Consider the following 72089-nt stretch of genomic DNA (forward strand, 5'->3'; position numbering starts at 1 on the left):
ATAGCTTCTAAAAAATTGTTGAATAACCAAACAAAAGATTATGTAGTCTCATCGCAGAGAAAAGAGCAAGCAAAAAGAACGGTCTGTCCGTGATTATTAACCCCAAATAATGGTGCAAGTATCAACTCATACCGATTGGTATTGTATGTAGTATCAAAGAAGACAACATCACCATAAAACTGGTATGCTCGTCTAGGGGTGCATCTGCCCAAAAACAACGAGTAATTCTTTGTTCATCATCTACCTCAATTTTATAAGTGAAAGAAAGATTCTTTCCATGCTCCAATTTCATATACTCATGAAACATATCTCCATCATGGCCTTTCGTCTTCTTGCGCCTATCCCTTTTCTTATTGTTTAAATCTTTTTGAGTGAAACTGGTATGTTCTATCCCTCTAGATTGCACTCCAAGAAGGCTAAATTGTTGATGATATGGTATATTTACCATGTCAAACTGTTGTGTTAAGTACTTTTTGGCACTAGAAACACCATGATGAGATCTTAGAAATTGTACTCTACTAGGGTTTGACAACGAGTAAGTGTGCCCCTCAAAGAATACACTAACTGCAAATGCACCAGAATTTAACTTCACCACTGCAATTCTTGCTTTACAATCTTCTTTTATAATGCCCCAACGCCTTTTTGCCGCAATGTCTACTATCACTGCACTTTTTCCTTCTTTAAAACAGACGTACTCCTTCCTTACGATTTCATCATTCCTTTTTTTCTGAGACCAACTTCAAATACTAAACCCAGCTACTTTTGCATATGCATTGTAAAAATTCTTAACAACATCAAGTGATTCATACTCTTGACCCTTTTTAGGCTTGAGATCATGTAGGACTTCAAGACATTAAATCTCAACATGTTCCGTAGGCACACTAATAGTCTCCATATCAATATCGTCATTCTCCATTTCAATATTGTCTGACAAAATTCTACCAACATCAACATCAGAAGCTTACAAACAATTAAAGCACAAAATAGAATTGCCCATAGTCCATTTTTACGTGAAATTTATATGGTGGAATTTAATAACTACATGCTAAACTAAATGCAAAATCTTCTAGTGTAACTAAATTGTTTGTCGTGTATTAGTTGTATAAACTAAAGTTTTCTAATGCAATCAAAAACAAAGTTTTTCAGAAAAAAAAAATTCTAATTAATGATGAAAAAGATAGAAGGAAATAGCATATATTACTGAACTAAGAGGTGTGACTTTTTGGTAGTGATGTTCATTTAAATACTATACCATCCTCTATTCAAATTATTGAATATGATATGACCGTGATAATAGTTTTGTGAAATCAGTTGTATGTCACGGTGTTCACGAGTCAAAAGAAAATTAATAGTTCATAATTATGTTATTTGAACTTGGCACAATGTAGCGCCAAATATTACATGTAAGGAGAACACAAAAGAAAATAACTAGAAAGTTTATAGATACCTACAATTGAAATAAGTCCTTAAAACTGATTTAGTAAAGGCTGTAAAACGGTAGTAACACGCCAAGTTCTTCGGCAACTCTTCAAGTTATTCGGCAACTCGGCAAGTAACAATCAATTTTTTTTTTTTTTTTTCACCGTGATATCCTTTTTTTTTTATTAAGTCCCTTTTGTGTATATATTGGTTTTTTATACCACACCCCTTTACAAGATGAGTTAAGAGCTAATATTTTTGTAGATATGATTTACTAGCCATGGATAGTTACTCCACGAAAATTCAGCTTATTTGGAAACCTCTAACCTAGTTTAAAAAAATTGACAGCTTTGAATTTTTTTTAATAGCCCAGATTCTTCTATTTTGCAATCAGACATTGTTAAACTCCAACACATGAGCTGAAATTTTGTGGAGGTGATCTTTATAGTTTGTTGAACATATCCACAAAAAACTATATATAGGGGAGGGATCAATATACCATGGTTTTCATACCATGGTTTATACCATGCCCCACAACTTCACCTACAAGATGAACTAGAATATAATTTTTTGTGGATATGTCCAACAAACCATAAAGATCACCTCCACAAAATTTGATCTCATTTGATGGTGTTTAACAATGTCAAAATATGATTGCAAAATCAAAGAATCTGGGCCGTTAAAAAAATTCAAAGTTGGCAACATTTTTTAACTAGGTTAGATGTTTCCACATGAGCCGAATTTTGGTAGAGTAGTTACCCATAGTTAGTAGATCATATCTACAAAAATATATTAGCTCTTAAGTCGTATTGTAGAGGGTAATGGTATAAACCATGGTAAACGAATCTATTCCTCCCCATACATTTATGAAATCATAGTACAAAATATCACGATATAGCGATATATCACGATAAATATTATTGTGAAATCAGAGATGGGCATATAAATATCACGATATTCATTTGGATAAATACCAATGTAAATATTGGCGATATTTGTGGATATATCGCGATATTTCAACGATATAACAAGTTTTTGTTTTAATCCACGATATTTTCGGATATAATTGGTGGTGCTGGTGGTGATTGGAAAGAAAGTAGAGAGTTGATTGCAAATTGACGAATGAACTCTGAAGGATAGAAAAAAAAGGTGTTCTCCTACTCTACCCTCTCCCACACTAGTTTGCCAAAATAATTACAAACTAACAACTTTTGATGGCTAGAAAAGGTGTTCTCCACTTCTCCTTCTTCTACACTCTCCCACACCTCTTAAACCCAAATTCGATCAAGTGAGTTTTCTCTTTTTTCCTTTAAAATTATTCTTATTTAATATCTCTTAATACCATTTGGAAGATTGAATAGAATTTGAATTTAATTGGTATTCAATATTTAATAGAATTTGCATTTGAATAATATGAAGATTGATATTAGAAAATTGATTGTTATTATCAAATTTGGTATTCAAGATTGATTCTTCTTATTTCAATGGACGTCTTAATTGATGTGGTATAAATTAAACTTTTTCTTTAGATTTTGGGACAATGATCCCGTAGCTTCAGAAAGACACCTTTTTCAATCCTAAAATTTGAACAAATAAAGTTGCTTAAACTTCTTCATCTTCATCTCAGAGAGACACCAATTTATCTTGCAGGTGAGCAATCACAACAAAAGCTCTAATTTAATTAATAGACAATCTCGTTGTGCGTGACTTTGTAAATTCCACTGGCTACGTTTTTTATCATGGCTTTTGTTGGGATTGGACAGTAATGAATTTTCCTGACACAAACATATTCAACCATTGAGGGGAATAACTATTTTGATTTGCAGTAGTGTGTTGGCTTCGATTCTCTCAAGGTTGGAAGATAGAAAAATAGGATTGAGGTTGAAAGATAGAAAAATTCAATCAAGTGAGTTTTCTCTTTTCTTTTAGTGGCTCTTATTGAGATTTTCTACTTTGTTTGGAGTTCAATTTTAATTAGATGATTTCATACACACATACATATGTTGTGTTTAAGTTTGATAAGGTTTTAAATCTAATAAGAATGGGTTTAATTTGTCACCACCAAACATTAAATGGATGAAGGCACCATTACAAAACGATGAGTTTTTAGATGGAGTTACTACTGTTATAAAATGCACGAACCATCCATAGTCTAGGAAATAGGACTTAGGCACAAGGCACACACTAGTTTATTTCTTTTTTGATGTTTTCTACTTACTCGCAGAGTTAAATATTAGTTTTTCAAAATTCATTTTTGACAACAAATATTAGATGAATGAAAGAGGATGGGATAGCTCAGCAACTATTGATGATGTGTATTGGGTTTTGTTGGTGTAGGAATCTTGCAAAGAACTTGAAGCCATCCTTAGTTACTTAAAACTGCAGGTGCTTTCTTCATTTAAAAACTCTCGAACAATTGATTGATGGATGGATCATTTAGCAGGTAGCTAGCCTACTTTAGGATATATTTTTTGCTGGCTAAAATTGTATGTGTACTTGGATTTGCAAAGTAACTAATAGAGGCTTCTTTTGACAGGTTGTCTTTCTAGAGTTGTGTTATATTCAAATGGCTATATTGACCCCCGCAAAGTCTATAGGTACCATATCATCATCTCTATATCAATTTATTTAGATTATGTTAGTGTAGCTAGCTTATTTTTGGAAATGTTTTAAGTGAACGATACTGTATGAGAGTGTCTTTCAATCTATTTTTGATTTTGTTGAATATTCTTTAGCATATACCAATTTTTCCTTAAAATTATGTTTTCATAATAGTAATTGACTTCTCATATGGAACATAGTGTCATCCTTAATCAAGTAATTGTCATGTGAGGTCTTGGGGAGCACCTGTCACCCCTGCAGATGTAATTAGAATACTTGATCCAATGAGATTGTAACCCTCACTAGACAATCCTCTCTCTCTCAGTCTTTTGCGTGTCCTTTTTAAATTTTCGTATGCCAACTGTCTATGATGTTTATGTTTATGTGAATCACATGGCAACTGTCTTATGATGTAATTAGTTAAATTTATTAATCCATGATGTGGATCCTTTGCTCTATCATATTTTGTTTACTAGTATTTTTCTTGGTGTGGGTACCTTGTTTCTAAAGTGGTGTCTATTGTGTGAACTATATGGGTTGTCATTAGGTAGTTGGTACTTGATGTCAGATGGTGAGATGGGGATGCATGAAAAGTTAGTCTCGAATAGTTTATCTTTGATATGCAACTTTAAGTTTAGTGTGGACCATATTAAAACAGTTTTCAGTTCTGCAGTGATATTTGAAACTTCATATCAAAGTGGAATCTTGGTCTTTCTGATTGAATCCAATTCTGGATGATATTTTAGTGAGTCGTCTATCTAACGCAGCAAGCCTCGTTCAATTTGGATGTGGGTGGAAAAAGATATGCACTCCAAAATATTGCGCGTTAGAAAATTTTGCTAGTCAGAAAAACTGTTTCTGCACAATGTTAGACCTCAGTTTTGATATGGCTAGAAGTAGATATAGGTTTTTGGTAAAACATCAAAACGTAAGACACGTGAGTCTACTTTCTAAGACAATTGGCCTCAATGCATTCCAAGGCCCGTGGAGATAGATATGGCACCGTTAAGTTGGGTTGACAGAAAAACAGTGTGTCAGAAATCAGTTTCTGCCTATATTCGAGCCAAGTTTTCGGTTATTTAGAATGAGATCGAGTTTTTTTGTAAAACATAAAGAAGTAAGTTCTGTGTGTTAGCTTTTTAACACAAAAAAACCTCATATCATTTTTTATATATGTGGAAAGAGTTGTGCTATCCTAAAGATAGCCCGTCAGAATTTACGTTTGCTGAAAATCTGGATATTTACCAAGTTCACGCTATAATTACTTCTAATTAGGCTGAGATTGGGACATCGAGTTGTACATGAAAAAGTAAATGTATATATCCTATTTTTCAAATAACCAAGTGAGGTATCATTTGGATGATTGTGGGAAAATTTATTGTATTGGTAAGTCAACTAGAAAACCTACAGTGTTCTATTTTTATGTGCATGAACCTAATTTGAGAGATATTTCTAGAAATGAACTAAGAGCTTCTTCAATCATTCCTAAACGTTTTGTACATTGTTTGTAACCTACTTTTAGATAGTGGATTTCATTTCGAACGACATTGTTCATAAGATAGTTTTTGGTGACCCGAAGATAGAGTAGAATTCATTTTTGAGCAATTTTGACTTATAGGTTCATTGTGCATCATTAGGGTTGGAACTTCATTTATTTTATAGTGGCACTATTTGGAGCTTATTTTTATTCGTTTTGAGATGATCTAAGTTGTTGGTTTCTTTAAGTGTAAATGTTATTTAATTGTTTTGGCATTCGTCGAGACAGTTATGTACTTGATCCATGTATTTTTAAATAGGAATCATCAAATTTAATTTTTTTATTTTTTTGATGTATATATTAAATTATTCTCATTTGTGTTAAGCGAGGTTAGAAATTCCAAAGGGATTCGATATCAGGTGGGACCACACTATCCGTATCCCTGGAAATAAAAATGGGACAACATAAATTTTAGCTAGAGGTGGCATTACAAGGCTTAAGTACATCTTGGCGGAGGGAGCAAAAATGTTGAGAAATCATCAAAATGTGGAAAGAAAATTTGAGACATGTTCCGACAAATAGTTGAGTTTGGGATTGAGAAAAAAAAAAAAAAAAAAAACAAAGCTCAAGAACATTATAGAGTTGTCATGTATGCACACCCTCCTAGAGAAGACTCAGACGATGATGGCTACGAGTTCGAGATGGCTCAGCAACAATCTAGAGATGAGTACCAAAGGTTATGGGAGGAGGGTTCGTGGGATAGGAGGGCTCCAACTAGAGAGAACACCAATGTTCCAAGCATAAGTTCTCGCAAGGGCAAAGGCGATATGTCTCTCTTCTCTCGTTCGAAGAACACTAGGTATTTGGAGCTTATTGATGTTGATTCGCCGAGAAGGCCTGACGTTTATCAACCATCTGTCCACATGTGAGTCCGGAATGTCACCAGAGTAGTAATTTGTTGTATCTCATGTACTGTAATTTCATTTTGTGTAAAATCTAATATTTTATTTCATGTAGTGTAACTTTCCTTTATTTTATTTCATGCATTTTGTTGTGGAAAGTAGATATGTAATGTTATTTATGTGTTTGTTGAATATCTTGGAAGTGGATATGTAAGTTGTATAGATGTAATATTTATTTTGTTGTTAAACTGGAGTATATATATACATATCTTGGAAAGGTTGATCACTGAGAATTGTATTGTTTTGATTTTCAGGTTATGACAGGATTTATGTGTTTTAAATATCGAAAATACAGAAAAGACTCAGCCGGATTTTATAAAAAAACAATGATGATTTATCATTGATTTTAATTAATTAAAATTGAATGTAGTCCTATTAATGCCTTGTAATCTTTCTTTAATCTTTTAATCTTGAGGCGTTATAATCAGTGTAGTAATTTGTGTGACGTTTTAAATATTTGAATTTGTATTTGAAACTTAAAATATGACTTTATAACGACATATAACTATTCTAAATATGTGCAAATAAGTTAGTTAGTATTTTTGAGCATTAGAGAGTAGTTCATATTAAAAGTAATTACCACATTCAAAGAAAATATAGATTATTTATGGATTTTTGCGCGATATATGTGGATATTTGTTGATATATTATGATATATCCACAATATTTGCAGTTAGAAATACCCACACATAGTTGGTCGATATTTGTGGATATTTATCAATATATCTTGATATATCCACGATATTTGCAGATACCCAATGTAATATATCCCCACAGAAAGGGATATATCCTCGATACATATCCATAAATCAATGGTCGATATTTTGCCATATCCTGATATTTTATACTATGTATGAAATCATAGTACAAAATATCGAGATATGGTTATATATCGATCTCTGATTTATGGATATGTAACGTGGATATATCTCCCTCTATGGGGATATTTTACATTGGGGCATTTGCAAATATCATGTATATATCATGATATATCGACAAATATCTACAAATATCAACACAATAAGATTGTGTGTGAGTATTTTTTGGCTGCAAATCGCCAATATTTTCTTTAAATGTCGTGATAGTTTTAATTGAACTACTCTAGTGTCCAAAAATGATAACTAATTTATTTGCACATATTTATGATTGTTATATATTTTTATAAAGTCGTGTTTTAAATTCCAAATATAAGTTCAAATATTTTAGGAAGTAAAACAAAGGTTTAAATACAGAAATATGCAACGTACTTAGGTCCTATTAACACTTGTATCAACATAGAATTTTTTTTCACAAACGTATCAATGTACTATACCCGATTTCACAAAAATAGCAATCTGTTAGCATCCATTAGTTAAGTGATGATGTGTCCTTTTTTTTTCAATTTCATTTTATTTGTATTTTCCACTCGACATACCACCTCAGCCAAAACTTACCCATATAACCTGTTTTCATCATCTCTTTCACCCATTTACATATAGACCCATTTACCCAAAAAAAATCTTATATTATTTCCCTTGCAAGGAATTTCTTACATTAACAAGGAGATTGTATTATACTAACAATTCAAATTGATATTCAGGTTCCCTATAAAATAATGCCACTACCAAAAAGTAAAGTAACAGGTCACAAAGCTTACTGATGTTGAAACATGGCCAAGTCCTTCTGATGGTCCCTGCCTAGCTAATCCAAAGTCTGAGAGCTTTGCATTAAAATCCTCGTCCAAGAGGATGTTTGACGTTTTAAAGTCTCGAAATATAAGTTGAATTAACAAACAACAAAACTACCCAACTGCTCCACCATTGACCTTTACCCTTTTTTAAATTTGCATTAAAATAACACTTCCAAGTATTGGTTATGTGTTTGCAATTGCTAGTTTTTTTAGTTTTTAAGGAATGGATGGTGATCAAGCTAGTTCATCTTCCTTAGGAGCTGCTGGTGTTGCACATCCTTCTTGGCAATAGAAAGGTATTAACATAAAGGTTTATTTGCCAATGTGGCATGTTTAGCCACTAGTTAATAGTTTGTTGGTCTTTATGGTGGTTTGAAGATTGAGGGAAGTCGTTAGTCAGTACACCAAAATAGGATATTAGTAACGCACACTTTGTTTGGTTCCTAACTTTTTTTAAGCGTAACTTCATTTCTAATGGTTTTCTGACGTTAAAATTATATATAAAGTGTTACATTATTTTTCCCTTATTTGAGAATTAATTTGTAACGTATTTTAAAAGTTTTGTTTCGATAGGAAACCGTAAAGGATAAGATAATATTAGAAAATAATAAATAAAAACCAAAATTAGAATTTTGAGGGGCCAAATTAGAATTTTGGGCGAGAGGGAAAATAAAAATATCGCGCTCTTCTCTCTCTTCTCTTCTCTAAAACTAAAATCTCTTTTATTTTTGGTCCCCTCAAAATTTGCATCTCCCTCAACCTAATAAACACTTCTTCCGCCGCCATGTCTCCGCCATTCAGTAGTATTCCCTTCCTCGGGTTTATGTTGTACATGTGAATCCTGACTCCGGTCCAACAATATTCTCTGTTGCAAATGGTCTTAACATGTTGACCAGTGGATATGTATGGATTGTGACAGATTGGCTACCATCTGTTCTAGATTCTTTGGAACCAATGGATCTCGACACGATGAATCTCTTACAAGGGGTCATTGCCCTTCGTCATCACACTGCAGATTCCAATATGAAAAACAAGTTTATGTCTCAACTTTCAACGGAATTGGAATACAAGCTTGATCTTGAATTCTTATGGGTTCTATGCTTATGATTCTGTTTGGTTAGTTGCTTGTGCTCTTAACACCCTCCTCGATGAAGCAAACAATATTTCTTTCACAAATGATGGTGCACAAAGGGACTACCCTACACATGGCCTCTGAAGAAGGTAAGAGGTTACTTCAGATACTGAATACATCAAACTTCACATGTTTATCCGGTCAAATTCAGTTTGATTCAGATAGGAATTTGATTCATCCAGCATACGACGTTCTTAACATTGTTGGTACTGGGAGCAGCCGCAGGATTAATTATTGGTCTAATTATTTTGGTCTCTCAATCGTTTCCCCTGAAATCTTATATAAGAAACCTCCCAACACATCCTCCAGTAGTCAGACATTGTCAAGTGTAATTTGGCCTGGTGAAACTACAGTAAAGCCACGAGGGTGGGTATTTCCCAACAATGGGAAGCCTTTGAGAATTGGGGTTATGAACCGGACTAGTTATAAAGAATTTGTAGCCAAAGTAAGTGGTTCAGAAAGGTGAAAGGATTCTGTATAGAAGTGTTCGAAGCTGCAGTGGCTTTGTTGCAATATGCAGTTCCACATACTTACATATTATATGGGGATGGTTTGAGGAACCCCATTTATGACAACTTGGTTGGCATGGTTGCTGAAAATGTGAGTTTCTGCTTTATAATCTGAGTTCTAAATTAGTGAAAGTTTATGTGCATCTAGGACAACTGAGGACTAAATGGATGTTTCATACCAGAAACTTAAAACACTTGCACTGGGATTAAATTGCTATTTGATACCTGAATGAATGTGTTAGCTATTTTACTTCTTCAAGGAGATTGTTGAAGCCTTATATGAGGTTGATTGGATGATCACAACTAATAGACTAGCTATATGCACATATTTTTGCCAACTTCAAAAGATTACATGGGAATCTTATAGTTGGTTGATTACGAACTTAAGATTGAATTGTGTTATCAATTTTTGGATTTGGATAGCGGAATGAACAGAAATACAAGTGAAATCAAGCTGTTTGGATATGACTGTGTTATTTTTTTTGCAATGTCGTGTCGAAATGTTATTTCTTTTTTTTTTTTCTTGTCTTCCCTTCAGAAATTTGATGCAGCCGTTGGTGACATAACCATCGTTACAAATTCGATTTTTATTTTGATATCTTCTATACACTTGTCTCAAAGAAGGATTAGCTTTCCTGCAAGGAAATATCATCCAAAAAATGATGTTCCTAAGGTGGTGAGATTCACACTTTTTTTTTTTATTAAATTTTTTTTATTATTGAGTATCCTCCAAAAAATTATTAGGATTTTCCATTGTTTTTCGAGAATTAGAAAATAGCGAAGGAAGCTTTTTTATTGTTTTGTGTTACCTATATTTATAGCATCCTTTGTAATGATTTGTAGTTTGGGAGTTCTAAAATGACTTCCTCTATCAGTTTAATTATTATTCAACACACCCCCATTCTTTATTTTTTTTCTTACATCAAAAATCATTGTTCATGTGTTTCCTGCTGCAGGTCCCATATTTTGTTTGTGATGATGAAGAGGCACCCAACACGCCAAAAGCATATGCTCATTTTATTCCAAGGGAAAATCCATGAGCACTTGTGATTCGTCCAAATGAAAAATGGTTTTCAAGGGTTGGTATGGAGAAGTCGTCCCTGTCGAAGGATGTGCATGATCCTGCACACATAAATGGTAAGTTATTTGTATACTTATATGCTCTTTTGCATTATATTATGGGAACAATCTTGAAGTTCTAATATTGGAATGAAATCTTATCAATTGAAATAGTGTGAAGAATTTGCGACTTTATGTTGAAACTACCCCTTTTTCCGGGGAAATAGTAGAACATTTTGACAATTTCAAATTTTCATCTTTTAATATAATTTGTTTTTCGTAGTCCATTATATATATATACTTATTAAAACCTTAGGCCATCATACTCTGCATGATACTATAGGATATGTTCTTCAATTAAAAAAATCAATTTTTTTATTTCCATATATCGCGTGCTAGTGTTGGAGTTTATGATTTTAGAGGTGATATGTTTTCTTTTTCTAGTTTGTGGATTGTTTCTCGTTTGTAGATTCTAGCTTCTTTAGTCTTCACTCGTGCTCTCTCATTGCTTCCATTTAAAATTTGAATTTTTCAGTAACTAACCTATCTCTTTATTCGTTTACTCTGCTGCTGAGTAGTAATACTTCGATTTGCAAATTTTTCAGTATATTCTCGTCTTGGTTCAGTGTTCTACGACGATTTGCAGTAAAGGTATGATTCTTTGATTCTATTCTATTTTATTTTATTATGTTTTTCAAATAAATCTAGTAATTTGGGGGTCTTTTATGCAAATGGGCATATTTCCAGCTTCTAATTGTGCTCGTTCTTTATTTTCTAATTTTACCTAATATTGTATTTTTTTTTTTTTTTCAGATTATGAAATTGTGTTACTTCATTCCTAAATTTTGTGTGGTCTTGAGTCGTTTAACTCAATTATAAATTCCATCAACTATTTGAGTATATGTAATTGTGTTTTTTCTCCATGTGTATTCATCCCTTCTTCCATGGTAATCGACAGTGGCGTAGCCTGGAATACGCTTTACATGGGGCACTTTGTATGAGCCATTTTTTCAAACAATCTGCATGTAAACAATTGAAAGATCATTTTTGGAAAAATAATATAGTAAAAACTTAAACAAATTTTGTTTTGCATTGTGTTTGGGTTGCACGAGATACTTCTCTCCCTTTTAGTTTGCTTTAATTGAATTGTTACATTTGCCTAGGTGATTGCCATGTCGTGTTAATGAACTAGATATACTAACTGTCTTTCAATCTACTCTTGACGACCAACAACCTAATTTGGAAAGGTTGATGCAAAGCCTCACATGGTGTACCTGTTCTTTGTTTTCAGGTTCCTTGTGATACAGCTAGTAAATATATATCCATTGAGGACAAGGGCTGATAGTTTTAGGGCATGTATCTTGGTCCCAAACTTTTTCTTACATTTTGTTAGAAAATTGACTAAAGGCACATCTCGAGAGCTGTGGATCTAAGTCTAGTGTCTTGTGCAGGCTTTTATAGGCTCCATTGTTGAGCATGTTCATGGCATCCAGACCATTCCATCATGCCAATAGAGGATTTGGACTAACTGCACACATTGTTGATCACTGTAAACTGGTCCTTAAATTTCTTTGAGGGACAAACAACATTTAGGTTAGCATTTCTCTGTTCCCTAATATCCCTTCTGGGTATTTCATCTTCAGTTCATCTCTATATTTAAATCTATGTACTTGGGTGTATTTGTAATTAGATAAAATTGACATGGGTTTCTTTGTCATTACAGGATTTCTATGCGGATTTATGGGGATATTGAGAGTTTGAACATCTGTGATAACTTGGCTGACCACATGGTAAGTTATCTTTGATAGTGTAGTGCACCCCAAGTTTGTATGTTTCGTAAATAATGAAAATTTGCTTCTTCTGTTGGTAGGTTTGCAATGTGTATGTTCAGTTGAACATGCTACAATTGTTGTTTAGAGTCTGACTGGAAGGTTTTATGCAGGTTAGTTATCATATCTCATTTATCGTTTAACAAACAAGGCTTAGCTTGTAGTCAGATAATATAGAATATACGTGTATAGTTAGGTAACGAATTTATTAGTTTACGACAATGTTCCAGGAGTTTATTGATAGTGTTTTAGAATCGATTAACGATGTATACAGTATACTTACTTGGTTATGAATCTTATAATTGTTTACTTATTAGTTAAGTTGACTTGGAGATGTGATTAAATCACAGAGCGTCCCATTATCTTCAACTTTTCTCCGGATTTTGGTGAAGCCACGAGTAGGAAATATGAGAAGAATACATGTGCTATGCAATGTGTTGACTGTTGATCACACTGTAGATGAATTCTCACGCTTTTCGGTTTGACTTTCTTTGTTGTTTGTGTCATTTATTGTATGTCGGTCGATCAAGCTTCTAAGGAACCACTATATTTATGTGTACCTGTCGAATCTAAATCTATGAGGTTATGTAGTATAGGTGTGGAGACCATACACCCGGATACCAATCTTTTAACAATGAACTTTTATGTGTCATAATATTTCACCAAAATTTGCAGAAGGTATGATATTGTTTTTATCTTTTAATTCTATACCTAGAAGCAATAGTCGTGGGCTTTTCCTGTTTTTTACTGAGTAACACGAAGAGCAATTGTATTTGGTAATATTATACAATGTTTATTTTTGTATCTTTTTCTTTTATTCACTTTGGTCCAAGAATAGATCTATTCAAGGGTCTCGTTGCATATTTGAAGTGATATATCTCTGTTTAGTGATGTATTTGAATTACGCTGCCGCAAAACAATCTACTCAAAACTAACACTGCTACTATTTCCTTTCTTATTTTTTCATGTCTTAAGGGGATTGCAAGAAGGCTATTTATTTATGGGAGCCTTTGTCTAGTGGAACATGGAAAGTAGAATCTACTCCTTTTGTTGGGCATGCCAGAAGTGTTGAGGATCTCCAGGTACACTTTAACTTGATATTAAAAAACTTTTTCATTTTTGTGTGTGGGTGTTTTAATGCGGTAAGCCCTCAATTTGAAGTTTATTCCATTCTAAAAGTTGTCTAAATTCCTTAATGCAGTGGAGCCCTACCGAAGCTGATGTTTTTGCGTCATGTTATGTGGATGGTACGTTTGCCATATAGGATACCCGTTTGGGAAAAACACCTTCAGTTTCTATTAAGGCACATAAAGCAGATGTGAAACTAACTCGGTTAAAAGTAAAAGTAAAGTTAAATGTAGTTATTTTGTATAATCGCGTATATGTTACTTTAGTTATTTTGTTAGGGGAATAAGGAACTAAAATGCCTCCGAGTGAGGAACTAGTTTTAGCTTTCCGTGTTGGAACATAGATGGAGAGCACCAACAGGAGACCTAGCAGTTAATGAAAGGTAAGGTTTTTGGGTGGTTTTCTTTCGTTTCATATGTGACAATTGTATGCGGATGTTGGAATATTCATGAGTTTTATTTTGGAAGATGGGTTCTTACATGTGATTAGTGTGAATGTATGGTGTATATATATTCAAAGTGTGGTATCTCTGGTTGGAACTAATAGAGGTGCATAAATTTTATATAAGTGGAAGTGATGTATAAATTGTTTTTATTTTAATTTTGGTATATAATTTATATTGTCCTTTTGATTCGAGGATTGGTTAATTGACTTAATTGGCATTGGTCGAGATGGTTAAGTAGTTGGTTCTACGAATCAATATATTATTTGATTTTAAGGTTATGACAGGATTTATATATATGAAATGTTGAAAATATAGAGGAGATTCTGCCGAAATTTTTATGTCTTTCGTCAAGGTGTCTAACAAGGTTATAAGGTTTTGGGGCGTTACATAAACTTTCATGTCTATACTATGCTTCTATTGCTACTAGTCTACTACCATATTATCTTTTCTAAATTCCGTAGTTTGAGTATAAGGAGCTACTACTTAAGAATAAGATATAAGTATATATCTGTGTGAGCCATATTAATGACCACAAACGTCACAGGTAAGAGAAGCGATAGAGAGACAAGTGGGCCTTGGAAGGTCTTGGGCCCAAAGAGACAAGTGGGCCTTGGATGATATTGGGCCCAAGAGATGGGCCCAAAGTTATGAGTGGGCCTCGTATGGTATGAGGCCATAGAGGTGGGCCCAAAGAAAAAAGCCCAGGGACTTTGACCTAAAGGAGGGAGAGGAGGGCAGGAGGGAGAGAAAAAAAGGGAAGAGGAGAAAAGGAGGTGGCAGAGGAGGAGAGGAGGGAGACATTGAAGGTTAAGGGGTAGGAATTGGGCTCATACAATGGCACCGTCTGTGGGAACGAAATAAACATTCTCTCCCAACTCACTCTGCTGTTGTAAATTAATTAATGATATACTTCATTGTTGATTCGAATTCTCGACTCATGGTGTCGAAATCAGGCTCTGAGGAGGTGGTTTCACCTTAAGTTATCGACTTTGAAGGGAAACAAGACTTGAGTACCGATATACAATCATCCAAACATCGAATCGTTCCCACCATCGGATTTGGACAACACCGATATCAAGAAAAGAGACAAATCTGAGTTTTGGTTTTGATTTTCGTTCTTGGGTTTAAAGATCATTAGAAAAGGGGTTAGTGAATTTTCTATGCTTTGGGTTTTTAGCATTGACAGTCGATGTACAAAGTTTGGTTTTGGTGGGAACTAATGCTTCTGGTTTTTTTAGATTGGTGGTTTTAAGATTGAGTTGAAAGAAAAGGCGGAGTTTTTTTTTGGTTTTTGGCATATCAATTTGTGGGAAGAAGAAAGTGAAGGTGATGTTTAGTTATACTGAAAGATCTTGTATATTATAAGCAATCTCTGTGAAATTAAGCTATGGATGAATAAGTGCTAGTAAATTGATCACAGGTGAATGATGGCCTCGTTGACAATCCCTTGGCATTTGATAGAGATGACCATTCTCTGCAAATGTTCCTCTCTTCTCGTCCTAGTGCTGCACAAGTGCAGTCTAATTTGAGGGAACAACAAGATGTGGCTAATGGTTTACGTAGTGAGGACTGGATTTCTCTTAAACTTGGTGGCTAATGGTTTACGTGGTGAGGACTGGATTTCTCTTAGACTTGGTGGCGGTGGTTGTGAAAATGGTGAATCAATAATTACAAATGCTTCTAATGCTCTAACTTTGAGGCCTGAGGTTGAATTGGAGGGGGCTGACTTTAGATTGGAGGAGGATAGGATGGAGTCTTCAGCTAACAACAATTCTTTGCTTCTAAAATTGAATGATAATAAGTCCGAAAAGGAAATGGTGAAAAGGCAAAGCTCTGACTCCAGTCCTTCCTAGTTGCGAACTGTTAAATCAAGACTTTATTTTTCAATGGACTCGGACTCTAATTAGTCGCATTAACGGGGTAGCAAGCAGCAGAGGTGATTATGAGCAAAGATGTGCTGCTTTACCCCTTCTTTGTGAAAGTAGCTTGAAACTGAAAAGAGTAGGAGGAATACTGGGAGGCAGTGAAAGGACGGGAAGCAAGAGAGAGATTAAACTGCAAACAACTTTCAAATGAAGAGTACTGTTAAAAGGAAGTAGCGGGGGAACTTAGTACAAGGTTTAACTGAGCTTGCACATACGAAGGAGGGCAGATGGGAGGAGCCATCCGCATACACACATGTAAATATAGAGCTTGGGGTAGTTGGATATGCTCTGTGCGTTATCAAATAGAATGTAATACAACCGCGGTCAGTAGTTCCATCCGCAGATCCGCGACTATGAGCCCAGTGCCGGCATCCTATCATACAGTCAACCTTCAACCGAAGTACTTTGTAATCAATTTCAGAGCTTGAGCAAGAGTATTCGACAACATAGGCGGCGAGGAAGTTCGAGGTAGAGAAAGGATAAGAGCAATAGGTTGGGATAGAGATCAACAGCTTCAAGCGTCCGAATACGGATGGTAAGATGATTACAAAAAAGGTGGAGAGACATACACCACGGCAGGTAACTCGTTTCTTTTGCCATCATGTATAGAATAGGTGAACGAGTAGTGACTCAGCCGTCAACCAGAGTTACACTAAGGGAAAGCAAGCTTTGTCCCCATCTTGGGTAGAGATGTACGGGGGGACATATTGGGGTTGTCCCCAGACCTCATCGTATTCCGCGAACCTATTCGCTCTAGGAGGTCACGGACTATGAATGAGAAACGTGGTTGTACACCCCAGGGTAAGATAGATGGTACATCAGTTAGAGCATATGATCGCCGGTATATTTGTATGCAAATGCTTGTGCTGAATTAATGTTCTTCGTTAAAACTCACGTATTATTTGTGCAACCTCTAATATGAAAGTTTCAGGTTACAGAAAAAGAGAAAGATGAAGAGATGGAAATGAGCTGCTTGTAAACTAGAGAGCGGAGGGGGGATGAGCCCTCCGCGGACATGATGTCCGAATTCTATGATATCATCTCGTGGAATTCTATGATAGCTGGGTATGGAATTCATGGTCTTGGTAGGGAGGCACTCTTGTTATTCCACAATTTGCAGAATGAGGGTCCGAAGATAGACTATGTTACTTTCATATGTCTTCTGTCGCCTTTGCGTACCATTCGTGCCCTTGTTAAGCCTCCACACTTAAGCAACACTTAAATCGTCGCCCTCTCGATGTTTCTCGATTTATTTTTATGATGTGTTCCTGACTTTGCTTATTTTTGTCTTTGCCTTTCATGGCAAAAAGTGGGAGAATGGTTTGAGAGTTACTCAACTTCATATACTATGGTACTTTTATGCCTTTTGTTTAGTGTGCAGTTACATAGCTTTCAAGATCAGACGAGTACGAGCTGAATTACATCTCCAAGTATATAATCACATTCTTGGTCTTAGGTTTCAAACCTAAGTATATAATAACATTGTTCTAGAGAATAAGGTTCTTGGAGAATAAAAAAATAATAAAAATGGAGGCAGAGCTAGAAACTCGTTTGCTAGAGCGTGGAACGCGATGACTCGGACTCGGAGGAATTTCGTCGAGCTGTTCATTATTGTGAGTAGATATTTTATAGAATTTTTTTATTAAAGTCTCGTTACTGTCGGTTTTTTTTCGGTTGAAATCTGTGTGTTATTAAACTTGAAACTTTGGAAATTTTATTTGAACTATTGAACTTGTGATACTGTGCCTTAAACTGTCAAAACTTTGTTAAAATTGGGTAAACCGTCGAAACTCTGTTGAGGCTACGAAATCCACATTTGACTGTCCAAGCTTTATGGGCGCTAATGGCGTCACCCAGAACAGTTGAACGAAATCCTATTGGCTTGTTTGAACTTTCTTTACTTGTTGGGGTATGGTTGGTTGTTGAGGTATGATGAAAATGCTATTGGATGGGGCTGTCGAAGCGTTGCATCCGGCACTAATGGCGTAGACTGTCGTTTTGATTGTTGTTAGATTCGTCGGCTTGAATGGGTTGTTGGTTAGGGATGTTTGGAGGGGGCTGTTGAAGCTTGAAGGGAGCATCAATGGAGGCGCGAGCCCCCAAACCTCCTCCCCTGTAAAAACGCCATTACTGTGATACTGAGGGATTTGATTTTTGGTTTTTATTTTCGTGTTTGATCTGCTATGTTATTTTGTGGGTTGTTGATGTATGTTTGAATGTTGGAATTTGGATGGGGGCTGTTGATAGGTTGTGGAAACCATTAATGGAGGTCGAAAACTTTGAGATCTAGGTTTGATAAAGATGAGGGATTAAGGAGGTGAGGTTTTCGGTTTGTTAATGTTGTGTGGGTTTTTCCCCTGAACATTTTCGAGTAGATTGGAAGGTGTGGTGGTTGGTTTGGTGCTAGTGGTGGAGGAGGAAGCTTGGAGAAGATGAACTGTTGACCGGCTGGGCTTGGGCTTGGGCCGAGTTCAGTTTTTGGGCCCGATTTGTTTTAGTTGTTTGGGCCAACCTTTTATTTGTTTTGTTTGGGCTCTTTTAGTTTAAGTTGTTTTGGACCGGACCACATTAGTTATTTTTAGGCCGAACCCATTTGTGTTTCGGCCGCCTCAGTTGGAGTTTTTGGGCCTAAACACTAGTTAGTTATTGGGCCGGATTAATCCTTTGTTTCGGACCAGTTTATTTTAAGTTGTGGACCAGTTTTAGTTTAAGTGTTGGGCCGGTTTCAGTTAAATTCTCCGGGCCGAACCCATTGGTGTTTTGAGCCAGTTTCTAATTTTGGTTTTTGGGCTGCTCATATAACTTAAAATATATCTAATTGGGTCTTTTAATGTTTAAACTTTTGGGGCCGGGTTTTTAGGTTTGGGCTTGGCCAGTTGGGTCCGAACCATTTCCTTAGTCATGAGCCCTTGAGCCATGCACCTTTGACCTCAGCCATGAACCATGGCTATGACTCTGAACCTGTTGAACATGAAAATGACAGTTTGACTTTGACCATGATGTGTTGACTTTGACTTTGACCGTTGACTTTGACCTTTGACCGTTGACTGTGGAATATTGACTTTTTCCAGTTTTTCACATGTTTAAGAATATGGACAAATATAGTAATAAAATATTGTCAAAAATTATATAATATTGTTTGTCATTTATCTAATTAAGATTTGACGTGAGTAGTATGTAAAGCATATATATATTGGGCTTTGATTTTGGACTGTTAACTGTTTAATTGTGTTACGTTTTTATATATTAAATTATATGGACAAATCAAATGCTAAAATGCTGATGGAAGATTGTATAACTTTGGTTGTCATTATCTAATTAAGATTTGACGTTGATATTGTGACATTATATAATATGTTGGGATATATATATTAAATGCAATAGTTTTGGAGACATAAATGTATAAACGCTCCATTATTTTATATGTGAGATGCTACTATGAGGTAGTATAGTATGTGTGGATATTTTCCCACTGGATTATGGCTTAGTGCAATAATATATTAGCATGTGAAAGAATGAAAGTGGCTATGAGATATAATTGAGATATTTGTAAATATTATGGCTTAGTGCAATAAGGTAATTGACCTGCACGTGATATAGTGGAATGATTCTGAGATATAAATGTATGACACTTGAATAAATTACGTAACGAAAATTCTAGAACCTAGCTACCACAACTCATGTGATTGGCCCTTTCCGGGCGCTTCTGAATGGCCTGAATAATGAATGGCCTTCCGGCGCTTCAAAGTAATGTGATTGGCCCTTTCCGGCGCTTCAATGAATCTGAATGGCCTTCGGCGTAAGTAATGTGATTGGCCCTTTCCGGGCGTTTCAAGAATCTGAATGGCCCTTTCCGGCGAGAAATAATAGTGGCTTGATTATTCCGCTCGCAAAATAGAACGAGACGCCGATATTTTATAAATCGAATAGTGGCGATGCTTGAATAATGGCTTCCGTGTGAGGGTTACCGGTGTCGCGGCATCCCGCCCGGTAGTTACGCACGGAGTGGTTCATTATGTAAGGGGAGGCATGTGGATGTACATGTGTTAAGTTGGGAAGCGATTGTGGTAGCCAGGGAAACTAGGTAAGACATAGATACGACGTGATTTTAGGGACACGCAAAGAAAGCCTTAAATAATATAATTATGGTAATATGTTGGTTAACTATATATCTTTAAATATATGATTGTATATGGCTTTGCAGAAAGGTTGGTCAAACTAATTACTTGGGCAGAGACGACCCACTCTGTTATTGAGCATGAAATGCGGTACGGATATAATATGTTTGGTTGGTTATTTGTTTAGTTAGAACCTAAGGCGCCTCGATGGAAGAACTACATGCCTTATTTATGATGCATATAGTTTGTTGTGTGGTTAGTGGGAAGTTAAAGGCCGAGGGAACTACCCGCCTAAATTATTGTACTTAAGGATGTTGTATTAGTCGTTGAAAGTTAAAGCTTCGGTAGAGAACTAACCGCCATTATAGATTGTGTATATATATGTATAAGTATATGTTTTATTTTAGAGCTACTCACACCAGCATTTTATAATGCTGACCCGGTTTGCATGTTTGCTTATCGGGTGTGTTCATTAAATGAACATAGTTGATAAGTCTTTACAGGTTTAGTGTTGAAGAAGATTGGTTCTTTGCTTGGGATTATAAGCGTCGCATTTCAAGATAGGCTTTGTTTTCCTTTGAGGTGATACAGAGTTTCAGTTAAGACAAAGTTATTTGTATTTTCATTTGTTAATTTTTGTAATAAAGAGGACTTTTGTTTAAGTTAAAATTTTTATTGGTTTTTAATTATCCGCATATTTAAACTGTTTATGGGTTTTTGGAAGTGGAGAGTGCGTCACACCTCGGAGATCAAAGAGTCGGGAACAAATAATGTTTTTCCGAATTCTGTCGAAATTCGGGGTGTGACATAAGCGCTTAAGTAGATGTCTCATTCGGCTAGTCTACTTGATTTATGAGCATTTCAAAAAACTTTGCGAAGTAGGTATTCAATGTATACCTTGACCAATCTTCCTTGGAAGTATGGCTTGAGGCATCTGGTAGCATGAACCAATGCTAGAGCAATTTTTTCAACTCTCGAATATTTGGTTTCCGCCCCTGTTAGGGTCTTACTAATGAAGAAGATTGGACGACCGTTTTCTCTATCAACGAACAGTATTGCACTGACTACAGTGTCTATAACGGCCAAGTAAATTCCGATAGGTTGCCCTGTAGCTGGGCTGGCCAAAATTAGTGGTGAGACTAAGTATTTCTTGATGGATTGGAAGGCATTTTCACAGTCATCATTCCACATTGTTGAGTCCTTTAAAGTCTGAAAGATAGGGCAACATCTGTTCGAGTATTTATAGATTAAGCGGTTTAGAGCTGCTAAGCATCCTGTGAGTTGTTGAATCTCCTTTCTTGGTTTTGGAGATGGCATAGCTTGAATGGATCAGATCTACTTTAGGTTAGCTTCGATGCCTTGGTGAGTCATCAAATACCCCAAAAAGTTTCCAGAGATTAGCCTGAAAGCGCATTTTGAAGGATTGAGCCACATGTTGAATTTTTCAATTCTGTCAAAAACTGATTGTAAGTCAGAGATGTGATCTCCCCTATGCTTGGATTTGACAACCATGTCGTCAATGTACGCCTTCATTATCTTGCCTAACATATCTCTGAATACAGTGTTGATCATCCTCTGATAAGTGGTACCTGCATTTTTTAACCAAAAGGCATGACTTGATAACATAAAATCCCCTGATTAGTTATGAATGCAATCGCTTCTCGGTCTTTAATAGATAGCAAAATCTGGTGGTATCCTGAAAAAGCATCCATAAATGATAATTACGGGTAACCAGATATGGAATCTACCAGTTCTGATATTCGTGGAAGAAGGTATGGATGAATCAGGCAAGCTTTGTTAAGGTTCGTGAAATTGATGCACACTCTCATTTTACCATCTTTCTTAGGTACTGCAACTACGTTAGACAACCATTTAGGATATGAATCTAGCCGAATAAACTTGACTGAGAGTAAACGATCGATCTCTTCTTTGACCTTGAGTTTTCTATCCGATGCCATACACCTAGATTTCTACCACACTGGCTTGATTATAGGATCAATATCAAGCATGTGGCATGCGATATCTGGGCTAATTCCAGGCATCTGTTCCACTGACCAAGCAAATATCTTCTTGTTTTTTTTTTAGGAGTGCAATCATCTCTTTTTGTTCATTTTTCGACAGTTCTGCCGATATGAAAGTTGTTTCTCTGCTTGAATTCCTAATCTGCACTTCTAAAAGGCGGTCTATAGTTAGCAGCCCTTCATTTCGTGAACTAGTAGTACAAATATTATGTGGGACTGATTCTGACTTAGACACCTCTTGTGAATTGCTGAGAACTATATTTCCTTGTATATTGGACTGACGATGCTCCTCCAAGACTTTTCCGTGGTAGCTGTGGGAAGCCATTTGGTCGCCCCATACTTTACTAATTTTGTCGAGGGATGGGAACTTTATTGTCTGATGAAAAGTATAGACTACTACACCCATAGTGTGGAGTCAATCCCTTCCTAAGATTGCATTGTAAGGGGATTTGTAATTCATCAAAAGAAATTCAATGTCTACCATCTTATCCATGAGCGTGACTGGTAAAGAGGTCCCACTAGGGCTATTGTCGTTCCATCAAAATCGATTATTGGATTATTTTCTACAACAATCAAATTCTCTGAAAGCTGCATGTTTTTGTAGCAACCTGCAAAAATGACGATAACAAAACTCCCAGTGTCTATCATTACACACTGAACTCGCCATATTCCAATGAAAGCTGAGATGACGATCGCATCATAATGAGGATGATGGACGCCAATTATGTCTTTATCACTAAAACATAAGGGACTGGGTTCGGTAGTTTTTGAATGAATTCCTTCTACAAAATCAATGTTATTGACGTGATTAAATTCACGTAAGAAACCAAACTTGGCTCGCTGCTCATACTTCTGCCTTGTTCGTGAAATGTCATTGATTTTGGCATGGCCAGCTAGTATGACATTGTAGCCAATCATTGCTAAATTTTTCTTCACAGTCTTTGAAAGTAAGAACTCTTATAACTGTCCCTTTTTAGCTAACATCTATATCTTTCCCCTGAGGCATCTGCAATCTTCAGTTTCATGACCAAAATCATTGTGGAAGTGACACCAAAGATTTTTGTCATGTCTAGACTTAGTGTTTTCAGGTAAGGGCATCGGAGAAAAAAGTAAGTTGCGTCCTTTAATCTTCTCATATATCGTTGCATATTTGGCATTTAATGGAGTGAGCTTCATTTCTTCACGAACCGTGTTTGCCTTTTTGTAGTCTGATTTTAGTTGTTGTCCTTCCACAATGTTTTGCTTCTATTTGTCTTTACAATCACTTGAATCTTTACTCCGAAAATATTTGTCTCTTGAGGCTTTTGCTCTAACATCTTCTTCGATGTTAATGCTCCGTTGTGTTCGTGTAAACAAATCGGACTTTGATTATGGGGGGGTCCCATATAAGGGAATAGTAAATTCTATTTTTATTTAAATGAACTCCTTCCTTGAATGCATGAATGATCATTATGTCAGGAACATCAGCAAGCTTTGCTTGCACTTGGCGGAAACAAATTACAAACTTTGCCAGAGTTTCATCTTTTTGCTGCCTTACATTTAGCAAGATGTTGACATCTTTAGGACGTATCCAATTATGCTTAAATAGATCTGTGAACTGATTTGTTAATTCTTGGAATGACGTGATAGAACGAGCTGGCAGGCTGGAGAGCCAACGGAGAGCTTCTCCTTTTAATGTAGACGAGTTTGCATAAGAGAGGGTCATCTCCACGCCAAAGAATTAGTATGCTTTTAAATTCCATAACATAATCATTCGGGTCACCTCTTGTTTCATCAAACTTAGGAAGATCTGGTTGTTGGAATCATTTTTGATGTTTTGCATTTTGTATTATCAAAGAAAATCGCCCAACAACATCTTCGTTTACTACAAGGTTTTTCCATCGAGTTTCAGCCATACCTACATTGCTCATTGTTTTCTTGATAATGTCTTTGATTTGTTGTTCCGTAAATGTTGCTCCTATGGCTTCTTGACTTTCGACTTGATGAGTGACTTCGCTATGTTGCATCTCACAATGTGGTCACCCCCAGTTGTTGCTTACATCTAGATTTCACTGGTTCTTTGGACTGCAGGATCTATGTCGATAACACAAGCTAGGTTGTCGAATTGGGGAGTAGTTTCTTTGGCATGGCTGCGTTCTTGGCTGATCTTCGTTAAATTCTCTGTATTAGTTTGCCACATTCAAACCATGTCTTAGGTTGTGTTGCAATTCGTGCCTAAGGTCATGACCTTGTCGTCTAACCTCGCCTCTTATGGTGGATGTTGTCCACCTTTCTGATCGTCTTGAAGTGCTACGATCATCGTCCGATGATCTTGGTGTATGATGAGAGGTATGATGCTTACCTGATAGTGTGTAGTGTTATTCTTCATCTCTTGTGTTATGACCACTGCTATGCCTATCATCTTTGTTATTTTGAGATCTGGATCACCTCCTCGCATGGGATGAATGTCTACTTGACCTTGAGTGATTTGGATGAATTTTAAGGATAAGTTCTAGTGGACGGAATCTGTCATTATTATCCTGTATTCTGTTATATACGCTCCGATTTTACTCAGATTCAAGGGCTCTTGCCGGTGTGGAAGAAGCAACATCAACATCATCCGTTTTTATTCGCTTCCCTTTGTCTAATTGCTTCTGTAAGTAATTGTTGTGTTCCTTCTCTCTTCTGAACCTTTGACGCAACATTTCTAACGTAACGTCTTCATCCTCTGTCTCCATATTTATTGGATCTACTTCGTTTGCATTTGTAGCTGATAAGAGCCTAAAACTGTAGTTTTAACCCCTTAATAATATTACATTTAGACCAATTATGTGTATAATAAATAAGAGTTAGTACTGTTTACGTGCTTTTGTGTATTTCAGGTCTTGGAGTCAAATATGTGAAGAAACATGTCACTTTTACAAGAGAAAGGAGCAAAGGTTGGTTGCAAAAAGGATTTATGACTAAAGGCCAAGATTCAAGAAGAACAAGCCTTTTTAAAGCCCGGTCAAAGCTAAAAAGTCAAAGTCAACGCGGGCAGAAATAGAGTATAAAAGTCAACAGAACTTCTGTAAGCCGTATCTTTGGAGTCAGACCTCGGAATTGGGCTTATTATATGTCAAAACGACCGGCTCGGAAAGAGCTTTCTAAATGTCTAAGAAATAATCCAATCAGAGGAATAAAAGTGGACGAAAAGACTATTGCAGTAATTTCCAGCAGAGAAACCCATTTTGGACTTAAGTAATTAGGTTTTGAGCTTGATTTAAGGCCCCAAAACATAGCTCCAAAGCCCATGCACGAAATTGTAAACCTAGCCCTCTCTTATATAAAGAGGAGTAAGGCTAAACTCTAGAAAACTAACCCTTCAATTAGTTTTTACTTAGTTAATTATTCAGTACTTAGTTTTTAATATAGTTTTTCATTCTTAGACTCTCTTCCATTAGATTAATAAAGCCAAGTTATTGTTATTATGATGTTTTCTTCTTATTCTTCTATTAATGATAGTCTAATGAATCTTAGCTAAACCTCCATTAGAGGAGTTTGATGAAAACTTGATGTGTTAGTGTAGAACAAGTTGTAGCAATATATTCCACTCTAGAAAGTAGTTAATTCACCATGAGAATGGGTTTAAATTGCCTCACATGCTAATTATTAGTTGATAGAGATTGTCATGAATAATTAGGGATTAAAAAGACCCAACCTTCATGTGAAAACATAAAGATTAGGATTACAACAAATCTATGCTAGCATATTAAGAATAAATCAAGGTGGTATCAAATCCCCCTAATACCTCTCTTCTCATTCACATCTTATAATCAAATTGTCATAGTATAGTTTAGAACAATTTAATTAGTTATTTCACTATATTAGTATAATTTACTTATTGCTCTCGATGATATTATAAAATTGTTAAATTACTGAAACTGTTACGTCTATGAAACTAGGAGTGGAACGAATTCTTTACTCCACCATATCGCAAGATAATCGAGAGTAGAAAACTTTGATCTAGAATAAATCCTTTTTAGTTTTACTTATTCTTAGCATAATTAGTTAAGAGTAGGTAAAACATTAGTTTTTACTTTTATCAAATGGCGCCGCTGCCATCTTCGTTTTGTTAGACTAGTTTCCCATAATGTTTAGAATTCTACCAATATCTCATTTCACCCGCCCACCCGATTGTTTGGTTCTAACTGTGTTGGTTTTTTCTTCAAAAAAAATTTTCTCACCATTGTGCTCAGAGCGCGCCTGCGCCCTCTACACTTTTTCTTTGGAGCACACCCGCCCTTTTGTTACTGGAAATTTTTTTGCGAAAAATACATAGAGTGCGCCCGCGCCCCTTTGGAGAATAACCCAATTTCACAGGTTAGTCGCCTGCTCTCATTTTGTTCAAATTATTTTTACTATTCAGTGTTTTCAACTTCTTAAATACATTGGGATTGCGTATACAAGACGCTATGAATACGCGAAGCAAGGAGTCTTCAAGTACTCTTTCCTTCACTCCTCGTCTTTTCTGTTATAAGATTTTTCATTCTAGCATATCAGGTTTGTTTGATTGTTGTTAGTGGTTTGTATTCATATTGGCCTTAGCCTTGCATGAGATTAAGGTACGGTAAGAGTAAACCATCTTCTGTTATTTATCATAAACGTCAACGCACACGCCTATCTAGAATATCACACACTACACCTGCATTAATGGCTGACGTAACAGAGACTCCTCTCTCTGTCTTTTACAAAGCCCTTAACGATAGCCCTAAGTCTTGCATCGTTCTTGCAGACCCAGTGGGGGATTTTCGAATTCCCCCAAATATATTTAATTTGTTACCGGTTTTTCATGGGTTAGACCACGAGAAGCCTTATCAGCATATGTGTAGGATTGAACAAGTTCTTACCACATTTCATCATCCTACCGTAGGTTCGGAACAAATTAAACTTAGGGTGTTTCCTTTCACCCTAGTCGATAAGGCAGCATCTTGATTAACAGCCCAATCGCCTAATTTTGTGGACTCATGGCCAACCTTGTTCAATTGTTCATGGAACTATTTTACCCACATCTGAAGACAGATGAGATGCTTCAAAAGATTCATTTCTTCGACCAGAATCCTCATGAATCCTTTTCAGAGGCCTGGAATCGTTTCACTGATCTTCTCATCGAGTGTCCACATCATAACCTTGCGAAAGGAACGCTTGTTGGTGCCTTTTTCAAAGGGCTTTTACATCACCATAAAGAGGTTCTTGATATAATGACTGGGGGTAGTTTTCTTAGTAAAGGTGCCTCAGAGGCTTATAGATTTTTAGAAAATCACTCTAAGCGTCAAAATAATTGGAGGGGTAATAACATCCCCCGCTCCAATAATTCTTCTTCCACAGTTAAGGCTGCCAGTATGTTTGAGGTTAAATCTGATCCCGAACTTAGAACTCTAATCGAATCTCTCACAAAAAAGGTCGAAGCCATTTCTATTCAATATAAGCCTTCTCCTGTCATGAACATAAACACTCTTCCATGTAATTTCTGTTACAGCCTTGAGCATACTGACTCCTATTATCCTCTCCTCTATGAACAACCACCCGCACAGCCGGATAATGATTGCTCCATAAATAGCGAATGAACCTAACCCACCTTGGAGACAACACCCCAACTTCAGTTGGAGAAATAATCAACAAGTTACACCTCTGGGGTTTAATAATAAAAATGTTAGGCTAGTGAACAATTACAACCAAGCTCCACCGAGACAAGGACAAGGACAAGGTAATTATAATAATTATAATGCTAATAGAGGTATCGTTCTGATTAATAACAACTATCACAACCCACCCATTAATAATCAACGTGAGATAGTTCCAGTCACACCACCTATGGCCACTATACCTTCCCAACTGGATCGTTTCGAAGCCTACATGTGGGCTAATAATCAGATTTTACAATCCATTAATCACCACATACAACAGTTAACATAAGAGAAAGCCTAACCAAAATATGTGTTTCCAGGTCAAGTTATTCATAATCCTAAAACGCCAAACACAGCCAGCTTTGAAGTAATCGGTAATACTAGTAATGAAAATATAAACGTAAATGAGTTAAATGTCATCACCACTCTCCGTTCTGGCAGAGTGGTTCATAATGACATAACTATGCCCGTTGTTACCCCACCGGTGGTCATTACAACTGAAACTTTACTAGATACCGAAGTAGTAACCAAAGATCCGACTCCTGTAGAGGTACCAGGTAAACCTCAACCCAAGAGAAAAGCGGCCAAGGTTAAAACTCCTATTGATCCATATGCTAAATATAGAGAGAACCCTCCGTTTCCCCAGAGACTAGCCATGTTACACAAGGATACAAATTTTGATGAGATTAGGGAAGTTTTTAAAAATCTAACGATAAACCTACTTTTTCTTGATGCTATTAAAAAGTTACCACAACATGCTAAGTTTCTAAAAGAGTTGTGTACTACTAGACGGAAAACAAATATACCAAAAAACGCCTTTTTAACTTAACAGTTTCCAACTCTATCTGAACATAATGAAATCGTTAAGTACAAAGACCTTGGTCGTCCTACTGTACAATGCACCTTGGGGGATACCCACACGACGACTGTGCTATTAAACCTGGGGGCAAGTATTAACTTACTCCCTTATTATCTATATAAACACATAGGTCTACAAGAGATGCAACCAACTAAAATGACGTTGCAATTAGCTTATCATTCTATTAAGTATCCTAAGGGTGTGGTTGAAAACGTGTTGGTTAAAGTTCAAAATTTTTACTACCCAGCAGACTTCGTTATCCTAGACACAGAAGTCGCTAACGACTATGTTCCTATCATTTTAGGGTGTCTTTTCTTGGTGACTGCTAACGAGCTCATTAACTGCCGCGATGGTTCGATGTCCATGTCCTTTGGCCATCTTTCTGTTGAGGTAAATGTTTTCAAAATGATGAAACAGTTACCCGATACGTCTATAAATGGAGAAGTTAGCATGATTGAGAGCTTAGCTCAAGATTATTTCAACAATACGTTTCCAGAAAATCAAATGCACCAATTCCTTTCCTTCGAAGTTCCGACTTCGACGGTGACTCCTACTTAGAGGAAGTCAACGCCCTTTTTGAGTCTACTCCTATCTTAGATCCCTCTGTAACTCCGTTTTCCGAGTTTGAAGACCTCTTACCTAAACAAGTTTTCACTACTCAAGACGAGGACCCTCCGGAATCCTTTTTACCCATTCCTCCCACCCCTGTGCTTAAACCTCTTCCTGCTGAGTTGAAATATATCCAGCTTGATCTGGATGGTAGTCATCCGGTGATCATATCTTCTTAGTTATCTGCTGATAAATAGGCACGTTTGATTAGGGTGATTAGGGAACATCATTCTGTGATCGGTTGGTCCCTAGACGACATTAAGGGGATTGACCCTAGTGTATGCATGCATCGCATACATTTGGAGAATAATGCGAAGACTTCACGCGAACCTCGGGGTCGCTTGAACCCTGCCACAAAAGAGGTGGTCAGGAAAGAAGTCTTACGGTTACTCGGTGCGGGTATCATATATCCCATCTCCGATAGGGAATGGGTAAGTCCTATTCACGTAGTCCCTAAGAAATCGGGGATTACCGTTATTCGTAATGATGTGAGTGAATATGTTTCCACGTGAGTTCCTATGAAATGGAGGATCTGTATTGATTACAGACGCTTAAACACTATGACACGAAAACATCACTTTCATTTACCTTTTATAGATCAGATACTCGAAAGTCTAGCTGGTCATGCTTATTATTGTTTTTTAGATGGCTACTTTGGCTATTTTCAGATCATTATCGATCCTAACGACCAAGACAAGACTACCTTCACATGTCCTTTTGAAACATATACTTATAAACGGATGCATTTTGGCCTCTGTAATGCTCCTAGTACCTTCCAGCGGTATATGATTCATATCTTTAGTAACATGGTAGAGCACTTTATAGAAGTTTTCATGGATGATTTTTCTATCTATGGAGACTCTTTCAGTGAATGTCTGTCTAATCTTTCCATGGTGTTAACACAGTGTGAGAAAAAAAATCAGGTTTTAAATTGGGAGAAATGTCATTTTATGGTAAAACGAGGAATAGTGCTCGGTCATATTGTTTCAAGTGACGGCATAGAAGTAGATAATGCCAAATTAGATAAAATAGCGTCTCTACCTATACCACGAACTATCCGTGATATTAGAGCCTTTTTAGGCCATGCAGGTTTTTATAGACGTTTTATCAAAGATTTTTCCAAATTAGCTAGGCATTTGACTAATTTGCTTTTAAAAGATGTCATACTTGATTTTAATTATAACTGCAAATAGGCTTTTGAAACTTTAAAAGCTGCTTTAACATCTGTACCAATTATACAACCTCCCGATTGGTCTAAACCTTTCAAGCTTATGTGTGACGCTAGCAATTATGTTGTTGGTGTTGTGTTAGGCCATAAACTAGATGATAAGTCCACCGTTATTTATTATGCTAGTAAGACTTTAAATGATGCTCAACGAAATTACACTACTACGGAAAATGAATTTTTAGTTATGGTTTATGCTTTAGAGAAGTTCCGCCCTTATTTGGTTGGTTCTAAAACCTTAGTCTACACTGACCATGCAGCTCTTAGGTACCTTCTCACCAAGAGGGGTGCTAAACAAAGATTGATCCGCTAGATTCTTCTCCTGCAGGAGTTTACCCTAGAAATTAAGGATAAACGAGGGGTCGAAAATGTAGTTGCCGATCACTTATCTAGACTAACTAATGACTAACCAATGAACGTAAAAGATTTTTTGCCAGAGTTAAGCTATACTACTGGGATGAGCCATACCTTTTTAAGTATTGTGCGGATCAGATTATTCGTTGTTGTATTCCTCAGTGGGAATATAATAAAGTTTTATCCTTCTGCCATGACAAAGAGTGTGGTGGCCATTATAGTGGTATAAAAATGGTAGCTAAAGTTCTGCAATGTTGTTTTTATTGGCTTACCCTTTTTAGAGATGCCCAAGTTCACTGCAAGATGTGTGTTCATTGCCAATAACTTGGGCGTATCATTAAACGTAATATGATGCCTTTAAATCCCATTATGGTAGTAGAAATTTTTGATGTATGGGGCATTGATTTCATGGGTCATTTTCCTATTTCCCACAGTTTTATTTATGTTCTTGTTACCGTGGACTACATTTCCAAATGGATAGAGGCCATGGCTTGCCGTAGCAATGACCATAAGACAGTTGTGTTTTTTGTTAAGGAAATATTTTCTATCATTTTGGCATCCCTAAAACCATCATCAATGATGGCCGAATGCATTTTTGTAATAGAGTTGTTGCTTCTTTCGTTAAGAAGTACAGAGTTATCCATAAGGTGGCTACTCCTTATCATCCACAGATTAGTGGCCAAGTAGAAGTCTCTAATAGTGAAATTAAAAAAATATTAGAAACGACAGTCAATTATGATCGGAAAGATTGGTTTAAGCGTCTAACTGATGCCTTATGGGCATATCGGACAGCTTTCAAAACTCCTATAGGAATGTCTCTTTTTAGACTTGTGTTTGGAAAACCTTGTCACTTGCCGATTGAATTGGAGCACCGTGTTATGTGGGCTATAAAGAGCCTTAACTTCAATTTTGATGAGGCAGGTGTCAAGCGCAAATTACAATTAAATGAGCTTGAAGAAATCCGTAGCGATTCTTATGATCTTGCAAAGGATTGTAAAGCTAACATGAAACGTGTTCATGATAAACAAATTTTGCGTAAAGAGTTTGTGGTTGGTCAAAAGATTTTGCTTTACAACTCTTGTTTACATATGTTCCCTGGAAAATTAAAACCCCGTTGGTCTGGTCCTTTTCTGGTTACTGAAGTCACCCCTTACGAGGCAATCACCTTGGTAAATTCCAAGGACAATAGTACCTTTCAAGTTAATGATCAACAATTAAAACACTTTTACGAGTTAATGTCCCCAGATGTGGAGGATGTCCTTTTACAGTACTCTATCTATAAGGACTGGCCTTTGATGTTTGGTGTACTTCCTTTCATTTTCATATATTGGTGAGTGCACCATTAAGGTAACCGGGCCCTCCTTTAGAGTGTGTGGCTGTAAGTACTGGATCCTAAGTCCACGTTTAACATAATTCATGCTTTCTACTCTTGCATATTTTCTCAATTTTTAAGTAATGTTTCTCTATGGAGTGATTTATGTCTTTATTGTTTTATTGTTTTCCTTTATATTAAACTTATTGATAAAAAACTAAACAATAAATATTAAAACCCTATAAACAGTAATCTAGCAAGCCTCGGGAATCTGACTTTAAAAGACCCACATTTTTAAAACAAATTTTCTAAACTATGTTTTCAAAAATTTGTTTGGGGGTGGGGTGTTTGGTCTTTCCTTTCTTGATCGCTCAACTTCCTATTCTTTTGTTTATGCCGTTTAGTCGTATTTTGATTCGGGTTGATACTATCTATGAATTTAGATTTCTTATGATCATATAACTTATGTCATTTACGCATTTTGAGGCATTTTCTATCTTTTTATATGTCAACCACGGTTAGATTTAAGTTTTCTATAAATCATTGGATTGTACTTTCTCTGTTGATCGTTCTCATAGCTCATTCGCCAAAATCGGACCGTTAACGAATCGAGAATTTTAGTTTTAATTTTATGAGGCATAGGATAGTATAGGTATTTTAGAACTTGTTTTGGACTTGGGCCCAAAAAGTTTTACCCTACGTACGCACGTATCTCGCACGTGATTTCTAAAATCTAAACAGAGAGAGAAAAACCCTTTGCGAGTTCTTCTTCTCCGCCTCCAAAAAATCGACCAAAATAAATAAATAATTAAATAAAACAACCACTGCGACCTAACCTCCACCCACTCCATTTTCGATAGATTTAAAAACTCTTCCCTACCTTACATTCACCCCAAATTTAAAACCCAATGGCTCCTCCCTTACCAAAGATTCTTCCGTAACAAGCTTTTACCCAAACACAATTCTCCCCCTTTTACGGTGCCGAAATGGTTATTAGGAAGTGCATAGTTTGTGGTATTCTCAGGAGGTTTTTTATCATACTGATTTGGTGTATGAATTTTATAAAAAGAGGGAGATTGATGGTGGTCGGGTTTTTGTTAAAGTGAATGGTAGCCGGAGGGAGTTGACGACAGAAGTTTTGTCTGAGATTACTGGCATTGACCGAAGACCCATTGTACTCACAATGCAGGAATCTTAGCTTGGTGGAATCAGTCCTTTGATGAAGGAAACTGTCTTGGAAGGAGTTTACAATCCGAACTCGCAATGTGTTCATCAGACGTCTCTGAGACGGAACCAGCTGGCTATGGCTCAATGGGTTGGTAGAAATATGATTGCCACCACGGAAGCCAATGACATCAATTTAAGCTATATGCATGTTCTCTAGACCCTTCAGAACAGGAGGTATGGGTTCTACATCCTTGAATTTTTATTAAATGAGATTAAGGTTGTTGATAAGTCAACCGCACCATTCCTTACTTTGATTACAAAGGTTATGATGTATTGGGGAGGCGTTCCGAAGTCTGGCAAGATTAATTTGAAGTTGCATGAAAATGCACGTATCTATCGAGAATGTATTAAGCGGGATTGGAATTTGCCGGAAGCTAGGTGTTTTGAGACGGCACCGGATGAGGAAGATGAGGAAGACTCGACGTGTTTTTATGTGGATGCTTTGGAAATGGTTACTACGGATGTAGCCCGCATCTTGTTTCTTCACCGTGGCCTGTGAACTCTCCATACTCAGTATGAGACGATTCGTACATACCAACATTCTCTGAATGACCTATGTGAGGCTATTCAAACTCGGCAGGGTACCGTTCTCAGTAACCAAGTGAAGCTGCAGCAGAATATTGAATTGCTTAGTGATAGTCACCAGGACATCCAGCAGAACATGGAGACTCTCGTCTAGAGCAATACGGAGAGTTAGGAAGCCATGGATGCTTTTATGGAGCTACAATGCACCTTTCAAATAGAAGTTCTACGACGATTGCCACCTCATGAGGCTTCTTCTTCCGCTGACTCTGACAGGCATGAGCGTCGTAGACGTAGGACGGATGGCTCTGGCCCATCCTCATCTCGTGGCTAGTTGTTGTTTAGATTATTGTTATTAGGAAATTTCCCTATTTTTAGTAGAATAATTTTTATTTTGAGTTGTTAGTTAGTAGTTAATATTGAATTCTATATTTGGTTGCTATTTGAATGTCGAGTTAATTTAATTTTTGTCTGAGAATGCTTTCTATTTTTCATGAATCCCACCTTCCCAACTTGTTTGGGGGTGGTATTATTTGTTTAGCATTGTATTTTTCCATATCCACTTGTTTTTGGAAGTTAAAATTGCAAGGTTGTGAGAATATGGGTTATGTGAGCATGTTGCTAATGTGGTATAGCAATAATGAGCTACTCTTGGGTTGTACAACCTCAAGAGTTAGAAATTGGATGATTGCTGTTTTTATTTCCAGCCTAAAACTATTGGTTTGATTTTGGAGTTTGCACTTTATCTGTTTCTATTTTTTGGATTTAGAAATTTTCTTTTTCCATCATTCTGCCTTAACAATTTGGGCAGGTTGTGGAACTTAGATTAAGAAACTAGTCCTCTATAAATACATGATTAGCTCTAAGCTTCACTTTCACCTCTAAACTTCATAACACAAACAACACTCGAGCGCATTCGCACCCAACAACCTGGAACGCAGTGTCAAAGTTGAGCACGCCTACGCCCTTCCAAAGGCAATTCTAAGCTTGCCCGCGCCCTTACCTTAACAAGACCTCCAGTTTTGATTTTTTTTTTCCTCTAGGGTGATCTGAGGATACTTCTGGGAGTTCAAGAGTGTGTTTGGTTGCTATGAAATCACCTCGAATCATACCGGAGTAGTACTTCAAAGATTAGTTCGAGAGTGACACCTATGGGTCTTGGTTCCGCGACTTGATTATACAAGAAGGATGGTAGCCTCTAATGTTATGTTATGATAAACTATATTCTCTTGCACTTACAGCTTACTTCTATGATCATTGTAAGTTCTTTTATCGACTGGATGGGGCACAAGTGTTCTCTGTCACCATTGGTGATGAAACAATGGACTTAACCAAGTTCTTATTGGCCTTTGCTATTGGAATTTCTATGCCTACTGAAATCCAAAACTCATTGGGCTATTTGGTTGATAATATGTATATCTACAACTATGAGTTTTTGCATGAGACCTATGGGGCAGGGATTTTTCGTGTAGAGGACCAAGGGCAATATAACGTAGCCCTTGGTAGCTTGTCCCTTAACATGGGCATTGTTATGTTCTTTATCATGCTAAATATCTTAAGAGAATGGCGTTTTTCTTCTGCAAATGACACCACTTGTGACGTTTTCCTTGTTTTAGCTGAGGGACGTATGCTCTATGACCTTCCCCAAACCTTAGAGCATCTTTAGCAAAGCAACCAAAAAAACACCAAGCAACTTTAAGAGCAACATCAAAAAAACACCAAACAACTACGCGGTTTTGCCAAAACCGCACCATATAGGCCACGGGGTTTTGCCAAAACCGCACCACTAAAGCCCAACTGACAGGCCCAAGCCCACGCGGTTTTGGCAAAACCGCGCGGTGTTCTCAAAGCCGCGTGCTACTTCTATATATACAGCTCCAAAGCCGCGCGGTTCAGTCACTTTCACCTCTTCTCACAATTATAAAATCCTCTCTTTAGTTAAAAAAAAAAAAAAAACCTACCTAAACTCTTAAAATTTGATATGGATCCTTTTGAACCTTTCAACAGTGATGATTGGCAGTACACAGACGACATTGGCGATGAGGAAGTAGAATACGGTGGGGGAGAAGACAGTGGGGAAGAAGAACCCGAGGATGTCGCGCCGGCTGATAGACATCCCTATGTACTGGAGTATCAGATGAACGACTTTGATTGGCAATTTGCACCTGGAGAAGCACTTGATATGGAAGTTGTGTCTTCTACACGTGATACAAAACACGTGTCGAGTGCAGTGGATAATACTCAGGTAATTAATTAGTTTTGATTAAATATTTTGAATATTAATTAGTTGAGTTAGACCAATTAATTATTTATCTTATACCCATTATTTTTTTTTTATAATATCAGCATGTTGTTGACTACCGAGTTAGATCGGCTTTACTTGGTGTTAGAGAGTGGTGGAAGGTTATTAGGAGTTTGGATGAGTTTGTACATATTAGAGATAGTATTTTTTATACACCTTTGGGTATTTTGATTGATACGGATTATGAGAAGGCTGATTGGGCAGTGGTCATAGCTTTAGTAGAAAGATGGTGGAGTAGAGCTCATACATTTCATTTTCCTTGTGCGGAGTTAGGGTTCACACCACTAGACTTCACTATGATTTCTGGGTTGAGTATCGGTATAGGCCAACCGATACCTTTTCATACAAATTATGAGAATATGGATAGTATGCTTATGAGTTTCCCTCGTTTGGGTGCAGATGCTTATGATTCTTCTGGGGTTAAGCTATCTCATATTAAGATTGCATATATGGAACTCCTCTTGCATCCTGATACACGAGCGGAGTTAGCTTTGACTGTTCTACCGGGTAGTGAGGGTGCTGATCAGTATGTTAAGGCTTTTTTTATATTTTTTATTGGGCATGTTTTGTTTCCCAATGGTCATTCTACGGTACGACTGGGATATTATGTTTATGTATCTGATTTGCATACTATGAGAGATTATGACCTGGGTAGCTCAGTATATGCCATATTGATATCGGCATTAGATAAAGCTTCAAAGACATTCGAAGTAGAAGTCCTCGATTTGTGGACTCACTCCGCGGGACTTTTAGAGATTTGGTTTTACGAGTACTTTCGATGTCTTTGTCCTAACATAGACATGATTGCCGATACTAAGCCCTAGATTTGCTAGTTGGTCGTATCCTCACTTGACTCGTAATGCAGGGCGATTAAGAATAATATCCGTATGGCTCGTGCTCGATTGATATTAGATCATTGTCATCTATCGAGTGGAGACCTTGGTGTTTGTCTATCGCCTTTGACGATCCAAATTGATGCGATGCTTATGTGTTGTCACGCCACGAGAGTTATTTTTGTCGCGATGTGACTCGCCGTTTGGTATTGTGGGCGGCAGATGTTGGAGGTAGATGACTAGACGCTTATGGAGTTCCATGTGCTCCCATGCCAGATGTTAGTGATGCAAAGTCGTGGGTAAAATTCAAGTTCATGAAGTTCATGCCGATGGGTGGTCCTTGGCAAGATGCATCTTCTTTGTTGTTGAAAGCGCATCACGATCAAGATTATAGATGGTGGAACCGTGTCTCCATGGGTCCATTGTTGCCTCCCCTCGTTGGTCGGGCTAGCAACTTCGAAGTTTGTGGGCCTGGAAGGGATGAGACGCGTGAGCTACATATTCCTCATCCGCCACAGCCTGTTTACAACCCACAACCTCTGAATGCATATCAGCCAGCTCCTGTGTCTGCCAGTATTCCTCAGATGTTTGCCGTGTGTGGACCTGATGGGAAGCCTACTTATATTTCCATTCCTGAGGTGCCTCATGCTCGTTTCTCTGAGTTAGAGCTGCAGATTGATCAGTATACCATGGTGAGTTTAATTGTTTTATTTATCTTCTTCATTATATATATAATATGTACTTACACTGTATTTTCTTGGATTTTCAAGCTGAGGTCCGGGAAAGATATGAGAACCAGGTTCTTATGTTTGATGGGATGAGGACTGCCCTGTATCATTATAGCCAAGAAAGAGAGGAGGCATATTCTCAGACATATCGCCAATCCCCAGTCATGCGTGATGACGACTTCGAAAGCGTATGAGGATATACAGCAAGTGTACACGCAGCAATATCAGGGATATGAGGAACTTCAGGCTGAAGTAGTTAACCTCCGTCGCGCATTGAGAAGATCATCGATCTCGATTAGGAACTTAGAGGAGCAAATTTAACGTCCAAATAGAGAGGGAGAGGGATCGAGTGGTAAGGGGCGTAAGAAGAGAGCTCAATAAATTTGATGTAATATGATAGGTTTTGGATTATTTTGGATATTATATGATTATATCATAATCATAGATTTTGACCGCATAATCATAATCATAGGTTTTAATTTCTTTAATTTTTTCGATTTTGAATTACAATTCTTAATTTCTTCAATTGCACAATTGTTAATTTCTTAACTTCTATGCACAACTCATAATTTTTCAAGTTCTATGCACCACAGTTCTAATTTTCAGAAAAAAACGCATGCGGTTTTGGCAAAACCGCGCCCATGGAAGCCCAAGCCCACGCGGTTTTGCCAAAACCGCGCAATAGAAGCCCATTTAGCAGCCCAAGCCCACGCAGTGTTGCCAAAACCGCGATAAGTGATTTGATACAGCACCAAACCTGGAACCAAATATTGTTTGGTTTGGTGTTTTCATCAACATGTAGTTCTCCTGAAGTTGAAAAAACACCAAATTCTTGGTGCTAGGTTGATATCATTGCTAAAGATGCTCTTAGTGTCCAATTTAGCACGAGCCCATTGTATGAGGCATAAGTACCTTCTTATGCCTATCTTGGTTTGCCGCATAATGCTATGTTTTTTTCCTAAGTTATGTACCCGTTTCACAGATTGTGTTGGGGTTGACATTGTGAGACCCACCAATTACATTATACGCTCATTCCGTGCAATGACTTGGCCGGGGTGGAGGCTACAACCTAATTGGGTTGCCCCTTACACCCTATCCGACCAAGTGGCACTTAACAGGTTACCAAAGGTAGATGATAAATGGCGTAAGGCCTGGCAAATTGTCATGGCGTGGTAGGATGCAAAGGAGCCTCACTTCTTCATAGAAGAGGAGGAAAACGCTTCATTGAGGGATATGAGGTAAGTTTTACTTTCTTTGTTTGTTAGTGTCTGCTTACATTCCAAGCAATTTAAATTTTGTTATTCAGTATGTTCTAAATTTGTTTTACAGGTATTCTTAAATTTTCACGCATTTCCATGGTATTTTCTATCCTTTTATTTCTATACTTTGAGGACAAAGCATGTTTTTATTTGGTGTCATAGAAACACGCGTAATTTAAGGCACCTATTAGGATATATATATATATATATATATATATATATATATATATATATATATATATATATATATATATATATATATATATATATATATAGGTGATAAAGGGCGGGCGAATGGGCTAGCCAGCCCTCAAAAACCATAAAAGCCCTCATGATTGAGGGCCGGGTCAGCCCGCCCCTATTTGATGTTGAGGGCCGGGTCGAGTAGGGTCAAGCATGAAAACTCAAGCCCTTAACCCGCCCCTCGACCCTCATTTTTTAGGGCCAAATGAGGGCCGGGTCTAATTATACTTCACTAGTTTACTATTTTTTTTTTTTTTTTTTTTTTTTTTTTTTTTTAATTGACTTAATGATATATATATAAGTATACAAAACTAATTCTTATGTCTTTAGAAGAAAAAAAAAATAGATAGAGATGGTGGAAGAGATGATATTCTTAAAACATCTATATTTTTCATACTTAACTATGTTGTTAGATTAGATTTGGTTTTATATATGACTTATATACATATCATTAAATCAATTACAAAAGCGCATATGTTATATTATGTTATAATTTATCTCCTATTGAAAACTAATTTAATGATTTTTTTATACAATTTAGATAATTATAGTATAATATATAAATATAATATAAAATAACAAGAAAATGTGGTTTTCTTTTAGGGTTTACACAAATATATAGTATAATACATAAATTATCACCCCTATTTTGGGTTTACACAAAATAATCATAGTTCACTTTTCTTTTTACATTTGACCTCTTTTACTCAAATTACAAAATACCCCATATGATATGTGGTAAACTACCATTATTAAACATCATTTGTAGTGAAAATATTTAGTTAAAACAGGGATAATTGTGGTACCGTACATATATAATGTAAAAAAATAAAATATATCTTATCGGAAAAAAAATAGTGAGGGCCAAGTGAGGGCTTGGTAGGGCCAAATCTTGGGGCGGGCCTATGCTCCGAACCCTAGACCCTAGCCCCACCCTAACAAGCATGAGGGTTGGAAGCCCCGCCCCTCAAATATGTGAGGGCCAACTTTTGAGGGTTTTGACGCACATTTTTGAGGGCCGGGTTGAGGGCCTGAGGGCCAAATTATCACCCCTAGTAAAATATATATACATTTTAAGGGCCATATATATATATATATATATATATATATATATATATATATATATATATATATATATATATATATATATATTATATATATTGTTAGTAAAAATATAAAATATAAATAATAAATATTTATACTATGCACTTAGGAATATTGGTATTGTTTCTTTCTCCATGATGATATTAATCTACAAGTTTCACATTAGCTCTTAAATTAAAATAGTTTTTAGAAATTTAGGTTAATATGTAGGTAATAATCATTGCATCTTTTCATAAATATATTGCATGAGCATCTATATATGTTTGTATTGGCAGTAAGTTTCTGAAATCTAGGCTAGAGTACTTATTCTATAAATCTTGTGAGAATATAGCCTAAAGTCTTATATGAGTGAAATAATATTTGAAAAATGACACAAGGAAAAGTAAATTCGAATAGATAAATCACACGCCCACTTGCTTGATCACTATACCATATCCTTAAGCGAGAATTTAGGCCTTTTTTGGATTGATATAGCCAGAAATTCAAACTCATGTGAAATTATTTTTCGCTAGTCACCCATCTGAGCCCTTTTTTAGCCTTTTCATAAACCAAAATCATTTACCCTTTTACAAAACAAAATAAAAATAAAATCAGCCTACCCATTTTTGAATGAGTCTGAGAATAAAGATAAAATAAAGAAAAGAAAAAAGAAATACATGTGGATCACCAAAAATTTGTTAGTTGCTTCAAATAAGAAAAGAAAATAAAGTTTCCATAAAAAAAAAAAAAAAAAAAAAAAATCAAATAAAAAGATAGAACTCCAAAAACATAATCAAAGGAGTCAAAAGCCAAAAGAAAAAGGAAAAAATGGCTAAGGATGGAAACAAAGTGTAGAAGCAAAGTAAAACAAGGTTTTCTCTAGTTACATATTTTGAAGACTATTATCTCAAACTTGTCCTTTTTGAATATCCATTTCCTTCATTATTAAACTATCACCTAATCCCCATAACACCTAATAAAGACTTCTAGCTTAATTAGGAATAGGTTAGTGTGATAGTAAGTGGTAGATGTGTTTGATCGACTTCGGCTTCCTTGTATGTCATTAAGATTGTAAGGTAAAGTGTGTTACACTGTGCACTAGAGTGAGCGAAACTTGAGTGGAAAAATCAGAGTGTTTTTGTCTTGACATATATGTGAGGACCTACTTAAGGACGCTATTCCAAAATTTCATAAATGGACCTATTATTGCATTTCATAGCATAGTTCATTATATATGTATTTATCCGTAGATGATTAATTATTATGCACGTATTAGCTTAGATTTCGAATTGATTATTCTGTATTCATTGCTAGTGAGATGTATAGATATCTGAGAATAAATTAGAAAACAATAATTTTTATTTCTTAGTCGTTGTAGTATAGATGAAGTTTGTGAGTACCTTCTCTGGAAAACTCTCACGAGGCTATAACTCATCCACTAGGGAATTCCTAGTGGTTTAAGGCCTTATTGCATATGGTAAATGCAATCGCACTCGGCGAAACGAGATTAGTTAGAACTCCTTTTTTGGTCACTTATTTTAATTTATCATATTTGCTTGAGGACAAGCAAAATGTTGTTTAGGGGTGGTTTTAATAATATTACATTTAAACCGATTATGTGTATAATAAATAAGAGTTAGTACTGTTTACGTGCTTTTGTGTATTTCAGGTCTTAGAGTCAAATATGTGAAAAAATATGTCACTTTTGCAAGAGAAAGAAGCAAAAGTTGGTTGCTAAGAAGTTATATGACTAAAGGCCAAGATTCAAGGAGAAAAAACCTTTTTAAAGCCCGGTCAAAGCTGAAAAGTCAAAGTCAACGCGAGCAGAAATATAGAATAAAAGTCAACAGAACTTCCGCAGGCTGTATCTTTGGACTCAGACCTTGGAATTGGGCCTATTATATGTCAAAACGACCAGCCTCGGAAAGATCGTTCTAATGGTATAGGAAATGATACAATCAGAGTAAAAGTGGACAAAAAAATTGTTGCAGTAATTTCCAACAAAGAAACCCTTTTTAGATTTAAGTAATTAGGTTTTGAGCTTGATTTAAGGCCCCAAAACATAGCTCCAAAGCCCATGCACGAAATTGTAAACCTAGTCCTCTCTTATATAAAGAGGAGTAAGGCTAAACTCTAGAAAACTAACCCTTCAATTAGTTTTTACGTAGTTAATTATTCAGTACTTAGTTTTTCATTCTTAGACTCTCTTCCATTAGATTAATAAAGCCAAGTTATTGTTATTATGATGTCTTCTTCTTATTCTTCTATTAATGATAATCTAATGAATCTTAGCTAAACCTCCATTAGAGGTGAAGCTTTGATGAAGACTTGATGTGTTAGTGTAGAACAAGTTGTAGCAATATATTCCACTCTAGAAGGTAGTTAATTCACCATGAGAATGGGTTTAAATTGTCTCTCATGTTAATTATTAGTTGGTAGAGATTGACATGAATAATTATAGATTAAAAAGACCCAACCTTCATGTGAAAACATAAAGATTAGGATTACAACAAATCTATGCTAGCATATCAAGAATAAATAAAGGTGGAATCAAATCCCTCTAATATCTCTCTTCTCATTCACATCTTATAATCAAATTGTCATAGTATAGTTTAGAACAATTTAATTAGTTATTTCACCATATTAGTATAATTTATTTATTACTCTCGTTGATATTATAGAATTGTTAAATTAGTGAAACTTTTACGTCTATGAAACTAGGAGTGGAACGAATTCTTTATTCCACCATATCGCCAGTGGCGGAGCCAGGGGGCCACCCTCACTTTCCAGTTTCCACCCAAAAAAAATACTATTTGTCCAGTCATTTATTATTCCCTCATAGCCAAAACCCAAGCAAATAGGAAAGGAAAAAAAAAAAAAAGCAAATCAAACCCAGCCCAAAAACCCACTGACCCCTTACGACTTATGTACTCTTTGTCTCTCCCAAAAATAATAAATTAAAAGTAGAAACCCCAAATATTAACCTCACACTGCACACTCTCTCTCTTATTTAAAATAAAAAATAAATAAATAAAAACCAAAAACTATTCACATACTCTCTCTTTTGGTGACTCGGTCTCTCACTCTCTTCTTCACGCACTCTCTCTTTTGGTGACTTAATCTCTCACTCTTGAGGACGCCGTGGTAAGTTTTTAAAAAAAAAAATCTAAACTATTGTTTTTTTTTTTTGGTATTTTGTAGGTTTAAACTTGATGTTTATTTCTCTTGAAATTTAAAGTAATAGATTGCATTGATTAATTGCTACTTAAGTATTGTTTAAACAACTATGTTAAAGTATTTGATCAAAGAAAAGTCATTGCTAACTCAACCAATGCTGAACTCATAAGATGTTAGTAATGCTGAAATAAGATCCTCCTCAAAACGAAGTCACCAAGAAACTGAAGATGGTAGTTGAAATATTAGTTAAAAGAAATAATGAATTTTGTGATTGGGCTTGAAATATTAGTTTAAAAAAAAATGTATGCCTAGTTGTAGTGGCTCACCCTCACTTAATTTTCTGGCTCCGCCACTACATATCGCAAGATAATCGAGAGTAGAAAACTTTGATCTAGAATAAATCCTTTTTAGTTTTACTTATTCTTAGCATAATTAGTTAAGAGTAGGTAAAACATTAGTTTTTACTTTTATCAGTAGCAACTAGATCTTGAGGATGAGATGTTGGAGCATGTTGTCGTGTACGCCTAGATCTGTTCTGTCGTGGCACTTGGAGATGTGAAGGTTGAGCTTGCAGATCTGGGTGGCTAGTTGATCCATCACGGCTTGATTAATTGGAACTTTAGGATTAGGTATGTCATTTTCTTCTTATTGTTGTGTTCTTGCATTCTTGCTCACTTGAGATCTAGCTTGTTGTTTTCGCCATTACCGAATCTTGGATGAAATAACATGGAAGAAGGTCCGTTGGTAAGACACAGGTGGCGCCAATTATGTTTGGGTAAGAACTCACTCAAACACACTAACAATTTGTTAGGGAGATTGTTGTATGTAGAATTGTTGAGACTGTACCATCAATGGCTGCCTACGTATCCAAATCGCTTTCTAGAATCAAGTCTCTCAATGAACGTAGTTCTTTGTTTAAAAGGAATGGTGTATTTATATGATAATATTGAGAATATTATTTCCTTAATTGCTAGAAAATATTTCGTAATTATGTAAAATCTTAATATGGAAGCATATTTTGACAAATATATTTTTTTTAAATCTGAACCTAGCTACTATATCTAGCTTATGGTGTCATACTTGTGGGCAGCTCTGGCATGCCCTATTAGTGGGCAGCATTGACATGCCATGATAATGGGTAGCGCAGGCATGCTATAATTCTAGCCAATGCAGACATCCCATAATAGTGGGCAGCGTACATAGTAGTACAGTGGGTGGGTTATACACTACACCAGAAATGGCCGAAAACGACGGTTAAATCCGTCCTAAATTGGGATTTATGACGGAATATGTTGTCTCACAAATCGCTCTGTCGTTAATATTAACAACGGTGATGAATGTCTTAACGTGAATTAGAAATACGACGGGATAAAGACTATTATTGCCGTTGTCTAATTTGCGACTCTGAAAACCGTCATAAATCGCTTTTTACTTTTGCTAGCCAATTTTCAAACTTGAGACCCTAAATTGCGTCGCAAATTGTGTCATCTTTTAGTTTTAACTTTTAAGACATTCTTTTCCATCGCATTTGCAATTTGTGAAAATCAATTCTGGACATTTTTTATCCTCCCTTTTTTGTAGTTATTTTATTGAAATAATTCCCCTAGAATCTAGTTTTTCCTGAATACTCAACTAAATTCACAAATGATTACCATTTGAACGACATAAAATGGTAACATACTAAAATATTGCATAAAAAAAATGATAAATAAATACACTGATATTTTCTAAGTTTACAAGTTTTTTGAGCTTTATAATCCAACATCGAGTTTTTTAACAATGTACACAATAGTATGCTATATTTTGTAAGAAAATGAGTGTTGATGATTTCTTGTGGTCTCTGCACTCCTGCACACACATAGTAGATGTAATCATATTATTATCTACATAAACTCTAAACATCAGCAAAATTAACTTGAGGGGATATCTAATAACATGGGGGATCAAAGGATTGCAAAAAAATCAAACTAAAATGCTTCCTTTTGTGTATATCAAGCTCAGCAACAACAAGATTAACTTGAATAAGGAGAAATTTCGTACCTTGTAGTCTGCAAACAAACCCCAAAGTTTGGAATCCTCTTGCAAAATCCTAAAACAGAAATTTTGAAAGAAATTAACAAATACCCAAGAGATAAATAATTAATTCCCCAATGCACAATAGATGATATGCTTGGAGATGTCCCATGGTAATTAATGTCATGTCAAGTATCATCACCTCACCTTCGCCTTCGAGAGAAAAAAAAGAGTGAACTGGGAAAAATTGATGAAGGTAATGAAGCCTTAAATATGCCTGCAAAACAAAAATGACGCGAGATGAAGAACCCTCACAATGAAAAGCAAAGTGTATTACTTCAAAATTCCGATCTTCATCACCTTTCATTTGTTTTGGTGAGTCGCCTAGCCTTTCATGACGTTTAGAAAGTAGAACAAGCAACCTTGAGAGTCTTCTAGAGACCGAACGAGCAGCCCAAGTAGAGGCAAACAAGAATGTGTACTAGTGTCAAACAAATGGATTCAATCCACAAATCCGATCCTTACCTTGGGCAGCAATGTAGAGTGGTAATGCCTCATCCAAATCTCCGCCCTCCCATTCTTCTTATTAAGCAGAAGAAGCATTATCCCACATCATTTCTATTAGGCAACCTACATGACACCACAATAGGATGTTAACAGGTGAGACCCCCAAATGAAATGAAACAAGAAACAAAATCATATTTTCCGTTGTATCACTTAGACTTAATTATATGACAGGGGAAGATTAGATTAAATTGTCTTACTTAATTAGAACACATGGATCAACAACTCAGCATCTATGCAAGCCAAACCTGAAACCTCACGGGCGGTAGCGAATAATGAGAAGTAAACAACAAGTAGTAAAAGTAAGACAATTAATATGAGAGGATCGCTTCACGCCACACTACTGGAAAATTTATTATACAGTGTCCTCCACAAAGAAAAGAAATGAGTGTCACTTTATATACATAAATCTCCTAGATATTTTAAGCAAACCAAGACAAGAGGCAGGGTGTTTCAATAACCAAAGCATAACTACAAGCCCCTCACGGCCACAGGTCATCCAATGTTACATACAGAAACACGATTACTAAAGCTTCCATAGCAAGATGATATAGTTGCCAGAGTGAAAACTTCAGGGAAGTTCCTAGTTTTTTGTATATCTGGTTTATATGGTGGGAGTTTATGCGAGGTGGCAGTACGAGACACAATGGAAATTCATATCCAACTAATTTATAAGACCCCTGGGAGTGTATCTGCCCACGACCCAAGGAACCTGTGGCAGAAATGGAACACATCAGAAGTAGTAATCTGATAGGCGGAGTGGACAAGAAGGTAACTACTCCACATGGTTAATGGCAAATGCCTTATTCAATTGTTTACTTAATTATTCTTGGAACTGCTCAAGCCAGCTCTACAACTGGTTTGTATCTAAATCATCACTTCCTTATCAGTTATTCAGTTTAGACTTTAGAAGGGCCTGTAAGGGTTTCCGATCAGTTGTCCTTTCAAGCATACTCCCTTCGAAAATAGAAGCCTTGGCTCTAATTTGAACCCAGATCACACTAGACGCAATGGAGATAACTTCTTATTCAGAGGTGATCCTTATATTTCATAATAGGAGGACTGTATGGGGGTCCCTAAGGAGAAAAATTCCTACAAATTAAGAGCATACAATCTACTATCTCTGCCCTTTCTTGCTTGAGAATAATATTCTGTTTCTGTGTTCAAATCTGAATTGAGTGACAGAGGGGCAAGGGTCATCACTAATATGGTATGCACTTGGCCCTACTAACGTTTTGCTCATCTTGCAGGACCATCAAGTACTCGAAGCCAAAAGATAATGCCAGAGATATTTATTGTTTTTAATTTCTTTACTATATGTATTTAGCATACATGTTTACCTAAGTTGAATAGAAAGAAACTGTTTGTTTACCTGAAAACCTTTCCCTTTTGAAATTCATGTAACATCAACATATTGACCAGGAACAAAATGGCAAACAGTAATAGGCGTACCAACAGGAAGAAGTGCATCCTTAGTGACTGGAAACTCTCTAAGTTTCCTCTTCATAGGAACACTTTGAGATCTAAAATGCCCAACTTCAGGCTTGGTCAAATGCTTCTCCTTCTTCTGTCCGCAACCAATCTAACAAACACCATAACCATAAACGTAAGTAAACAATCTAACATAACAAGTAACAAGAAACAAGAAAGTAAACAATCTACCTGTAACGCAGTGGTGACTTATTTATCAAGAGTTTTAGTCTGGGTAACGATATTATCGTCGACCCAAAGAACCGTAATGGGAATTCGAGCACCCCATTTATCCCAAAGTGCAGTCATACCACATTTAACAGCAATAACACTAGTTCTCTTGGACTTGGGTGTCATTATACCTGACTTGGGTGCTTTAATAACATTTGAACCATCGTAATCGTCTTCAAGTATTAATGAATCCCCACCACTAAATCTTCTTGGTCTTGAGCACAATAACTTTTGGATAAAGCACAGTGATCTGGAGATGTTAGGTGAAACCAGTAAAATGTTAAACATATACATATATGGAGGACATAAGCATCATTTCTTTCCTCCATCGAGAAAGGGCTGAAAGGTTCATTCGAAGTCACAAGCAATCTTTTAATTATGGATTTTGTGTCAAGTTAAACGATGAAATTTGAATAATAACCAATCTGAGCTATATACTACATGTATATCGTGATCATCATCAATTCGTAATACGATCTTTGAAGTACCATCTTTTCTAGTTGACTTTGAAGAATTGGAAAACGATGAAAAAATTAAGAGCTATAAACTGGAAGGGGTTGGTCAATTCAGCTATGTGCCTTTATCCTATAACATGCATAATATTTTATCACCTAAGGAAGACAACTAATATCAACGAAACAAGCTGCTAAACAACATAAACCACTAATTAGAATTGTAGCAACGAAAAGATGCATTATACATATTAGTATAGTTTAAAGATCAACGAATTGTAGCAAATGTTAAAATAATTAGACCAACATTCATGCATGCCTTGTGTAATATCTAATCTTTAAGCTGGGGATAGAAGACACATATATAGATCTAAAAGTCTTCATGAACTTAAATGCTATAAAATGAAATTTTATAGGGAAGGATAACCATGAATTAGATGATTAAAGACACTAGACTATTGAATCATTCACACACGATTTCCTATTAAATAGATAACAACTTGTATACTAGTTAGAAGATACTATTTTGACTGAAAAAATAAACCACTTATTAACATTCTTACCACTTCCTCGCGATGCTCTTCAGTTGGGTAAGTGCCGTCGTCATTCGAATGTAAAGCAACATACAAGAGAGTTCTAGTACCAAGTGATATAGAAGCACCTGATTTTCTTGAACCAAAGTCAAGTCCTTGTTCAAAAAGCACAAGCACGAAAATACAAGAAACAAATAAATAGTTCCAATTGTCAATGAAATAGAACCCAATTGAACACAAAATCAGCATACAATAACTCCAAACCCATATTATGTAAAACAAAAATGATTGACTTGATCAATGAAGATGATATAAAAAGCATGGAATAGATAACACTTATTCATTGGAAATAGATTCTTTTTTTACTTCCCCGACCCCAAACAAAAGAACATTAATTAAGAGCTTGAGAAATCTTGTTACTTGTCATAAAACTGTTTTTAAATCCCCCCCCCCCCCCCCATTCCTTGGCAAGGCTCTTTAGCTATTCAATGGGATAAAGTAAAAAACTAGTTTGTTTTCAGATGCATCAACCCATAAAGATAGCACCTGATCTTCTTAATCCCAGAATGAGCACCCGATTGTCATATAATCCCATAATACCCTGATCTAATATCACAACTTAAGTGAAGCTTCATTAGATATCGAAGTGTCTGATCTACAAACTTGATAACATAAAAACTTCAAGAATCAACAATTAGACTAAGCAAACACCTTGATAATATACAAATAGTTGCAAATATTCAGTAAGTCAATAAATTTAATGACAACAACAGTTACACAAGAAGAAGGCTTTGACCAAATAAAAAAAATCCGACTGTCTAAGAAGCATGATGAGCTACTACAGTGAGCATCCTTGTCACACTAGCAATAAAAGAAAACTGAGCACAACATCAAATAAGCCTACAACTTAAGGACTTCCATTTAAGTAACCAGGTAACAAAGCACATCATAGGGAAGAAGCTAGAGCCTGAGAAAGAATAGAACTTCCAAGGTACAAGACCTAAGCCTAGGGCACCACTACAAACTCACATACAACACTTTCAACCCAGAAACCCTATGCTACATCACTACAGTGTTCCTGTTTCTTTCCTGAAACCCAACGGTTCACCCCCCATCTTCAACTACCACATCCACTATATTGCAGTATCTTTTAAAAAATTCACTCAATAGAAGAATCAAGACATAACAGGGTATTTTCACAAACAAATTAACTAAGATGACTAATATCATATAAGAAAAAGAAGATATATATTAGTATAAAAGATTAAAGGCTTAAAGCCTATTCATAACTACTCTATATATCGAACAATAGTGAACATCCATGTCACGAGGAAACAAACCATCAGTAACTCTTTCTTTTTTCCAATATATAAAAATGCAAAAAAAAATCCACACAACAATAAAAACAATACGTAGAATAGAATGAATTTACCAGTATACAAAATTTCCCACGGCAAAAAGATATGCATCAACAAATATATTTATATACAAACAATTAAAGAGAATAACAAAGTAGAAATACACTTAAAAAAACTTACTTTTCGATGGGACCTCAATAAAAACCTAGCTTGTAGTACGAATCGAACTGAAATAAAAATCCCTTTTTGAACTAGTTTAAGCACGAGTCAATCAACCCCAATTAAAGCGAAGACTGTAAGATGAACTAGGAAGTGAGGGTGCGAAGGGAACTTCCATTTTTAATTGTTTCGGAAAGTACGTTGACGGTTCTATTTTTTGGTAAGTTATTAATTTTGGTTTTCTTTTTTTTTTTTTTAACTTTTTGACGGTTCAGTAAACCCCATTGAATCCATAATAATAATAAAACAATAAGAATGAAAAAAGGGAAGAAATTTACCTCGATTTGGAGAAGAAAATTTGATTTGAGTGAACTCTGGCAAAAGAAATTTACCATTCAGTTTAACAAACAAATATCAGACGAAAAAACTCAAACTTGAAGCTTTAAAGCATTGACTAAATATTATGGTTTGGGCGGGGGGGGGGGGAATAGAGCTTACAATTTTAAACTCATGATTTGTTGACAAAACTCATGGCTTGTTAGAACTTAGAAGTCACCCTTTTTTTATCTCTTCTGTTTCCACTAGAGTTTCTAATTGGGTATAATGAGTGCGAGAATAAAAACTTCTCCGCGACGAGTTCTTGAAAATTCCAGCATTACCAGTACCGTCGTGGATGCACTACACTAAATCTCGTCTTTTACTTTATCTTTGGACCAATATACGACGGGCTTAGGCCATATAGGACGTTTCTTTCAGTCCTAAATTAAGGACGGTCAACACAGTCCTAACAAGGTGTCGTTATTAAGCAAATCTAGTGTAGTGATAATGGTACCCAACGATGGTTGTTATAGGGGATGCAGATATGGTAGCACATACAGTATGAGATTTAATTATCTATGTTATTAGTGAGTATTATCTATGCTTGTTTTATAGTTTAAGTATTATCTATGTTTGATTTCATGTTATTTCAAGACAATTCAAATTAAAATTACATTAACTCTTAAAATTGAAATTATAATATTGGAAATTAACTAATAACAACAATGGAAATGAAAGAACTAACAACATTAAAATTAATCTAAGTAGTAGAAGCACCACCCCCACTAGAAGCACCATTTGAAGTTCCAAACACTCCACTCTCTTTATCCTTTGGCGAATTATCTCCATTTTCATCATCTTTAAGTATTCTACAACTTCCAGCTCAAGAGTCGAAGTATCTTGTGCAAATATTTTGTTGTCTTCTCTCCACTTCTTGAGCTCTATCAACTTCACCCTATTGGCAGCGGCATTATATTCGTCATTTGTGCCAAATACTTCTCCATTATCTTGTAATTCTTTCTTCCTTTCTTCAACCTTTCTTTCTCACCCCTTGTTCTCGATGGTCATTTTTTTTTTGTTCCACTTGCACTTGCACTTGCACTTCCACCTCTACCACCACTTCCATTCCCAACTTGTGTAGGAAATGGATCAATTGGAACACCACCAAGAGTTGCTGACAACGTTGTGGGTGTAGAAGGAACAACTTCGTCATCTACATCGAGAATGATGTTGGCTCAACTCCTCGTTGTAGTGGTGGACCGGCTCTCCAATTCTTTATTCCATTTTGGACTATCCTTGATGAAGACCCAACAATGCTCAAATTGAAAATATGAGTTATGAGCTAACAAATATGTTGATTATGCATCGGCCAACCGATCTTAGATCATTGTGCCACTTTTAGAGGTCCTCTCCAAAGTGGAGATAATTCCCACCCACCAGTTGTTAGTTCGTTAAATGTGTCCAAATCGAGTATACACCGAATCTTTGGTTCTCTTGTTATTTTCGCCAACTCTCTCTCTCAATATTTCTCATATATTCTCTCACAATAGTGTGTGACTCGTTGCCCCGCACTAACAATTGGATCTTCATTAACATATATCCACTTCTTACAAAAAGCCTCATCTTCTTGAATTGAGAAATTTGTAGACCTTGTTGTAGTAGGTTTCTTTCCTTTTGATGTGGTTGTTTGTTCATTTGGATCCATCGTTGTAGTTGAAGTAGTGATTGTTGTAGTTAGAGTAAATAAAAATTTTATGAGAATTGTGAGCAAATGGTGGAGAGTTGTGTGAAGTAGTTGTGTATAAATATGCAATTTAATAAAAACTAGTTGTTTCTAACCGTTGGAATAGTCTGGACTATACAGACGACAAAGTTTATGTCATTTGTTACAACTTAACAGACGGGCGACATAGTCTTTGTCGTCCGTCTCCTGAACTTAATAACTGCTAAAAAATGTGTTTGGAATAGTTTTTTTATTTTTATTTTGAATTGTCTAATTTGGTTGGGCAAGCTAAAGGGCCTATCTGGCACCTTTTAGTAGCTCTCCACTGGACTTGCTCTAACAATTTAGGACATAGGAGTTTCTTTTCTGCCTCATTCACCAAGCATAAATCTCTCTCACTCTCTAGAGATAGAGAGCTGATGATGAGTTTCAAAGTTCTTCGATCAGATGATGCTTTTGTACCAAGCTCTACTTAAAGATTAGTGTCCCTAAAACTATCACTTTTTTATACAATATATGTTACTTCTTCTGCACTCTTACAAATTTGGACCTGCCTTCTCCGGGACTTTGATTCGTTACTAATTTGCTTATTGCAAGTCATTATGGATTTTTTTTTAGAAAAAAACCTTCAATGTGCCCTTATGGCAGGCTTGGGACTCATCGCCTTCAAATGGGCTCTTCATTTCAGATGATGGCCCAAAAGAATTATACTTTCCGTCTGGCCCAGGCAACAGACGTCGTCCCTATTTCCATTTCATTTTTTTGTGTGGTAAAGATATATATCACTCCCAATTGTCTTTTGCGGTTTGGGCAGTGGTATTTACACACCACGGGATTGATACCCCTTATTAAAAATTTCCTAGTAACCACACCCCTCCATTAACTATCAATTCTACAATACTCCCCTAAAATTTAAATACACAAACTGCAAAGTTTCTCTTGTTATATGGCTACTATGGGTTATGGGTATACAAAACAATAACAAAAATCTTAAAATTTCTCACGGAGTCGAGTTACTGTAAAAGTGTGGTTCTCGCGGCAGAGAGTTATTGTGAGAATATGGTTCTTGCAGTACAAATGTATTGTGATAATTTGGTTCTCGCGGCACTTGGTTGTCGTAACTCTTTTTACACGGGTGTTTAAGCTATGACATATTTAGAATAACTATTATTCTTCTACCTTTTTGTCAAAGGGGTGCGGATCCCATTAAGTGGGGTGTAAAAACCGCATTTTTTGTAGTTTTGTCTTAGATTGAGTCCAATGGCCCTGTATCCTCACAAAAGTGGAGTGGGAAATGTCAATTTTACTTTTCATCTGGATAATACTCTCTATATAGAGAGTGGTTTTGAGGAATGTGGAGTGCGGTCTACTCAAGATGAAATGTAGTTAAATTGAAAAACACAAATGGCACCATTTGAAGTGGCGCAAGAAAAAAAAAACACACATATAATTCCGTCTAATATTTTGGTTTTTCAAAAAATCGGAAAAAATAATATAGAGTCGAAATATTGATAATTTCAAAATTTGTTGAAATTCCGAATATAATATAGGTTGAAATATTGTGAATTTCGGTTTTTAGATTTGTCGGAATTCCGAAAATTCCGAAATCTCCAACTATGATAAAAGCTTACCATTGCGATATTGCATGACACCAGCGAAAACACAATTGATATAATAGCCTTAAAAACAACTTGCTAGCTAGAAGTTACGAATTTGTTGGATGGATTGACCAATTACATGAAAATGTTATCACCATCAATACACAAAGTCCATTACTTCGATTGTGTTCATACTTCATATACTAAGCAATGGTTAAAGGTTGAAACTGTTTAAAGCCACCAATTTCCAAACCACGTGGTCATATACCAATTTCAAACGGTAATGAAATTGAAGTCTGGTGTTCAACAACAAACTAGACGTCACTAACGGAAATGCAAATAAGTGAGACCTATTTATGTGGAGAGGATGTGTTACAACCCACACCTTGTTACTGTCACTATTTACTAAATCTTAAAACACTATTCTCCCTCTCTTCTCTGATGGCCGCTCTCCCCCTCTTCTTCTGTTTTCTCTCCTCCCTCTTTCCTCTCTTCCTCTTTCTCTTTATACCGGTTTCTTACTCCATCCAGGCCCTCCACCTGTCCCTCCATCTCGCGGTCTCCTTCTCTCCGCGTGTAGGGTTTCCGTACTGCGACCATGTGACTTAGCACTGATCCAGTACGCCGCGGCTCGATACCTTTCGTCGACTCGGGCGCATCCTCCCTTTGATACTTCGGGCCCCCATACTACCACTACAGATGCCCCCTCTCGACTCCGCGACCATTTGGTGATCGGGGAGTCGAGAGTCCACAACGTCACGTTTCCATCCGCGGTCCCCAAAGATTCTTTTTCATCGCTGGACTCACGAGTCCCATCGCAATTATAACTTGTGCCCCCTCGTTTCTAGCGCATCCACGCGTCACACCCTGACTGATCCCTTTTAGTGTCTCCTCGATTTCAGCCCCCTCCAATTACTCTTTTGCCCCTTCCTCTTATAAAAAGCCCGCTCGATTCTTTCTCTCCTCCATTCAGTCTTTCATTTTCTTCCCAGTTGCTCTCCCTCTCTCTCTGCTCTTCCCCCTGGTTAACTACTCCGGTCACGCGCGCGGTTGTCCTTCCTGTTTTCTTTTGCTGAGGGTTTTGTTCCTGCTGCTCCCCCCTTCCCTCAGGTTGGTCCCTTTTCCTCTTTAATCCATTTATTGCTATATTGCGTGTTTCTCTCTTGAGTTTGAGACTGTTCGGTTTCTCCTCTCTCCAACCTGTCTTGACTGTGTGACTTCTTCCCTGACCTCGATGTCGGCTTCCAGATCCGACACCTCATCCTCCTCCCCGTCCCATGGTGTCACCTCCCCCCCCGACCAGATCGGGGCTCCTTCCACCTCTGGGCACCCCCCGCCCTTCCTCCGCCCGCCCTCCGCAGACCTAATCTCGAAGGCATAAAGGGGCTACGGCATACCCCGACGTCATCTTAGAGCATGTCCCTGCCTTTACCTACTACCCCCACTTGGTTCCCTACAAGCCGGGCTGTCTAGTTGCCACGGTAGGGCAGATTGTAGCCGGCCTCCGTTTGCCCCTCACCCGTCTTGACATCGAGGTGTGCAATCACTTCAACATCCCTCCTTGCCAAGGCATCGGCAATTTCTGGAGGGTTATGTATGTTGCGAACCACTACAACCGGTCCGAAGTCCCCAAAATAACAGTCCGCGACATGACTACTCATTTTTACATAAAAAAGAGCACCAAGGATGTCAGCGTGGGATACCACTCTTTCTGCGTTCGACCTAGAAAGTAGCACTTTATACTCCGCGTCACCTCCTCGGACAAGTTGTGGCACCATTACCCTCTTTACATCTCTGGGAACTTCCTCTCCGTGGATCTTCCTCCCGACTTGAACCTTAATCACCTGGCTTTTCTCCCCAGCGGTGAGTCGGCCTCTCTACTAATTCCCTCGGTGTAGGTCTTTTGTTCCCCCTTCTGACTTGACCGTTTTCTTTTACAGGTTGGCGTCCGAACTCGAAGTCGCAGCCCTACGATAATTTCTTTTCCACCACCTTTTGGAAGATTCGCAACCTGGGACAGGCACAATCCGCGGTACTAGGGATTGATCCTGTCACTGCCACTCCCCTCCTTTCCGATCCTCAACTGAAGCTTATTGGAAAATATTGTTTCCCTTTTTATCGCCCCCCACCGCCCAAAGAGAGAAAGCCTCGGGATACACCCCCTCCCAAGAAGAAGCGCCACCCCAAGAAAGCTTCCCCCCGCCACAGACCAGTCTGCTGTCCCCCACCTTCATCCTCCGCTTCTCCACCTCATTCCGTTGACCCTCACCCTTACCGGTCCTTGACCACTTGGGAAGACCAATACTCTTCTCCTCATTCGCTCTCCACAACTTCTCCCCATCCCGACATGGGCGCCCACAAGCGTAAGCTCTTCGACAGCGACTCAGATGATGAGGAGGTCTCCGTTGTTGTCCCTACAACTGCGGCTCAATCCTCTCCTCCCCCGGCGTCTAAACGTCCGCGGACTTCTGCGTCTGAAGAGGACCCCGCCCATCAGTCCACCGACCACCCTGCTGCTCCCTCTCGTGCCGAGCAGCGGCCTGGGAAGGAGGTGGCCCCCCGCTCCGAAAGAGGGGGCACTGAGCCCATTCCTACTTTCTGCCCCACCTTCAAGGTTCAAACCGCTACTCTCAACATCCGCGATTCGCTGACGGGCCTCATCTTCCTACGGGCCTCATCTTCCTAGAGACATAGCATATGCTGACGGGGGAACGTTTGACTCTCACCGGACCTCCTTTTACACTGGTTAGGAGAAGGTACTCTCTCCTTCATACTGGGTGTCTTTCCCTTCCTCCCTATGAATACTCTAACTACAGATTACTTCTTTTCAGATGAGCTTGGACATCTCTTATATGATCCGAGGCCTTTTTGGTGCAAGGGCCAGGATCGACCAGTTGGATGGTGACGTTGCCCGCCTGGAGCAAAAGAACGCGGCCGCGGACTTAGAGAAGCTTAGACCGCACGGGGAAGGCGAAGATCTTCGCCGAGGCCCCACCTCGCTTACATGGATAAGGTTAATGACCACCTGAGTAATCAGCGGGAAACCCTCCTAGCTCAGCATACCACCGCTCTGGCCTCCCTCTCTGAGAAGCACCAGGCTGAAATGACGGCCCTCCATAAGCAGCACAACACCGACATGGACGAGCTCCAGGATCACTTCCGTGCCCAGGCAGACAAGAGAGTGGCCAAGAAGATCAAGGAGGAGCATGAGCGGCTTATCAAAGAAGGACGGCTTATTCCTAAAGCCCCGGCCGCTGCCCCCCCTTCCGAGGTTGCTGTACCACCTCCGGCATCTGCTCCCGTGGTCGATGAGGCCGCTGTCTTAGTGGCCGGGGTGATAGACGCTGCTGCGGATGCCGTCATCGAGGAAGCCGCCGAGTCAATGATCCATGAAAATACTTAAGTGTGTTTTGCTTGAAATGGCCTGTTTTGTGCCCTGGCCAGGCTTCTTTTGTTGCAATTTGTAGTACTTCCGATACATTTCGTTTCATTTTTACTCCTCTGGTTGAGGATAACTGATTGTGGTATTTATCTTATATTTTGTCTTTGTGAATTCCAAGTGCTCTTGTCGGTACCCGATACCTGCGTGACTTTAGCAATAGTGAACCTCTATCATCGTCTTTGCCTGTTTGGTCGGGAGCACTCGCTCCATCTGCCCCATGTTAAGGTCGGGGCCCCGCCCTTCCTCTTTACACATGTCGGACCCCTTGTCCGCGGCGAGAGGAAGCCTCTTCGCTTCCTCTTGCCGGCATCTCATATCTTGTCCGGGGCGACTCCTCTCGCCCGAGATCCTCGCGACCGGCCGTGGACAACTCTTTTTGCCCGGACCGAAGTTTTAGACCTCTCGTCCTCGGAAGGCTCCCCCCTCCCATTCCCTTTACTCTGAAGGCAGTAAAAATTCATGCGACATTACTCATCTCAAAAGTGCTAAGGTTTTATATATGTACAACTAGCTCATGCAGTTTACAGCCACTCCCATTACATTTACTCATGAAATTTTTTTAGCAGCCTTACATTCCACGGTTTTTCAACCGTTTTCCCTTCCAAGGTCCGCAACCTGTAGGTGCCCGATCCTCCCACCTCAACCACCACATAAGGCCCCTCCCATGTTGGACCCAGCTTTCCCTCGCTCACTTTCTTGGTGTTGGGGGTCACCCGCCGAAGTACCTTGTCTCCCACCTTAAAGCTCCTTAGCTTCACCTTCTTGTTATCGCCGCTGAGGCTCGCGATGGTACTCTTCTAGTCCGATCGTGGCGGTGTCTCTTCTTTCTTCAGCTAGATTCATATCTCTGGCCATGATGCCCCAGTTTGATCCATCCTCGACGGCTAAGGTTCTAGTGGTCGCTGCCACCAGTTCTGTTGGTATCACGGCCTCCACACCATATGCTAACAAAAAAGGGGTCTCCATTGTAGTGGTCCGCGGAGTTGTCCGATATGCCCATAGTACATGATTGAGCTCGTCGGCCCAGGACCCCTTCTTGCTCTCCAGTTTTCTCTTGAGATTGTTTAGTATGGTCTTGTTGGAGGATTCCGCCTGCCCATTGCCCTCGGGGTTGTACGGGGCCAAGAATCCCTGCTTCACATGATAAGCCTGCAGAAAGCTCTTAACTCTTGATCCCGTGAACTGCATTCCATTATCTACAATGATAGCATACGGCAACCCGAAACGGCAAATAATATTCTCCCACAAGAACTTGATTACTTGGACCTCCTTTACCAATTGCAGAGGCACGGCCTCGATCCACTTTGTAAAGTAGTCCGTCGCGACCAACAGAAACCTCCTCTTACCTCTGGTGGCCGTTGGCAGCGGCCCCACTATGTCGAGGGCCCACATTGCAAATGGCCATGGGCTAGATACACAGTGCAACGGCTCTGCTGGGGCCCATATCAGTTGAGAGAATCTTTGACATTTCTCACACTTTCTGGCGAATTCCACAGCGTCTCTTTTCATGTGCGGCCAAAAGTAACCTTGTGTTAACAACCTGTGTACCGTTGTCCGGCCCACTGAATGGCTCCCGCAGTCTCCTTCGTGCAGCTCACTGAGCACCTCTTAAGCCAGCTTCGGCCCCAAACATTTCAACAAAGGCCCGTTAAAGTTCCTTCGATATAATTCTCCTCGAATCGATTATTGTATCTCGGGGCGCTTTGCTCCAATCTCCGCCTTTCTCTAGGGTCGGTCACATCAACCCCTTCCAAGAACTGCTTGGAAGGTCCCATCCATCCATCATCTCCCTCCGCCGTGATCATTACCTCTAATCTTTCCTCGGTACTCGGTCTGCTCAATTTCCTTATCTCGATTGTCCTTTCTTCAAACCCTGGAATGGCGGCGGCCACGTAGGCCAGAGCATCGGCGTGGCGGTTCTCCCCACGTTCAGATGGATGAATCGGATTTGGTCGAACTTCGAGGCCCAAGCCCGCAGGACTCCCAAATACCTTGCCATTCTAAGACATCTAGCCGCGAACCCTCCATTCGCCTGGCATACCACCAAATTGGAGTCGGAGTATACAGTGAGTTCCTTCACGCCCAGGTCTACTGCCATTCTCATGCCCGCGATCACAGCTTCATATTCCGCCTCGTTATTTGATGCTGCGAAGCCCAATTTCATCGTCTGCTCTAACCTATTGTTCTCCGGAGTGACCAGTACCACGCCTATTCCGCTGCCTGCATCCGTTGCCGATCCATCGGCAAACACCCTCCAACCGTTCCGTACATCCCATGGGTTCAGACAATCCAGTTCCTCCTCTCTCTCGGGCTCCAAAACCATCTCCTCCCCCCAGGTAGGATCCTTTGCAAGGAACTCCGCCAAGAATTCCGCCACTACCTGAGCCTTCTCCGCCATCCTAACTTGATACTGAATCTCATATGAACTAAGCATCACGGCCCATTTCAGCATTTTCCCTGATTTTTCAGCCCTCAGAGCCTGCTTGAGGGGCAAGTTGGTTACCACAATTACTGCGTGGGCTTCGAAATAGGGCTTCAGCTTCAGGGCCAGAGAACACCAAGGCCGTATGTGCTTCTACTCGACCGCTGGTCTCCGCGTCTAATAAGGTCTTGCTCTGGAAGTACACTAGTATTTCTACTTTATCCACTACCCGGACGAGGACCGAGCTGATCGCATAATCTGTGACACCCAGGTACAAAAATAATTTTTCTCCCACTTCGGGCCGCGACAACAACGGTGTTTCCTCTAGATACCTCTTATGCCCCTGGAATGCATCTTCGCACTCCACTGTCCATTTGAAATCCGTGGTGTTCCTCAACAGTCGATACAGCGGCCTACATTTGTCGGATGACTTTGAGATGAATTTGTTGAGAGCCGCGATTCTACCTGCCAACCGCTGCACCTCCTTCACTATCTGTGGTGACGGCATCTCCACCAGCGATCTTATCTGTTCGGGGTTTGCCTCTATTCCCCGCTGTGTCACAATGTACCCCAGAAATTTCCCTGTGGTGACTCCAAATGTGCATTTCTCCGGGTTGAGTTTCAAATTGTGGACCCGCAGTATCTGGAACGTCTCCTTCAACCCCTCCAGGTGCTCTAGTTCTGACATGCTTTTCTCCACCATATCATTGATGTATATCTCGATGCCCCTTCGGATCTTGCCCTCAAACATTTTCTCTCCCAACCGCTGGAACGTAGCCCCTGCATTCTTCAACCCAAATGGCATCCTCGTATAGCAGTATGTGCCTCCTTCCACCACGAATGAGGTCTTCTCCTGATCAGGTCCATACATCGCAACCTGGTTGTACCCCATGGACGCATCCATAAATGAGAATATGCTGAATCCCGCCGTCCTGTCTACCAATTCGTCCACTCGCGGCATAGGATAACTGTCCTTCGGACACTCCAGGTTTACGTCCGTGAAGTCAACACACATTCGCACCTTCCCATTTTTCTTTGGAACCGCGACTATATTGGATAGCCACTCCGTGAATTCCACCTCTCTTATGATCCCTAGCACTCTTTAGCCTGGCAACCTCTTCCCGGATTCCTTCCGCGTATTTAGTTCTCATTCCCCTCATCTTCTGTCTCACTGGCTTCGCGTCCTCCCTCATATGTAGGCGATGACATGCGAATCCCGGATCCAAGCCTGTAACATCCTCTATCCCCCAGGCGAATACGTCCTTGTTCTCCACCAAACATTGCACCAACTTATCTTTCCATTCGCTCGTCAGCCTCGATCCAATCAACGTCAACTTCTCCTCTCCGCCCTCTCCCAGGTTCACTATTTTTGTTTCATCTAAAGTCTTTGGAACCATCGCGGCCTCTTCCGCCCCTTCCACGGCCCCGCACTGTAATTGCTATGCCGACCTCTTCCTAGGGTTCACCGGTCCACATCCCGGCTCGCGGGACATCCTCTTAATTGTGTTATGGTGACTGTTCTTGGAGGCCACCTGATCTCCGCGGACCTCGTATGTTCCCGTAGGGGTAGGGAAGCGTATGACTTGATAATAGGTCGAGGGTACCGCTCTCATCTCATGTATCCATCTCCTCCCCAGGATCGCGTTGTATTGGGAATGGGAGTCGACCACCATAAATCTCGAGAACACCGTCACCGGACCTGTTGTTACCGGCAGCAAAAGTTCACCCATAGGCTCCGTGACGCTCCCATTGAACCCATACAAACTGGTCCGCGGGGGTCTTAGCTGCCCCGGGTTTATCCCCATCTCCTCAAGAGCTCCCTTGAACAACAAATCCACGGCGCTGCCACAGTCAATCAGGACTCTTTTGACCACATAATTACCCATTGCTACCGTGATGACTAGCGCATCTTCATGTGGAGTATCCACGGTTCGGAGATCTGCACTGGAGAATGCAATCCTCTCTTCCCCGCTCGTTAGCTCCGTGCCGTATCTCTGCCCTCGGTGGGACTCATTGACTTGTTGAATGCTCGCGGTCCTCCTGACCTTATCCCGGTGGGCATTGTGACTCAGTGCTTCCCCACTGAAGATAACGTTTATGGTTCCCAATATTCTTCCTGCGTTGGGCACCGGCTCCCTATTTTGTGGTTCCGCTACGAACTCCCTCATCACTCCCTTCTCAACTAATCTCTGAACCAACCATTTTAAGGCATAGCAATCGTTTGTTCCATGATTGTGCACCTGGTGATATTCGCAGTATGGCTTGTTAGGCATTTCGGCAGGAAATGTTCGCGGCCCTTCATATCCCGGCACGTTTTTTATCAACGGCAGTATCTCGCTCAACGGTCTCGCCAAGGGCACTTGTTCCACCTCGCGGTATGGATTTTTCTCCTCTCGCTCCTCCCGACGCCATTTCTCTTCCCTCCCCGGCCGTGATGATGACGCGGTACCCTCTCCCCCACCTCCGTCTTCTCCTCTCCGTCTTTTCAAGGCTCCCTTCCTTTTTCTACGGCTGTAGAATCGCCTTGGCTCCCCTCTTTGAGTCCTTCGCATAGATAGTGTCCTCATTATCGATATACTTCTCTACCCGCGGATATAGCTCGTGCAATGTTGCAATCTCATTCTTCGCCACAGACTGATGTACCGCCGTCCCTGGTCGCAGCCCCCTCTCGAATGCTATTACCGCCGTCCTCTCATCCAAATTTTCCACTTTGTCTGACATTGAAGCGACATAGATACTCCCTGACTGATTCGGCGGACCTTTGTCTGACATTAAATAAGGCCGCGATGTCTACCACCCTCCTCTTCTGATGTATAAAGTGATCAACAAATACTTGCTCCAACTCTTGGAAATTGGTTATGCTCCTTGACGGCAACCGATAGTACCAGTCGGAAGCCCCCCCCCTTTAAGACTGGCCGGGAACATCATACACCGCAGACCATCGTACCTCGCCTCTTGCCAGAGAGGCATCTGTTGCCGAAAGTGATGGATGTGATCTGTCGGGTCTCCCGTTCCATTGTATCTCTCGAATCTTGGCTGATTGAAGCGTTTTGGCACCTCAGAAGTCCATATCGCATCTGCCGGTCATGGTTCGCGGTTGATCCACCACCACGATTGGCCGCCCATTTGAACTTTCGTTTGCAGAAGATTCGCCTCCCGGTCGTTGTTTATCATTTGTTGGACTTGCTCCATCGTTAATCCTGTCACCGGGTTGTCCACCAGAGTCGGTCCCTGTTCCTCCTCCCTTCCGCCTTTTCGTTCTCCGATTCCTCCCCGGACTCCTCCTTACTCCTCTCTTTTTCTCTTCTCAGCTCCTCATTTTCTTCCCTCAGCCTTTCAATCTCTTTCCGCATAAGCCGAGCTTCTTCTTCTCCCCTTCCCTCCCCTCGCTCTTCCCCTTCCTCCACCGCCACTTCTGGCATTTGTTCTAGGACTCTTACCTTCCGAGGTCTACCCGCCGCCTTCTTTGGTGCCATTTCCACGTTCCCCACAGACGGCGCCAAATGTTACAACCCACACCTTGTTACTGTCACTATTCACTAAATCTTAAAGCACTATTCCCCCTCTCTTCTCTGATGGCCGCTCTCCCCCTCTTCTTCTGTTTTCTCTCCTCCCTCTTTCCTCTCTTCCTCTTTCTTTTTATACCGGTTTCTTACTCCATCCAGGCCCTCCACCTATCCCACCATCTCGCGGTCTCCTTCTCTCTGCGTGTAGGGTTTCCGTCTTTCATGACCATGTGACTTAGCTCGATCCAAGATGCGCATGGCTCGATACCTTTCGTCGACTCGGGCGCATCCTCCCTTTGATACTTCGGGCCCCCATACTACCACTACAGGATGGACATCAATTTAAAAGATTTATGAAACTTCGTCAGGTCAAAAACCAAAATTTCTTTTGCAATATTCTTAGTAGTTTTCCAAAAACTTTATGTATAGGACGGGTTGATGCTTGTGGCCAGTAGTCATTACTCATTAGTCTTGAGCCAACTCCCCGATCATGTTTTGGCATAGAAGGAATGGGAGTTCTACTTGACCATGTCTTATTTTTTTGATAAGTCTGTTTTAAATGAGATTAGTAATTCCAGTATTATCATCCAAAAGTTTTACTAATTTTATTAATTTCACCCTTTCACCCAAATATTACATATCTTGCTTTGAGTAATACTAAATTTTGGATAAATGTATTAGTTCTACCTAATGCAAATTTGTAGGATTTTATGTACTCTCTCTTGTAGAATGAGCATCTACCCCGTCCACTCTCTATTGTCCAAACTCATGATTACGTTATAATAAATAGAAAAATCAAAATTTTCTATGAGGTGATTTCAAGATCTCTTTTGCTTTTGATATCTATATGACTTTTGTTTACTTAGTCAATTCTTCGATCTGGTAGACAAATTCTAAATATCAACTACAACCTAGTTAACTAACATGCTCAACTCTCTAAACAACTATTAATAACAAATAATAATGTAAAGAAGTAAAACGCATACTACAACATAAAGATATATCGTGGTTCGGCCAATGGTGCCTACTTCCACAAGAGCTAATCTTTTTATAAAATGGGAAGAAATATTACAATCACTCTTTTCTGTCTCTCACCTTACTAGATCACTCCTCTCTCTTTACAGGTTTGTCTCTCTGTAAATGTTATCTCTCAATTTTGATAGCTCTCAAAATTGGATTTCAATTGTGTTGCTTAGGTTTTCCAAAACCTTATTTTGGGTTTTATACTGCTCTTCCAAATTCGCGGTTACTGTAGTGAATTAAAAACCCCAAAATAGGCATGGGCGTGGGCGCGCTCTCGACAAGGCCAATATCGAGCGCGTGCACCCTCAAAGTATTGTAAGTTGGGCAAAACCAATCTGAGCACGCGCGCTCACACTTTTTCACGCAAACTGAACTTCTTTCTCTCTCCTCATGTGAGAGATAACTCCAACAGAACTTTCTATTTGAAACCTGCTGTGATGATGAATAATATGTGCGGAGTACATAACATAGTTTGATGAAATTTATTGATTGAATAGGAAAATGCAAATGAAAGTAATCACCGATGCACATTATTATCAACTTAGTTCACATTTACTTATTGTTTTGCAGTCACCAACGTATCATTTGCATTTCTTTTCAATTTTATATATTTTCTTTCCGTGCTAAGAATTAGGGGTGGGAATTTGGCCCTAATGACCCTAACCCGGTCCTAACCGACCCGACCCTAAGCCCTATAAAGCCCTCACAACTAAAGCCCTCACAGACTTTAGGGCAGGGCCGACCCGACCTTAAGGCCTTCTAGGGCAGGGCTAGGGCTAAGGTTCAGAAACATAGGCCGACCCTAATTCAAAATTTCTAACCAAGCCCTAGTTATAGTTTTACATTTTCACTATAAATACAGGTACCATAATTGTCCAACTCTTTGTTAAATATTTTAAATTAAAATAACATTGTCCTTTCTAATTTATCACTTACATCCAAGGGTACTTCCAATAACTTGTCTTATATAACAAAAACTTGTCAACCTATCTAGCAGCCATGAAGAACAATGAGCACTAGCCTAATAAAAAAATAAGACTTTATTCCTTTGATCATCAAATCAAAGTCTAGAACTTATTATTCTCAATTTATTTTCCCACTTACTTCTTATAAATTATATTTTTATTCACATGCAAGCCAAGTCTAGAACTAAAGGTTTCCGTCCACACCATTAAAGCGAAATACAGAGCAGACATTTGTAACATAGAAACCAAAAAAACAACCTTTGTCTGAAAAATGACATTTGTAAAACGAAGAAAATATATAGGCCCGGTCCTAAAACCCGACCCTAAAACCCGGCCTTAAAGCCTTTAAAGAGGGCTTAGGGTAGGATCAAGGATTGAGATTTAGAATTGTGACCCGGCCCGATCCGACCCTATGTTGACTTTAGGGCCGGGCCAACCCGGCCTTAATATCTAAAGGGCTTTTAAATGTTTAGGGCCGGGCTAGCCCGACCCGGCCCATTGCCCACCCCTACTAAGAATCCTAAGACTTTAAGGGGTCATTTGTTTTTGCCTCTTATAAGACATTGATGTCTTATAACCTCTTATAAGATGTGGCCTAGTGATTTTGGACATTTTTTTTGTTTGTTTTTTGCCTCTTATAAGAGGCATTCTACTAGAAATGTCTTATAAGAGGTTCCAATTCTATAAGTATTAAAATTGGATCTACTTCAATTATATAAGTCTTATAACTTGAAAAAGGACTCAAACACCCCCGTCCATATACCCCTAGTCTCATTTCTCTCTTCTTCCTTTTTCATTATCTTATTTTCCAAATAACTCTATTACCCTAGCCACCACCGGCTACCACCACCACCACCACCACTGCCGCCACTACCACCACCACCACCATCATTACCTCTACCACCACTACCACTGTACTATTAAGACTATCACCACCACCACCACCACCATCATTATGTTATTAAAACCACCACCACCACCACCACCACCATCACTACCACCGTACTATTAAGACCAATATCATCACCTCCACTACCACCACCACCGTACTATTAAGACTATCACCACCACCACCACCGTGCTATTAAGACATCCACCACTTCTACTACCACCACCATCACCGTGCTATTAAAACCAATATCATCACCTCCACTACCACCACCACCGCCAATTAAGGTAGTTTCCTAAAATCGATATTCTAATTATCAAAATTGATTTGAAACCGAAAATCAAACTATACGTTTGTTTCAAATTAATATATTCAAGTTAAATGTGATGTAAAGTAGGGTTATATTTGTCAAATAATCATCTATAAGATGTTATGTATTTGTTTTTTCTATTTTTACAAGTGCTTATAAGAGGAACTTAAAATAAAAAACAAACCACTTTATAAGACCATCTTATAAGACCCTCTTATAACACATGGTCTTATAAGACCATCTTATAACTTAACCCAAAAAAACAAATAGCCCCTAAGTGTATGTTATCTTTTCTTGTGGAAATAACGCTCAATTAATCAGTTTGCTCACTTGTCAACGTGCGTTGTCTCTTCCAAAGCACAGACGCACTTACCAAAGGCCTATGACGCGGTCAATACGGTCAACTAAATCGGACGGGTCAAAACACAGTAAATATGGTTAGGTTTTGGATTTTGACTCAAAAATATAAAATAAATAAATAAATATGTTAAAAAACTCTATTTTTCTGAATTTTGTTTTGTTAAGATTTATGACATGTTTTTAAATTTTGATTAGGAAATATTAAATTTAATTTTGTGGCTATTTATCTTAAATAGTTTTGAATTTATAAACGTTGATACATTTAATTTAGTTTTTATAATGTTCAATATACATAAAATAAAATTATAAATATTAATTAATTTCCACATTTTTTGCCCATTCTATTTTTTTGAGATATAACCATAGTTCGGGATTTCAAAATTCTTGAAATTTCAACAAATCCAAAAACCGAAATTGACAATATTTTGACCCATGTCAAATTTTGATTTTGACAAAATTTTGGAATGAATAATATTTCAACCCTATGTTGTATTTTCTGGTTTTTTAAAAAACCGAAATATCCGACAGAATTCTGACATTCCGTTCAGAATCTTGAACACTCAATATAACTGAGTCGTGTCAATGTCCTCGTCCGTGTCAGTGTTAGTGTCTGCATCCGTGCAACATAGCCTATCTCACGTACGACATTGCAAACGTTCAAAACATAACTAGTAGATTTGTGAGATAGTTTGGTATTGTATTTTTTAGACATAATGATCTAAAAATACAATATACTTTCTTGTTTTTTACATTAAATACAACTTATTGTTTTTCTTGCCTAAAAATACAATGTACTTTCAATTTTTTACAATCGATACCATCTGTTAAATTTGGTTATACGGAATGTGATTTAGCCATTATATACTAAGGAAAAGACTTGAATACCCTCAACAACAAATTCAAATTTTCAATATGTACCAGAATTTGGGTCAAATTTAAAAATTGAAGTACTTTAAATTGATTGTAGACAAGGCCATCCACTCTGAAATGCACAAGAACAAAACTTAAACTTCATTGCATGCTTCAAAAGAAACCTAACACTAAGACTTAAACTCAGAACATATCTTTAAAAACAAGACCCAACTTCAATAATGCATGCCTCACCACTAGCTTTCCTTGTAGCCCAATTATCATTACTCAAAAACTCAACCAAACAACCATTGAAATCCCTCAAAGCGTTCTGGTTCCGATTCATCGACGCCCTAATACCGATAACACTTTGAATCAATGATAACAAAACAAATTTGTCCTTAAAACTATTACTTCTCAATAATTTAACAAATTTAGGCAATACCCTTTGTAAATGAGCTGGTTCTAGATCACTACAAGCTTCAATAGTTGATGTTAAACAAATGGCAGAACTCATTTGTGAATTATAATCTTGTTCAAACAACATTGTCTCCATTAATGGTTTCAAGTATATGGTATGGCTGGAAGGTATGTGTTATGACCACGTACTAGACAATTGAAAATTTGATTTGTTGTTGAGGGTATTAAAGTCTTTTTCTGGACAAATAGGACATTGAGGGTATTTTAGTCATATTGATCAAATAAAACGGCAGGTACAATTCTCATGACTTTTTATTACGGCTAAATCACATTCTGTCCAATCAAATTTAACAGATAGTATCAATTGTAAAAAATTGAAAGTACATTGTATTTCTAGGCAAGAAAAAAAAATACAATGTATTTAATGTAAAAAACAAGAAAGTACGTTGTAGTTTTAAGTCATTATGTCTATATTTTAATGTGCCCGGAGCCTGGTGGTGCTAAGTTGGCAACTTGGCATATAGCTGCTAAAGTCAGTGTTCGTGATTCCGAACAAAACCTCAGAATTCCACCTAATATTTCGGTTTTTCAAAAATTTGGAATTCCAAATATAATATCGAAATATTGATTATTCTGAAATCAATTGAAATTTCAAATATAATAGGGGTCGAAATTTAATAAATTTTGGTTTTTTAATTTATCGAAATTCCAAAATCCCAAACTATGTCTAGAGCTAAATACAGGCAGAACTTCGAGTGCGAATTTGTTGCACACGGATTTATCCGGGTGTTTGTTAACACTGCAATTGGGCCCACGGAGCATTTAGACTTTAGTAATAAAAATAAAACTACTAAAGTTTAACCCATTATGACCAAACTACCTTCATCTTCCACTTTGTAAATTTCAGATCCAACTCTTCTCTCCCGCGTCAATAATTGCAGTACACGTTTGTATGGAGAAATATAATATTTGGGTAGTGCCCCAAGGCAGTAAATCCCTATTATGTTCTTAACCCAACTAGAAACTTTAATAAAAAATATTTGGAAATGTCTTTAAATCTCAAGCAGATTTTGGTAGTGTTTAAATTACCATGGTTTCAGAATTTAAAATTGGTCTTCCATTCTTCACAATGTAGAAAACCCAGCTCTTATTTTCATCTTCAACTAGAATTTGCATTGTGAAAGATGAGGACAGTTTGGTCTGAACGGATTAATTTTTTTTTCGTTTTAGACCTTTTAACATTTCCAACTTACCTTTCCACGTGTACCCGTGTGCAACAAATTCGGACTCCAGAATTTCAGGTTTGCTATCGTGATTTTATGATTCAACGTCAGAACATTTAGGGTCAAATTCCCAGTGTTGGAAATATTAGGACATTTCATTCATCACGCATCTGAAAGAAGAATTCTAAAACTAGAAATATAGGAGTTATCTGCTGCTTACAAATTACAATTACTCTACCAAAAAAACAAATTACAATTACCGCAATTATCTGCTCCTTGAATCTTTGATTGCGCAATTGCTGGTACAGAGTTGTTCTGCAGCGTCTTTCTTTGACTTTTGATGCAAAATCTGCCTTTGATGGTGTCCTTTACTTTGTTCGCATATAAAACAGAACCATAAACTAAAAAACTCGGGGAAACCACCCATGAAAGATTCTTAAAATTCTAACCGTGCGTTCTCACGAGAAATTTTATTTTCTTGTTTTAGTAACAACGTTGCCCTAACGACATTATGTTGGTGGTTTCGAATTCGTGCCCGGCACTTTTTTCTAAACCAATAAATTTAATAATTTTTGACATGTAAGTATTTAAGACTTTAATAATCTAAATAAAATAGGTAAGCAGAAAAATTAAAATCGAATTCCGAACATTGATAATTTGATATGCTCGGCATGTTGCATAAGCATAAGCAAGTCTGCAACTGTGCCAACTTGCCTGTTGGTACCTCCTTCATCTTTGGCATTCCTATATCAGATTATCAGTATATCATACTTCATCAATATGCCTATCAACTGTTAGAAAAATTGATTTGCTTTGTACAAATACATTGAGATATGAATGAGTAATTTGTCTCCCAAGTTATCCCAATTGAAATGAAATGAGTTTCTTTTGAAACAGTACGTAAAGTGAGAAAAATCTTTTCAAAAAGATGTACTAGATCGAAATAGTGCATTATGCGAAAAATGTGTGACCTTTCAAAATGTGCATTGGTTCGAAACAGTGCATCATGCAGAAAAGGTGTGACCTTTTGAAATAAGCACTGGTTCGAAACAGTACTTTATGCCGAAATGGTGTGTCTTTTCGAAACATATGACTTTTCAGAGAGTTGCTTACTTTTTCCCAAGAGTCACTGTGTTGTTTCAAAGAGACACCACTCACCTATAAATAGTTAATGAATTTGGAGAGAAAGACACACCAGATCACACAGAGTTCTGATCTTTCTCTTCTCCCCCTGTTCTTAGTCAAATACTATGTTGTATTCGTTGATTCTATAGAATTGAAGTGCTAACTTTCTATAGAAGGAAATCCGTTTTATCTTGGAAGACAGTTTCCCATCAACTTTCAAGCACCGTGAGGGGGAAAATCTATCTTAAGAACATAGTGTATCTACACTAAGCTCGGATTTAACTAAGAAGTACAAGACACGTATAAGACAAAAGGTTTGTATAGTTTGGTAATTGGTAAAGTGTAAGGACAATTAAGTTGTATATTCCTAACAACTTAAGACATATTTCTTTTTCTTCTTTTTCTTTACCGAACAGAATTTGTTTCTGTTTTCTTTTCTTTTTTGGTTTAAAGGAATAACAAAGTGTGGTTGTATTTTAGAATATGGCAACACCACCAATTACACCTGCTGTTACTGTTCCTACTGATGTTCCTCATTCTGTTCCTCATGTGGAGAAGCCTGAAAAGTTCAATGGAACTAATTTCAAGTGCTGGCAACAGAAGATGCTCTTCTATCTGACCACCCTTAACTTGGCAAGGTTTTTGTGGAATAAGGCTCCTGATGTAAGCCCTAATTAAACCGACAAAGAAAAGGTTTTGGCCAAGGATGCTTGGTTTCATGCTGATTTCTTGTGTAGAAATTATGTCCTTAGCGGGTTGGCTGACTCATTATACAATGTGTATAGTGTGTTCAAGACTGCTAAGGAACTTTAGGATTCGTTGGACAAGAAATATAAGAGTGAAGATGCTGGCATGAAGAAATTCATAGTTGGTAGATTTCTTGATTTCAAAATGACGGATAGTAAAATTGTCATAAGTCAAGTCCAGGAACTTCAAGTAATCCTCCATGATATCATTGCTGAAGGAATGACCCTAGGAGAATCTTTCCAAGTGGCTGCTATGATTGAGAAACTACCACCATCTTGGAAAGATTTTAAGAACTATCTTAAGTATAAACATAAAGATATGAATCTTGAAGAACTGATTGTCCGTCTAAGGATAGAGGAAGATAACCGCCCATCTGAGAAGAAGGGCAAGTATCCCATGGTGGCAAAGGCCAATGTTGTGGAAGGATCAAGTGCTAAGGGAAAAAGGAAGCGTCAAGACAAAGCTCAAGGTGAAGAGAGTAGTACGCCTACTAAGTTCAAGGGCAAGTGCTACAACTGTGGGAAGGCTAGACATAAGACAAGTGAATGTCGCAAGCCAAAGAAGTTCAAGAAGCAAAAGACTGAAGCAAATGTGACAATGAACACGCTTTCTGATAATGTTAATGACATGAACCTATCTCCTGTGGTTTCTGAATGTCTCATGATTGGAAATGAAAGGGAATGATAGGTGGATATTGGTGCTACTCACCACATATGC

At 38.1% G+C, this 72089-nt stretch overlaps 2 protein-coding genes and 2 long non-coding RNA genes across 9 annotated transcripts; 2 read left to right on the forward strand and 2 right to left on the reverse strand.

Annotated features, from left to right (window-relative positions):
- Positions 1-2523: 2523 nt before the first annotated feature.
- On the forward strand, positions 2524-6734 carry LOC147492021 (uncharacterized). 2 transcript variants are annotated; one of them, XR_015199188.1, is made up of 5 exons: positions 2524-2707; positions 3070-3325; positions 3757-3862; positions 3956-4016; positions 5883-6734. It is a non-coding gene; the product is annotated as an uncharacterized LOC147492021 (long non-coding RNA). The 2 variants fall into 2 exon arrangements; XR_015199187.1 differs by having other exon boundaries at positions 3246-3325.
- A 29093-nt stretch (positions 6735-35827) lies between these two features.
- On the forward strand, positions 35828-39249 carry LOC147492022 (uncharacterized). The gene is made up of 4 exons (XM_086567378.1): positions 35828-36292; positions 36394-36667; positions 36749-36875; positions 39240-39249. The coding sequence occupies exons 1-4, from the start codon at positions 36029-36031 to the stop codon at positions 39247-39249; spliced, it is 675 nt and encodes a 224-aa protein (XP_086423504.1). The 5' UTR covers positions 35828-36028.
- Positions 39250-45339: 6090 nt separating this feature from the next.
- LOC147492023 (uncharacterized) lies at positions 45340-51071 on the reverse strand. Of its 5 annotated transcripts, XR_015199632.1 has the most exons (10): positions 51009-51071; positions 50791-50826; positions 48966-49063; positions 47912-48200; positions 47622-47831; positions 46450-46504; positions 46046-46315; positions 45893-45962; positions 45713-45761; positions 45340-45520 (listed from the first exon to the last, which is right to left on the reverse strand). It is a non-coding gene; the product is annotated as an uncharacterized LOC147492023 (long non-coding RNA). The 5 variants fall into 5 exon arrangements; XR_015199630.1 differs by lacking the exons at positions 50791-50826; positions 51009-51071 and adding an exon at positions 50474-50782; XR_015199631.1 differs by lacking the exons at positions 50791-50826; positions 51009-51071 and adding an exon at positions 50474-50782 and having other exon boundaries at positions 48966-49071.
- A 10323-nt stretch (positions 51072-61394) lies between these two features.
- LOC147492024 (uncharacterized) lies at positions 61395-62522 on the reverse strand. Its single transcript, XM_086567379.1, has one exon. It carries the CDS (start codon positions 62520-62522, stop codon positions 61395-61397), a length of 1128 nt encoding a protein of 375 aa, XP_086423505.1.
- Positions 62523-72089: the final 9567 nt, after the last annotated feature.

Source organism: Coptis chinensis, chromosome 6 (assembly GCF_015680905.1).
Source record: "Coptis chinensis isolate HL-2020 chromosome 6, ASM1568090v1, whole genome shotgun sequence".
In the NCBI taxonomy this organism is placed as follows: Eukaryota; Viridiplantae; Streptophyta; class Magnoliopsida; order Ranunculales; family Ranunculaceae; genus Coptis; species Coptis chinensis.

Bases quoted from the DNA above. Each gene is read 5' to 3' on its own strand.
- LOC147492022 (XM_086567378.1), top strand. From the start codon at position 36,029: ATGGATCCTTTTGAACCTTTCAACAGTGATGATTGGCAGTACACAGAC. The intron at 36,293-36,393 runs GTAATTAATTAG...TTATAATATCAG, and splicing joins GTGCAGTGGATAATACTCAG to CATGTTGTTGACTACCGAGT. The intron at 36,668-36,748 runs GTATAGGCCAAC...GTTTGGGTGCAG, and splicing joins GATTTCTGGGTTGAGTATCG to ATGCTTATGATTCTTCTGGG.
- LOC147492024 (XM_086567379.1), bottom strand. From the start codon at position 62,522: ATGAGGACACTATCTATGCGAAGGACTCAAAGAGGGGAGCCAAGGCGA.